Source organism: Rutidosis leptorrhynchoides, chromosome 9 (assembly GCF_046630445.1).
Source record: "Rutidosis leptorrhynchoides isolate AG116_Rl617_1_P2 chromosome 9, CSIRO_AGI_Rlap_v1, whole genome shotgun sequence".
NCBI classification, from domain to species: domain Eukaryota; kingdom Viridiplantae; phylum Streptophyta; class Magnoliopsida; order Asterales; family Asteraceae; genus Rutidosis; species Rutidosis leptorrhynchoides.
Genome location: NC_092341.1, coordinates 254,610,622 through 254,682,710, shown reverse-complemented (window position 1 = coordinate 254,682,710; position 72,089 = coordinate 254,610,622). Strand labels below are relative to the sequence as shown.

The window sequence follows — 72,089 nt, the reverse complement described above, 5'->3', positions numbered from 1 at the left end:
AAAGCACGACCTCCATTCACCCCTGGAATGACGGTGCCGTCGAAACGGTACCGCTTCTTCGGCGGGGTGGAGGGTGCCTGAATAGGTCTATCAGCAGGATCCTCATCATCGCTGGAGTCGTCTGATGATGAAGAATCGGCGGATGATGAGTCATCCGAATCGTGTGGTGGTGACACTGGTGGCTGAGCTGGTAATCCGAAGCGTCCGAAGGCGGCCAACATCTGTCTGTGTCTGCCTGGCGAAATCACGACTAAACGTCCGTCGGGAGTGCGTTGGCAAGGCGTGCGCATGTGGTTACGAAACGGCCCTTCCCCGAACTCCGCGGGGATCTCAATACCACCAATGCGGGGCTGTGACCTCGAGGGTCCGGGAGCAGACACTGGGGCAGGTGCACTAGTACCAGCTCCGGAAGTAGAAGTGCCGGGATCACTAGTGGGTGTTGGGGCCGGTGTATCGGCAGTAGCAGCAGCAGGTGTAGCAGTAGGTAGGGCGACGGGGTCTGAGTCTGTACTGCCCGAAATGCCAGCAGGTGGAACATCTGACATCTGAACAAGGAAAAATAAATTTTCCATGTCAGTATGTCATAAAGCAAGCAAATAATAGGCCAACAGTTTAAATCATGTATAACGGTAACTAGCATGGCAATAACAGTAATTCGTATGAAAGTAGCATGCAATCGAAAGCAAGTAGCATCATGCAGTAGTGAAATCATGTAATAGCATATGGCATATGGCAGTAACAGTAAGCAGCAGCATGCAGTAAGTTCAGCAGAAACACGTAAACTAGCAAGTTGTAGATTAGTCCTATTAGTGAATCCTACTCGGGTCGGTCTTAGACTCACTAATGCAACCTAATTCCCTACAACCAATGCTCTGATACCAAATGTGATGCCCCGTACAAAACCATCGTGTACGAATCATCAACAACAGGATCATTACAAGGTTAAGTACTATATGCTGTAATTAAAGAAGTTGCATTCACGATAAAAAAAAGGTGATGTCATAACCGACATCAAATGTTTTACATTTCAAAAGCATGATTCCCTAAGTAGAAGCAAATAATAAGTGTATGTGACCACAATGGTCGTTACAAGTCATAGTTCAAAAGTACGAATGTTTGAATGCAAAATAAAGTAGTTCATGCGATGACAACTCTAAGCAGCGGGTGTCTACAGTACGACTAGTACACAGCGGAAGCTAACCTCAAGCACCTGAGAAAAACATGCTTAAAAACATCAACACAAAGGTTGGTGAGCTATAGTTTAAGTATAACAGTATGTAAGGTAGGCCACAAGATTTCAGTGCTACAAAGAGCGTTTCAAAACAGTATGATAAAGTATATGTTAACCGTGGGCACTTGGTAACTAACTTAACGTTTATACCCCCTGAAAGTACACTTGGAAAGTGCGTATGTTTACGAAGTATTAAACACTCGTTAAATGCTAGTGCAACTAGCCCGAGTGGGGATGTCAAACCGTATGGATCCATATCTAAGATTCGCGTTCACTGTTCAAAAATCAATGATTAAACATTACCGAGCTAAAGGGAATGTTTATGCCGTTGTATAACCCACACATATATAAGTTTAATTACTCGTGCCTAGTATGTAAAACATAAAATCCGCATGTATTCTCAGTTCCCAAAATAAGTTAAAGTAAAAAGGGAATGCTATAACTCACAATGATATGTAGCGGTAAAGTAGTAGTCGGGAAAGGTGTGCAAGTAAATGGTCCGAGGTCCTCAACCTAAGTCAAATAGTACTAAGTCAGTAAATCGTCTTAATAGGTTTAAAAGTATGTATTTAAGGTCTTGAGGGTCATCATCATTCATCATTAAACAAAAGGCGTAAGGTAGGTTTCGTTTATGAAAGTAGTTTAAAACAAAGTCTGACTTCAGTCAGTCACCACGGCCTCTACCCTTACTGAATAAAGGTGAGACCAGTGGCCATGGCTCCGTCTATCAGTTCCTTAAGTGTGGTAAAATTTACAGAATCAAACTCATCTTGGTTTGACCGTGGCGACGGTCTAAGTGCGAGTAGGTCAGAAATTTCTACACAACGTTAAAGGACATAGTAACGATCGGAGGGCCATAAATCCTAAACCGTAACACGGATTAAGACGAGTCCTATATGAAAAGTTATCTAATCGAAAATATCTATCTAAAAATCAAGGTTATAACAGCCCAGGTCTACTGGTATGTTCCAGAAGCATCAGGTCAGAAAGTTTTGGACAGAAACAGTAAGTTTAAAAGGGTTCCGGTGGTCTTGGTGCTTGATGTTCATCATGGTTCTCATCCTTGATGCATATAGCTTCAAGTGTACAACTCATGGATGTGGTTACATCATCTTAACCAAGTCTTGACCATCATAACACTAGTGCAAGTCTTAGACATGAAGCACAACTCACTTAAGAGTTGCATGTAGTTTGATGAACCAAAGTTACATCAAAGTCTTAGATCTAACACATACATGAACTTTAAAAGAAATATTGAACTATAAACTTGAAAGTTAACTAACTAATCAAGATCTTAAGATGTAGAACATAGTTCTTAGTTAGATCTTGAAGATCCAAGACTCAAAAGTCTAGATCAAGTATAAGTATACAAAGTTATATTTAAAGAAAACTTATTTACATGTTCTTGAACTTTTAAGTTAACTTTTAGTTCCAACAGATATGAGATCAAGACTAACTTGTAGTACTTGACCATATAATCTAACTACATGAAATTAAAGTGCATAAAATGAAGAAGTAACTAAGTAAACATGTAATTTGTTCATGGTTGTTCATACTTTAAAGATTCAAACCAAGGTTTGATCTTTAGAAAGTAAACTTTAAAGTTTACTTCATGAGCTTCAAGTATGTCTTTAATCAACACAAGAGCTTTATAATCTTTGAAACATTATATGTAGAACCTAAACTAGAGAGTTTAGTTCTTGATTGTTCTTGTTAAAACAAGATAAAAGATGAATCAAACTAGAAAGTTAGATTCTTGAAACATGTAAGTAAATAACAACAATTAACAAGACAAGTAACATTAACTACAAAGAACAACAAATGATGATGATGATTTGCATGTATGTATACGGTTTTAGGGAGAAAAGAAGAAGAGAAAATGTCTTCAAGTTTACTTACAAAGAGCAAAGAAACCTTGAGAGAAAAAGAGAGAAAGATAATTGCAAGTAGAAGTGTGTTTGTGTTTGAATGAGAGAATGAATGAGAAGTAAGTAGAAGTAATAAAAAAAAATGAAATAAAACTCCCTCTACAAGGGGTGGCCGACGGTTTCATGGGTCAAGGGGGGGAGAAGAGTGTTCAATGGTCCATGCATGGTAAAGCTCATAAAAGGTGGTTATTAGAGGGGGTTTCATGGGGATAAGTTGCTAACTAGATTCCAAGGTAAATGACTAACTAGTTACACTTTGAAACTAATACTTACATGTAGTATGGGCTAACTAAGTCCACTAGTAGTGTAGGGTGGGCTTGGAAGTCCATTAACATGAGTCCATTACACTAACAAAGCCCAAGTTCAAATAAATCACAAGTTAAACCAATTAAAGCCCAAGTAACTAACTAATAGCCTTAGTTAATTAAAATGATTAATAAATTTAATCATGAATGTAAATAATATCTAAAAATATTATTCGTGAAAGTTCCGGGTGTCACAAAGACGTTTCGGGCACTTAAAAGTCAAGTACGGGCAATCATAGCAACATGTAAATGTAATAACATACATTCGTTTAATCACACGTATTAATAATAATAATTATTAATAAATAAACGTTGGAAATTCCAGGGTCGTTACACCCTTAGTGAAGGTGTTCTGCCACCTATACCGCTTAGCGAATCATCACAAGTCATGGTTCACTTTCTTCGCTCGTCAGAACTTCACCAAAACCCCCAAATCGAACGCGGGTCACTGGAAAGAAACCTTCTTTTTTATTGACCAATCTGTTGTAGGAGCCACCTTTCTGCAAACACTTGTCTGGTGCGAAAGCATGGCTAAGGATGTGAACAAAACCCCCGTCCTTGATGACGAGGAAACGAAGCTGTTAGCGTAGTGCGCTAACGCACAGCTTGTGCACCGGTCATATGGGAATGTTATGATGCGGTTGGGAAGGATATCCGCGCACTGGACATGGGAGAACATGCCTCCAGCCATAATCGCGCCGAATGGCAATGGTAGGAATAGTATAAATGCATATGAATATTTAACCACTAGCGTATACATACAAGTTTTAATATTGCACATATGCTTGCAGAGATGAAGATGAAGAAAGTGCTTACCGCAGAGGAGATTGCGGCCATCTCCTTCCACAAGCAGAATGTTAATGAGCCGCTTGAGCAGGAGAAGACTGGCAAGAACGTGCCACCTCGGATAATAAGCGCAAGGCTGCCGAAGCCACCCAAACCAAGCAGAAGAAGAAGAAGCTAACTCCTAAACAAAAGGAGGACATGCGGAATGACAACTTTGTCCCCGTCGATCCAGCATCCATAGATCTTCCTCCTCCTATCACCGGTAAGCATCTCTTTTCTTTCCTAAACACCGTACGATTAACTTCATGTGATAACAAGTTACTGATATGCAGAGCATATTGAGGAGACGCAGCAGGCGCCGCCGCAGGAAAATCCGGAACTGGAGGCTACCGCCACGTCCAGGGACAGGGCGATACACCTTGACTCTGATTCTACGCCAGTCCCACCGCCCGGTAGCTTCCGATTGGCAAACCTGGCGCAGATCACCCAGTCCTCCGCCGAAAACGCCGCAGAGCATTCTGCGTTTCTGCAACAAATCTTTCTGGCTGAGTTCCGCAATCAGCTAGCCGCACTGCCCTTTCACCAAGCGCTCAATGCCTTTGTCCAGAACGGCCTTGTGTTCTTTGGTATGTTTGCGGATCAGGCCCGCCGCTCCACCAATTTGTATCAAGTGGCCGTGCGGAAAGAAACAGAGTTGGGACTGCTGCAAGCGGGCGTTGACCAGGTCAAAAAAGGCAGGGATGTCGCGGAAGAAGCGCGCAAGGCAGTTGAGGTGACTGCGGCGGAGACAAAAGCCGCGCTAATTGTGGAAAGGAAAAAGAACCGTGAGGCTGTGGGGGCGATTGACTAGGCTAAAGGGGAGACGGAGCGCCTGTGGATGGAACTGGAAATTGTGCGCAGGGAGATGGACGATGCGGTGACTGGCCACGAGCTAGCGGAGGCAGGCTTGTCAAAGCTTCGCACCTCCCTTCCCGTCATCGCGCAGAAGGTAATGGACTCGGGGCCCGTCACCAAAAAGTTCAACGCCTACGTCGATGCGGTGAAAGAGCATGAAAATAACAAGGTCATGCTTGAGGTGATCAAAGGCTGCGACCTCACACTACCGTACCCTGAAGTTGTGCGAAAACATTTGAAAGAGGGTACAGCTGAGGCGCTCCTAGAAGCGGAGCAGGCCATCCAGTCCATCCCGATCCCCCTAATAGACGCATTCGCTGCGGATCCCAATATGCCAATTGATGGTTTTCTCAAGGAGGATTTTTAGATTTAACTTGTAATCGTCCGCGCCGTAAGTCCTATGCTTAGGCAGAGAATTTGTAAAAATAATTTTTAGGCCCTAAGTCCCGTGTCGGGCAGGCGTTTGAAACAATTGTCATATGTAATAACTTAATTCGATATATTATCGTGTTATGCATGCGTAGCGTATTAGTATGTTTATATATCGCGAATCAAAACAAAGGATGAACCGCATGCCCATGTGCATAGTTAACCAAAACTCATGCGTATGCGCAGGTACTGCGTAAAATAAACCAACAATTTAGACTCAAAAGCTACTGCGTCATCGCTTTGTCATGTACTAGAGGTGCACTTTAGCTGTATGGTAAGCAACGCAACTAAAAACAAACCAATGCTTTTATGCTTAAGAGTTCCTCAAGTAAACCAATGCGAGAGTAATTACGCACAAGCAAACCAATGCTTGTATTTTTAAGTCGACTTGGAAGCCATCTACTCTGCGTGGCACTTGGCTAGGGAAAACCAATTCCCTTCGCCTGCCGTTGATGTCTAGCCTTGTAACCAAACAGGCTTCTGCCGCAAGGGGGCTAGAGGACACCCCTTAAGTAGGCAGGAACCGCATACAAAAAAGAAAGCAATAAACAATAAAAGTATGCACGAGTAAATATTTAATTGGCATTAATCATTATTACAACCGCGACACATCCAAACGGACGAAAAATGCATAGAAAAAATAATGTGCTAAAATAAATAGGAGTGATCAGGTCCATCCAGCTACATATAACATTTTTTCAACAATGTCGCGTGCCAAGTGCGTTTCACAGGTTTTCCATCTAATGTCTCGAGATGGTATGCCCCGGTGTTGCTTGCTTTTGCTACCCTGTATGCACCTTCCCAACGGGGGCCCAATTTCCCAGTATCCTCCGCATGACTTACGTCGTTCTGACGCCAAACTAAGTCCCCGCACTTATAAGAGCGCGAACGCACACGCTGATTGTAGTACTTTGCAAATTTCTGCTTATTATTGGCTTCGTTTATCGCCGCAGAGAGTCTGCGTTTGTGATGCCCCGAACTAAGTCAACATGTACGGACAATCAACAATAGGATCATTACAAGGTCAAACACTATATGCGTTTTCAAAACAAGTTTGCATTCATGATAAAAGGTGACGTCATAACCAACGTCAAATGTTTTACAACCAAAAGTATGCTTCTATGAATAGAAGCAAAGGTAATAGTACGTGACCCTTAGGTCGTTACAAATCATTGTTCAAAAGTAATCAAGTTTGAATGCAAGATAATATGTTTCATGCGGTGACAACTCTAGTAAGCACAGCGGAAGTCTACAAGGCATGTCTAGTACAACAGCGGAAGCAAGCAACCTTAAGCACCTGAGAAAAACATGGTTTAAAACGTCAACACAAAGGTTGGTGACCTATAGTTTAAGTACAATAGTAATGTAAGATAGGCCACGAGATTTCAGTGCTTCAACAAGCGTTTAAATCAGTAATCCAAATCAGTATGATAAAGTATATGTTCAACCGTGGGCACTCGGTAACTAACTTAACGTTTAATAATATATCACCCCCTGAAAGTACACTTGGCAAGTGCGTATGTTTATGAAGTATTAAACACTCGTTAAATGCTAGCGCGACTAGCCCGAATGGGGATGTCAAACCCTGCGGATCCATATCTAAGATTCGCGTTCACCGGTTCAAAAACCGATGACTAAACGTTACCGAGCTAAAGGGAATGTTTATGCCGTTGTATAACCCACACATATATAAAGTTTAAGTACTCGTGCCTAGTATGTAAAACATAAAATTCACATGTATTCTCAGTTCCCAAAATAGTTAAAGTAAAAACGATGCTATAACTCACAGTGGGAAAGTAGTGATAAAGTTGAGTCGGAAAGTAAGCAAGTATGTAGGTCCGAAAAGTCCTCAACCTAAGTCAAATATTACTAAGTCCGTAAATCTTCCCGATAGGTTTATAAGTATGTAATTTAGGTCTTAAAGGTCATCATCATTCATCATCAAACAAAAGGTGTAAAGAAAGTTTCGTTCATGAAAGAAGTTTAAAACAAAGGCTGACTTGGATCAGTCACCATGGCCTCTATACCTACTGAAATAAGGTGAGACTAGTGGCCATGGCTCTGTATATGGGTCCTTTAGTTGTGGTAAAAATTCCAGAAGAAAACTCGTCTTCGTTTGACCGTGGCGACGGTCTAAGTGCGAGTAGGTCAGAATTTTCAGCACAATGTTAAAAGGACATAGTGACGATCGGAGGGCCATAAATCCTAAACCGTAACTCGGATTAAGACGAGTCCTAAATGAAAAGTTATATACTCGAAAAGATCTAACAGAATATCATATTTACAGTAGCCCAAGTATTACTGATCAGACCCAGAAACAGTAAAACAGTAGGTTCCGGTGGGTTCTTGGTGCTTGATGTTCATCACAGTTCTCATCCTTGATGCATTTAGCTTCAAGTGTATAACTTGTTGATAGGTTTACATCATTTTTACCAAGTTTTGACCATCATAACACAAGTGTAAGTCTAAGATATGTAGCACAACTCACTTAAGTGTTGCAAGTGTTTTGATGAACCAAAGTTACATCAAAGTCTTAGATTTAACACATACTTGAAATATAAAAGTAATATTGAACTCTAAACTTGAAAGTAACTAACTACTCAAGATCTTAAGTTGTAGAACATAGTTCTTAGTTTGATCTTGAAGATCCAAGACTCAAAAGTCTAGATCTAAAGTTATTAAGTTAAACCTTAAGTAATAACACTTGAATCTTTACTTTAATGAAACCAAAAGCTACAAAACTTAGATTTTCATCTTGTAAAGTATATGTAAGCTCATAAGCTCTTGATTATGACAAAGTTAGAAGACCATAAGCTATATAAACTTAGATCTTACATAAGTACTTGAAGTTATAACTAAAAAGTTACACTTCCATGTTCTTGAACTCTTAAAGTTAACTTTAGTTCAAGATTAATGAGATCAAAGTTAACTAGTAACACTTGACCAATAATAACCAAAATCACGAAATTAAAGTGCAAGTAAATGAAGTAATAAACTAAATAAACAAGTTAATAAGTCATGGTTGTTCATACTTTTAAAGATTCAACCAAAGCTTTGATCTTTAAAGAAGTAGACTTTAAGTTTACTTCATGAACATAAGTATGATTTTAACAACATATGAACTTACAATCTTTAAGACATTAAATGTAGAACATAAACTAGAAAGTTTAGTTCTTGTGTGTTCTTGTAAATACAAGATAAGAAGAAAAACAAACTAAAGAGTTTGATTCTTAAATACTAGTAAGTAATAACTACAATAACAAGTAAGTAAGCTACAACCAAGAACAAGTAACAAATTAACAACAAAAGAATGATGATGAGAGGTGTTCTAGGCCACGGTTTTGTTGGAAGAAAAAGAGAGAAACAAAGCCTTATTACTTACAAGTTTTTGAGAGAAGAATGAGAGAAAGTTTGAGAGAAAAAGATGTATGTGTGTGTGAAGAAATGGGAGAATGCAAGAGTAATACTAGTAATATGTAACAAAAAAAAAATATTTTGAACCCCCTTCCCCCATGCATTCAAAGTCGACGGTTTACAAAGGGAAGGGGGGAGGGAAGTGTCCAATAGATCCTTCATGTAATTAGCTTAAAAAGATGGTTATAAGAGGTGTTTTCATGGGGATAAGGTGCAAGTATCATGCAACTAGATTCCTTATGTATTAAACTAACTAGTTAATCCTTAATGTGATACTTTCATAAAAATAAATGGGCTAACTAGTCCATTAAAGAAGTAGGGTGGGCTTCTTAAGTCCATTAATACTAATAAAAGCCCAAGTTCAAGTGATTAACAATTCAATCCAACAAAGCCCAAGTAATTATCTAATAATCATAGTTAATTAAAAATGATTAATAAAAATTAATCATGAATGTAAATAATATTCAAAAATATTATTCGTGTAATGTACGTGTCACAAAGACGAATCGGGCATTCAAAGTTAATCGCGGTAACAAGTAAATGTAATAACATACATTCATTAAATCACAAGTATTAATAATAACAATTATTAATTAAGAGTTGAAATTTCCAGGGTCGTTACATTACCCACCTGTTAAAGAAAATTTCGTCCCAAAATTTTAAGGAGTGACCTATAGTGGTACCGTATTCGAATAAGAAGGAGCGTATCAAAGTTCCGTGAGTCTTGAGGGCTCAGAAGTAAGTTATTTACCCTGAAAGGTATTTCATTGTATGAAAGTAAGAATGGGTCCATGCCATTAATTAAGTCTCTTGTCCTAAGAGATCAACAAATCGATTTCGTTTCTGCTTAACATGAGTATGTCATCTGAATATATATCCACAAAAGGGAAGATGGTGTTTTTAGCCTTACAGGCATCTTCGGTAAGCTGGATGCGTGAAATGTATTATGAATGATTCTAAACTCATCTAAAACATTGAGCGCGTATGTCGCAATATAAGCTGACAAGTATACTGGAAAACATAATGATTACAACCATGTGATTTGATGTTTGAATACTGTTAGCCACGAATTTTACTAACCCCTTGATTTCGGAAGGAGGCCTAAGGCATTCAAAATGTCCCGTTCATATTGATTATAAACGTTCCATATTAATTGATTTCGTCGCGAGGTTTTGACCTCTATATGAGACGTTTTTCAAAGACTGCATTCATTTTTAAAACAACCATAACATTTATTTTATCGATAAAGGTTTAAAAGCATTACGTAGATTATCAAATAATGATAATCTAAAATATACCGTTTACACACGACCATTACATAATGGTTTACAATAAGAATATATTACATCAAAAATAAATTTCTTGAATGCAGTTTTTACATAATATCATACAAGCATGGACTCCAAATCTTGTTCTTATTTTAGTATGCCATAGCGGAAGCTCTTAATAATCACCTGAGAATAAACATGCTTAAAACGTCAACAAAAATGTTGGTGAGTTATAGGTTTAACCTATATATTATCAAATCATAATAATAGACCACAAGATTTCATATTTCAATATACATCCCATACATAGAGATAAAAATCATTCATATGGTGAACACCTGGTAACCGACATTAACAAGATGCATATATAAGAATATCCCCATCATTCAGGGACACCCTTCGGATATGATATAAATTTCGAAGTACTAAAGCATCCGGTACTTTGGATGGGGTTTGTTACGCCCAATAGATCTATCTTTAGGATTCGCGTCAATTAGGGTGTCTGTTCCCTAATTCTTAGATTACCAGACTTAATAAAAAGGGGCATATTCGATTTCGATAATTCAACCATAGAATGTAGTTTCACGTACTTGTGTCTATTTTGTAAATCATTTATAAAACCTGCATGTATTCTCATCCCAAAAATATTAGATTTTAAAAGTGGGACTATAACTCACTTTCACAGATTTCTCTACTTTTATGCCCTTTCCCTTATTATTTTCACATATAAAGTTCATCGGGGTTGGAATTAGATTTCTCTATTTTTATGCCCTTTCCCTTATTATTTTCTTTTGCCTTTTTAAATTCAGTTGGGGTAATTTCTATAACATCATCGGAATTCTCGTCGGAATCCGATTCATCGGAGAATTGGTAATCCTCCCAATATTTTGCTTCCTTGGCGGAAACACCATTGACCATAATTAACCTTGGTCGGTTGGTTGAGGATTTTCTTTTACTTAACTGTTTTATTATTTCCCCCACCGGTTCTATTACCTCCTCCGGTTCCTCCTCTTCCGGTTCTGATTCTTCTTCCAGTTCTGATTCTTCTTCCGGTTCTTCTTCGGGAACTTGTGAATCAGTCCAATATATATTCGACTCTTCGTTATTATTAGGTGAGTCAATGGGATTTGTGCTAGAGGTAGACATCTATCACACAATATCAAACATGTTAAGAGATTAATATATCACATTATATATACATGTTAATAATATATAGTTTCCAACAAAAATGTTAAGCAATCATTTTTAAAGAAAACACGGTCGAAGTCCAGACTCACTAATGCATCCTAACAAACTCGATAAGACACACTAATACAAATTTTCCGGTTCTCTAAGACCAACGCTCTGATACCAACTGAAATGTCCCGTTCTTATTGATTAAAAACGTTCCATATTAATTGATTTCGTTGCGAGATTTTGACCTCTATATGAGACGTTTTTCAAAGACTGCATTCATTTTTAAAACAAACCATAACCTTTATTTCATAAATAAAGGTTTAAAAAGCTTTACGTAGATTATCAAATAATGATAATCTAAAATATCCTGTTTTACACACGACCATTACATAATGGTTTACAATACAAATATGTTACATCGAAATTAGTTTCTTGAATGCAGTTTTTACACAATATCATACAAACATGGACTCCAAATCTTGTCCTTATTTTAGTATGCAACAGCGGAAGCTCTTAGTATTCACCTAAGAATAAACATGCTTTAAACGTCAACAAAAATGTTGGTGAGTTATAGGTTTAACCTATATATATCAAATCGTAACAATAGACCACAAGATTTCATATTTCAATACACATCCCATACATAGAGATAAAAATCATTCATATGGTGAACACCTGGTAACCGACATTAACAAGATGCATATATAAGAATATCCCCATCATTCCGGGACACCCTTAGGATATGATATAAATTTCGAATTACTAAAGCATCCGGTACTTTGGATGGGGTTTGTTAGGCCCAATAGATCTATCTTTAGAATTCGCGTCAATTAGGGTGTCTGTTCCCTAATTCTTAGATTACCAGACTTAATAAAAAGGGGCATATTCGATTTCGATAATTCAACCATAGAATGTAGTTTCACGTACTTGTGTCTATTTTGTAAATCATTTATAAAACCTGCATGTATTCTCATCCCAAAAATATTAAATTTTAAAAGTGGGACTATAACTCACTTTCACAGATTTTTACTTCGTCGGGAAGTAAGACTTGGCCACTGGTTGATTCACGAACCTATAACAATATATACATATATATCAAAGTATGTTCAAAATATATTTACAACACTTTTAATATATTTTGATGTTTTAAGTTTATTAAATCAGCTGTCCTCGTTAGTAACCTACAACTAGTTGTCAACAGTTAGATGTACAGAAATAAATCGATAAATATTATCTTGAATCAATCCACGACCCAGTGTATACGTATCTCAGTATTGATCACAACTCAAACTATATATATTTTGGAATCAACCTCAACCCTGTATAGCTAACTCCAACATTCACATATAGAGTGTCTATGGTTGTTCCGAAATATATATAGATGTGTCGACATGATAGGTCGAAACATTGTATACGTATCTATGGTATCTCAAGATTACATAATATACAATACAAGTTGATTAAGTTATGGTTGGAATAGATTTGTTACCAATTTTCACGTAGCTAAAATGAGAAAAATTATCCAATCTTATTTTACCCATAACTTCTTCATTTTAAATCCGTTTTGAGTGAATCAAATTGCTATGGTTTCATATTGAACTCTATTTTATGAATCTAAACAGAAAAAGTATAGGTTTATAGTCGGAAAAATAAGTTACAAGTCATTTTTGTAAAGGTAGTCATTTCAGTCGAAAGAACGACGTCTAGATGACCATTTTAGAAAACATACTTCCACTTTGAGTTTAACCATAATTTTTGGATATAGTTTCATGTTCATAATAAAAATCATTTTCCCAGAATAACAACTTTGAAATCAAAGTTTATCATAGTTTTTAATTAACTAACCCAAAACAGCCCGCGGTGTTACTACGACGGCGTAAATCCGGTTTTACGGTGTTTTTCGTGTTTCCAGGTTTTAAATCATTAAGTTAGCATATCATATAGATATATAACATGTGTTTAGTTGATTTTAAAAGTCAAGTTAGAAGGATTAACTTTTATTTGCGAACAAGTTTAGAATTAACTAAACTATGTTCTAGTGATTACAAGTTTAAACCTTCGAATAAGATAGCTTTATATGTATGAATCGAATGATGTTATGAACATCATTACTACCTCAAGTTCCTTGGATAAACCTACTAGAAATGAGAAAAATAGATCTAGCTTCAAAGAATCCTTGGATGGCTTGAAAGTTCTTGAAGCAGAATCATGACACGAAAACAATTTCAAGTAAGATTTCCACTCGAAATAAGATTGTTATAGTTATAGAAATTGAATTAAAGTTTGAATATGATTATTACCTTGTATTAGAAAGATAACCTACTGTAAGTAACAAAGGTTTCTTGATCTTGGATGATTACTTGGAATGGATTTAGAAAACTTGGAAGTAAACTTGCAATCTTGGAAGTATTCTTGATTTTATGAAACTAGAACTTTTGGAATTTATGAAGAACACTTAGAACTTGAAGATATAACTTGAGAGAGATCAATTATATGAAGAAAATTGAAGAATGAAAGTGTTTGTAGGTGTTTTTGGTCGTTGGTGTATGGATTAGATATAAAGGATATGTAATTTTGTTTTCATGCAAATAAGTCATGAATGATTACTCATATTTTTGTAATTTTATGAGATATTTCATGCTAGTTGCCAAATGATGGTTCCCACATGTGTTAGGTGACTCACATGGGCTGCTAAGAGCTGATAATTAGAGTGTATATACCAATAGTACATACATCTAAAAGCTGTGTATTGTACGAGTACGAATACGGGTGCATACGAGTAGAATTGTTGATGAAACTGAACGAGGATGTAATTGTAAGCATTTTTGTTAAGTAGAAGTATTTTGATAAGTGTCTTGAAGTCTTTAAAAAGTGTATGAATACATATTAAAACACTACATGTATATACATTTTAACTGAGTCGTTAAGTCATCGTTAGTCGTTACATGTAAATGTTGTTTTGAAACCTTTAGGTTAACGATCTTGTTGAATGTTGTTAACCCATTGTTTATTATAACAAATGAGATGTTAAATTGTTATATTATCATGATATTATGATATATAATATATCTTAGTATGATATATATACAGTTAAATGTCGTTACAACGATAATCGTTACATATATGTCTCGTTTCGAAATCATTAAGTTAGTAGTCTTATTTTTACATATGTATTTCTTTGTTAATACACTTAATAATATATTTACTTATCATTTAACATAATTAACCAAGTGTATCAATATCTTAATATGATTCATATGAACCTAGTAAGACGTTGTTATAACGATAATCGTTATATATATCATTTTCGAGTTTCTTAAATTAATAGTCTCATTTTTATGTATATAACTCATTGTTAAAATACCTAATGAGATACATACTTATAATGAAATCATGTTAACTATAAATATAACTATATATATGTCATCGTATAGTTTTTACAAGTTTTAACGTTCGTGAATCACCGGTCAACTTGGGTGGTCAATTGTCTATATGAAACCTATTTCAATTAATCAAGTCTTAACAAGTTTGATTGCTTAACATGTTGGAAACACTTAATCATGTAAATAACAATTTCATTTAATATATATATATAAACATGAAAAAGTTCGGGTCACTACAGTACCTACCCGTTAAATAAATTTCGTCCCGAAATTTTAAGCAGTTGGAGGTGTTGACGTATCTTCTGGAAATAAATGCGGGTATTTCTTCTTCATCTGATCTTCACGCTCCCAGGTGAACTCGGGTCCTCTACGAGCATTCCATCGAACCTTAACAATCGGTATCTTGTTTTGTTTAAGTCTCTTAACCTCACGATCCATTATTTCGACGGGTTCTTCAATGAATTGAAGTTTTTCATTGATTTGGATTTCGTCCAACGGAATAATGAGATCTTCTTTAGCAAAACATTTCTTCAAATTTGAGACGTGGAAAGTGTTATGTACAGCTGCGAGTTGTTGAGGTAGCTCCAGTTGGTAAGCTACTGGTCCGACACGATCTATAATCTTGAATGGTCCAATGTACCTTGGATTTAGTTTCCCCCGTTTACCAAATCGAACAACGCCTTTCCAAGGTGAAACCTTAAGCATGACCATTTCTCTAATTTCAAACTCTATATATTTTCTTTTACTGTCCGCGTAGCTCTTTTGTCGACTCTGGGCGGTTTTCAATCTTTGTTGAATTTGAATGATTTTCTCGGTAGTTTCTTGTATTATCTCCGGACCCGTAATCTATCTATCCCCCACTTCACTCCAACAAATCGGAGACCTGCACTTTCTACCATAAAGTGCTTTAAACGGCGCCATCTCAATGCTTGAATGGTAGCTGTTGTTGTAGGAAAATTCTGCTAACGGTAGATGTCGATCCCAACTGTTTCCGAAATCAATAACACAAGATCGTAGCATGTCTTCAAGCGTTTGTATCGTCCTTTCACTCTGCCCATCAGTTTGTGGATGATAGGCAGTACTCATGTCTAGACGAGTTCCCAATGCTTGCTGTAATGTCTGCCAGAATCTTGAAAAAAATCTGCCATCCCTATCAGAGATAATAGAGATTGGTATTCCATGTCTGGAGACGACTTCCTTCAAATACAGTCATGCTAACTTCTCCATCTTGTCATCTTCTCTTATTGGCAGGAAGTGTGCTGACTTGGTGAGACGATCAACTATTACCCAAATAGTATCATAACCACTTGCAGTCCTTGGCAATTTAGTAATGAAATCCATGGTAATGCTTTCCCATTTCCATTCCGGGATTTCAGGTTGTTGTAGTAGACCTGATGGTTTCTGATGTTCAGCTTTGACCTTAGAACACGTCAAACATTCTCCTGCATATTTAGCAATATCGGCTTTCATACCTGGCCACCAAAAATGTTTCTTAAGATCCTTGTACATATTCCCCGTTCCAGGATGTATTGAGTATCTGGTTTTATGAGCTTCTCTAAGTACCATTTCTCTCATATCTCCAAATTTTGGTACCCAAATTCTTTCAGCCCTATACCGGGTTCCGTCTTCCCGAATATTAAGATGCTTCTCTGATCCTTTGGGTATTTCATCCTTTAAATTTCCCTCTTTTAAAACTGCTTGTTGCGCCTCCTTTATTTGAGTAGTAAGGTTAGTGTGAATCATTATATTCATAGATTTTACTCGAATGGGTTCTCTGTCCTTCCTGCTCAAGGCGTCGGCTACCACATTTGCCTTCCCTGGGTGGTAACGAATCTCAAAGTCGTAATCATTCAACAATTCAATCCACCTACGCTGCCTCATATTCAGTTGTTTCTGATTAAATATGTGTTGAAGACTTTTGTGGTCGGTATATATAATACTTTTGACCCCATACAAGTAGTGCCTCCAAGTCTTTAATGCAAAAACAACCGAGCCTAATTCCAAATCATGCGTCGTATAATTTTGCTCGTGAATCTTCAATTGTCTAGAAGCATAAGCAATCACCTTCGTCCGTTGCATTAATACACAACCGAGACCTTGCTTTGATGCGTCACAATAAATCACAAAATCATCATTCCCTTCAGGCAATGACAATATAGGTGCCGTAGTTAGCTTTTTCTTCAATAATTGAAACGCCTTTTCTTGTTCATCCTTCCATTTAAATTTCTTCCCTTTATGCGTTAATGCAGTCAAGGGTTTTGCTATTTTGGAGAAATCTTGGATGAATCTTCTGTAGTAACCAGCCAATCCTAAAAATTGACGTATATGCTTCGGAGTTTTTGGGGTTTCCCACTTTTCAACGGTTTCGATCTTTGCCGGGTCCACCTGGATACCTTCTTTGTTCACTATGTGACCGAGGAATTGAACTTATTCTAACCAAAATGCACACTTTGAAAACTTAGCGTACAGTTTTTCTTTCCTCAATACTTCTAGCACTTTTCTCAAATGTTCTTCGTGCTCTTGATCATTCTTTGAGTAAATAAGTATGTCATCGATGAAAACAATGACAAACTTGTCAAGATATGGCCCACACACTCGGTTCATAAGGTCCATGAACACAGCTGGTGCGTTAGTCAATCCAAACGGCATAACCATAAACTCGTAATGACCATAACGCGTCCTAAAAGCAGTTTTTGGAATATCATCCTCCTTTACTCGCATTTGATGATATACAGAACGTAAATCGATCTTCGAATAAACCGACGAGCCTTGTAGTTGATCAAATAAGTCGTCAATTCTCGGCAGTGGATAACGGTTTTTGATGGTAAGTTTGTTCAACTCTCTGTAGTCAATACACAACCTAAATGTACCATCCTTCTTCTTGACAAACAAAACAGGAGCTCCCCATGGTGATGTGCTTGGTCGAATGAAACCACGTTCTAATAGTTCTTGCAGTTAGCTTTGCAGTTCTTTCATCTCGCTGGGTGCGAGTCTATAAGGAGCACGAGCTATTGGTGCAGCTCCTGGTACAAGATCTATTTGAAATTCAACAGATCGATGTGGAGGTAGTCCCGGTAATTCTTTCGGAAATACATCGGGAAATTCTTTTGCGACGGGAACATCATTGATGCTCTTTTCTTCAGTTTATACTTTCTCGACGTGTGCTAGAACAGCATAGCAACCTTTTCTTATTAGTTTTTGTGCCTTCAAATTACTAATAAGATGTAGCTTCATGTTGCCCTTTTCTCCGTACACCATTAAGGGTTCTCCTTCTTCTCGTACAATGCGAATTGCATTTTTATAACATACGATCTCTGCTTTCACCTTCTTCAGCCAGTCCATGCCAACTATTACATCAAAACTCCCTAACTCTACTGGTATCAAATCAATCTTAAATATTTCGCTACCCAGTTTAATTTCTCGATTCCGGCATATATTATCTGCTGAAATTAATTTACCGTTTGCTAATTCGAGTAAAAATTTACTATCCAACGGCGTCAATGGACAACTTAATTTAGCACAAAAATCTCTACTCATATAGCTTCTATCGGCACCCGAATCAAATAAAACGTAAGTAGATTTATTGTCAATAAGAAACGTACCCGTAACAAGCTCCGGGTCTTCCTGTGCCTCTGCTGCATTAATATTGAAAACTCTTCCACGGCCTAGTCCATTCGTGTTCTCCTGGTTCGGGCAATTTCTAATAATGTGGCCCGGTTTTTCACATTTATAACAAACTACATTGGCATAACTTGCTCTGACACTACTTGCTCCGCCATTACTCATTCCGACACCATTTGTTCATTTCGTTCTGTTAACCCCTGGTCCGTAGACCTCACACTTCACCGCGCTATGACCATTTCTTTTACACTTGTTGCAAAATTTGGTGCAGAACCCCGAGTGATATTTTTCACACCTTTGGCATAGCTGCTTCTGATTGTTGTTGTTGTTGTGGTTGTTATTGTTGTTGGGATGATTGTTGTAGTTGCTGTTGTTGTTGTTGTTGTTGTTGTTGTTGTTGTTGTTGTTGTTGTTGTTGTTGTTGTTGTTGTTGTTGTTGTTGTTGTTGGGCCGTTTGTTGTAGTTGCGATTGATGTTGCGATTGTTGGGATAATTGTTGCGATTATTATTGTAATTGTTGATGTTGTTGTATTGGTGATTCTTATCACCGTTTTCCTTCCACTTTCTTTTGACTTGCTTCACATTGGCCTCTTCAGCCGTCTGTTCTTTAATTCTTTCCTCAATCTGGTTCACTAGTTTGTGAGCCATTCTACATGCCTGTTGTATGGAGGCGGGCTCGTGTGAACTTATATCTTCTTGGATTCTTTCCGGTAATCCTTTCACAAACGCGTCGATCTTCTCTTCCTCATCTTCGAACGCTCCCGGACACAATAGGCACAATTCTGTGAATCGTCTTTCGTATGTGGTAATATCAAATCCTTGGGTTCGTAACCCTCTAAGTTCTGTCTTGAGCTTATTGACCTCGGTTCTGGGACGGTACTTCTCGTTCATCAAATGCTTGAATGCTGACCACGGTAGTGCGTACGCATCATCTTGTCCCACTTGCTCTAGATAGGTATTCCACCATGTTAACGCAGAACCTGTGAAGGTATGCGTAGCATACTTCACTTTGTCCTCTTCAGTACACTTACTTATGGCAAACACCGATTCGACCTTCTCGGTCCACCGTTTCAATCCGATCGGTCCTTCAGTTCCATCAAATTCCAAAGGTTTGCAGGCAGTGAATTCTTTGTAGGTGCATCCTACACGATTTCCTGTACTACTAGATCCAAGGTTATTGTTGGTATGTAGCGCAGCCTGTACTGCGGCTATGTTTGAAGCTAGAAAAGTACGGAATTCCACTTCATTCATATTCACGGTGTGTCGAGTAGTCGGTGCCATTTCCTTCAAAATAGTCAAATGGAACAAGTTAATCATACAGAATATTAAGAGTAGTTAATAGTATTTCGTAGCATAATATGAACTCATTTATAAAAGCTTTTTCTTCCTATTAGCGTTTTATAAGTTTAAATTCGGGTAGTACCTACCCGTTAAGTTCATACTTAGTAGCTAATATACAATTCAACTACTACAATTCTATATGAAAAACTGATTATAATAATATTTCGCGTTCAAACTTTTATACAATATTTTACAAACTTACAATACCGCTTATTTTACATAAAGCATGAAATATAGCACACAATAACTTTGATACAAGATGGTTGTGAAGATAATTCTAGCTAGTACACAAGTCGTTCAGCAAAGGCAATAAAGACACGTAATTCATACGTCCAGAAACAAGTCATGCATTCTGGTTTTACTAGGATTACTTCCCATCCTTGGTCTTGTGGAACATAACCGTTATGGCCGTTGATAAGACAGCGTGTTGTAACGTCGTCAAAGGGACGAGGGTTATGTAATGACCAACAGTCTCGTAATAACCTAAAAACCTCATTTCTTACCCCAATTACCGACTCCGTCACTTGTGAGAGCGTTTTGTTTAATAGTTGTAGCCCGATGTTCTTTTTCTCACTTTGGTGAGAAGCGAACATTAATAACCCGTAAGCATAGCATGCTTCTTTATGTTGCATGTTAGCCGCTTTTTATAAATCATGAAGTCCTATATTCGGATACATTGAGTCAAAATAATTTCTTTACCCGTTGCGTAAAATAGCATTTGGGTTCCCCGCAATATATGCGTCAAAGTAAACACATCGTAACTTATGGGTTTCCCAATGTGATATCCCCCATCTTTCAAACGAAAGTCTCTTATAAACCAAGACATTCTTGGAACGTTCTTCGAATGTCTTACAAACTGATTTCGCAGTAAATAGTTGTGCCAAAGAATTCTGACCGACTCTAGACAAGATTTCATCAATCATGTCTCCGGGTAGGTCTCTTAAAATATTGGGTTGTCTATCCATTTTGTGTTTTTATACTGTAAAATAGACAAGAGTTAGATTCATAAAAAAAAATACTTATTAATACAAGCAATTTTTACATATATCATAAAGCATAAGCACACTATATTACATATATTACACCACACGAATACAACTATCTTATTCCGACTCGCTCGTTTCTTCTTCTTCGGTTTTGGTTCGTTTTGCCAAGTTTCTAGGGATATATGATGTTCCCCTAATACGAGCTGTCGTTTTCCACAACGGTTTAGAAAAACCTGGTGGTTTAGAGGTTCCCGGGTCATTGTTACAACTTAAGGGCTTCGGGGGTTGACGATACATATAAAGTTCATCGGGGTTGGAATTAGATTTCTCTATTTTTATGCCCTTTCCCTTATTATTTTCTTTTGCCTTTATAAATTCAGTTGGGGTAATTTCTATAACATCATCGGAATTCTCGTCGAAATCCGATTCATCGAAGAATTGGTAATCCTCCCAATATTTTGCTTCCTTGGCGGAAACACCATTGACCATAATTAACCTTGGTCGGTTAGTTGAGGATTTTCTTTTACTTAACCATTTTATTATTTCCCCCACCGGTTCTATTTCCTCCTCCGGTTCCTCCTCTTCCGGTTCTGATTCTTCTTCCGGTTCTGATTCTTCTTCCGGTTCTTCTTCGAGAACTTGTGAATCAGTCCAATATATATTCGACTCTTCGTTATTATTAGGTGAGTCAATGGGATTTGTGCTAGAGGTAGACATCTATCACACAATATCAAACATGTTAAGAGATTAATATATCACATAATATATACATGTTAATAATATATAGTTTCCAACAAAAATGTTAAGCAATCATTTTTAAAGAAAACACGGTCGAAGTCCAGACTCACTAATGCATCCTAACAAACTCAATAAGACACACTAATGCAAATTTTCTGGTTCTCTAAGACCAACGCTCTAATACCAATTGAAATGTCCCGTTCTTATTGATTAAAAACGTTCCATATTAATTGATTTTGTTGCGAGGTTTTGACCTCTATATGAGACGTTTTTCAAAGACTGTATTCATTTTTAAAACAAACCATAACCTTTATTTCATAAATAAAGGTTTAAAAAGCTTTACGTAGATTATCAAATAATGATAATCTAAAATATCCTGTTTTACACACGACCATTACATAATGGTTTACAATACAAATATGTTACATCGAAATCAGTTTCTTGAATGCAGTTTTTACACAATATCATACAAACATGGACTCCAAATCTTGTCCTTATTTTAGTATGCAACAGCGGAAGCTCTTAGTATTCACCTGAGAATAAACATGCTTTAAACGTCAACAAAAATGTTGGTGAGTTATAGGTTTAACCTATATATATCAAATCGTAACAATAGACCACAAGATTTCATATTTCAATACACATCCCATACATAGAGATAAAAATCATTCATATGGTGAACACCTGGTAACCGACATTAACAAGATGCATATATAAGAATATCCCCATCATTCCGGGACACCCTTAGGATATGATATAAATTTCGAATTACTAAAGCATCCGGTACTTTGGATGGGGTTTGTTAGGCCCAATAGATCTATCTTTAGAATTCGCGTCAATTAGGGTGTCTGTTCCCTAATTCTTAGATTACCAGACTTAATAAAAAGGGGCATATTCGATTTCGATAATTCAACCATAGAATGTAGTTTCACGTACTTGTGTCTATTTTGTAAATCATTTATAAAACCTGCATGTATTCTCATCCCAAAAATATTAAATTTTAAAAGTGGGACTATAACTCACTTTCACAGATTTTTACTTCGTCGGGAAGTAAGACTTGGCCACTAGTTGATTGACGAACCTATAACAATATATACATATATATCAAAATATGTTCAAAATATATTTACAACACTTTTAATATATTTTGATGTTTTAAGTTTATTAAGTCAGCTGTCCTCGTTAGTAACCTACAACTAGTTGTCCACAGTTAGATGTACAGAAATAAATCGATAAATATTATCTTGAATCAATCCACGACCCAGTGTATACGTATATCAGTATTGATCACAACTCAAACTATATATATTTTGGAATCAACCTCAACCCTGTATAGCTAACTCCAACATTCACATATTGAGTGTCTATGGTTGTTCCGAAATATATATAGATGTGTCGACATGATAGGTCGAAACATTGTATCTATGGTATCTCAAGATTACATAATATACAATACAAGTTGATTAAGTTATGGTTGGAATAGATTTGTTACCAATTTTCACGTAGCTAAAATGAGAAAAATTATCCAATCTTATTTACCCATAACTTCTTCATTTTAAATCCGTTTTGAGTGAATCAAATTGCTATGGTTTCATATTGAACTCTATTTTATGAATCTAAACAGAAAAAGTATAGGATTATAGTCGGAAAAATAAGTTACAAGTCATTTTTGTAAAGGTAGTCATTTCAGTCGAAAGAACGACGTCTAGATGACCATTTTAGAAAACATACTTCCACTTTGAGTTTAACCATAATTTTTGGATATAGTTTCATGTTCATAATAAAAATCATTTTCCCAGAATAACAACTTTGAAATCAAAGTTTATCATAGTTTTTAATTAACTAACCCAAAACAGCCCGCGGTGTTACTACGACGGCGTAAATCCGGTTTTACGTTGTTTTTCGTGTTTCCAGGTTTTAAATCATTAAGTTAGCATATCATATAGATATAGAACATGTGTTTAGTTGATTTTAAAAGTCAAGTTAGAAGGATTAACTTTTATTTGCGAACAAGTTTAGAATTAACTAAACTATGTTCTAGTGATTACAAGTTTAAACCTTCGAATAAGATAGCTTTATATGTATGAATCGAATGATGTTATGAACATCATTACTACCTCAAGTTCCTTGGATAAACCTACTGGAAATGAGAAAAATAGATCTAGCTTCAAAGGATCCTTGGATGGCTTGAAAGTTCTTGAAGCAGAATCATGACACGAAAACAATTTCAAGTAAGATTTCCACTCGAAATAAGATTGTTATAGTTATAGAAATTGAATTAAAGTTTGAATATGATTATTACCTTGTATTAGAAAGATAACCTACTGTAAGTAACAAAGGTTTCTTGATCTTGGATGATTACTTGGAATGGATTTAGAAAACTTGGAAGTAAACTTGCAATCTTGGAAGTATTCTTGATTTTATGAAACTAGAACTTTTGGAATTTATGAAGAACACTTAGAACTTGAAGATAGAACTTGAGAGAGATCAATTAGATGAAGAAAATTGAAGAATGAAAGTGTTTGTAGGTGTTTTTGGTCGTTGGTGTATGGATTAGATATAAAGGATATGTAATTTTGTTTTCATGTAAATAAGTCATGAATGATTACTCATATTTTTGTAATTTTATGAGATATTTCATGCTAGTTTCCAAATGATGGTTCCCACATGTGTTAGGTGACTCACATGGGCTGCTAAGAGCTGATCATTAGAGTGTATATACCAATAGTACATACATCTAAAAGCTGTGTATTGTACGAGTACGAATACGGGTGCATACGAGTAGAATTGTTGATGAAACTGAACGAGGATGTAATTGTAAGCATTTTTGTTAAGTAGAAGTATTTTGATAAGTGTCTTGAAGTCTTTCAAAAGTGTATGAATACATATTAAAACACTACATGTATATACATTTTAACTGAGTCGTTAAGTCATCGTTAGTCGTTACATGTAAATGTTGTTTTGAAACCTTTAGGTTAACGATCTTGTTGAATGTTGTTAACCCATTGTTTATTATAACAAATGAGATGTTAAATTGTTATATTATCATGATATTATGATATATAATATATCTTAGTATGATATATATATATATACAGTTAAATGTCGTTACAACGATAATCATTACATATATGTCTCGTTTCGAAATCATTAAGTTAGTAGTCTTATTTTTACATATGTATTTCATTGTTAATACACTTAATAATATACTTAATTATCATTTAACATAATTAACCAAGTGTATCAATATCTTAATATGATTCATATGTACCTAGTAAGTCGTTGTTATAACGATAATCGTTATATATATCATTTTCGAGTTTCTTAAATTAATAGTCTCATTTTTATGTATATAACTCATTGTTAAAATACCTAATGAGATACATACTTATAATGAAATCATGTTAACTATATATATAACCATATATATGTCATCGTATAGTTTTTACCAGTTTTAACGTTCGTGAATCACCGGTCAACTTGGGTGGTCAATTGTCTATATGAAACCTATTATAATTAATCAAGTCTTAACAAGTTTGATTGCTTAACATGTTAGAAACACTTAATCATGTAAATAACAATTTCATTTAATATATATATAAACATGAAAAAGTTCGGGTCACTACAACAGGCATAAAGGACCCGATAATTAAGAACGTTTCATTTGAATAAGTGACTTGAAATTTTAGCTGAAAGTGACCAATCGGACTTGCAGGCCATAATTGTTTATAGTGTCTTCAGGACGGTCTGAATGAAAAATGAATGATATCACCCAGTTTACCATACTGCGTGTGAACTTATCCTGGGATGAAATGAAAGCACAGTTCCGTAATGTAACTTCATCCTTTCAGTTACATGTTGAAGTTAGGGTTAACGTTAACTAGAGTAACATATAGTTGCAACCAATGAAGGAAGAATTATATAGAGTATTCACATCGGTATCGTAAATGTTTTAAGCAGTCCCCTCCCAAGGGATAACAAGATTCATAGGTTCTTAAAGTTCCTTGTGTTACATTTCCGAAAGAAAATCGCACGAAAGGTGTGGTCTTTGAGCGAGAGTGAACCCTTCGAGCGGTTCGTTCTGAATTTATCCGTGTACTTAGGGGATGTGCAGATGAGAAGATACGTGAACCCTTGGTCCTAAAGAATGGTTTACTCCGAGTGAAAAGAATCTCCAAAAATGATTCTTGGGTCTCAACATACTGATTCATAGAGATGAGGTTTACGAGGGTGTTGTGATTTTCCATGAAGTATTGAGAACAGAAACCCTCCTAGTGCCTTTCCTACAATAGGGTGACCACTGAGTGTACCTCAGAAAACTGATTTATCGGCCCATGTTTTTGTCATGTCTAGCTTTAAAAGGACATTTGATGGGTGTAAAGATTTTCTAACAAATTTTATAAACTGCCATCCGAAGTGGCTCAAGAGTTTTTAACAAAGATCTTAATGGTAAGTTTCATCCTTAACGGAGGGCGAGAGAAAGTGTGATCCATACATGGTGTAATCTAATACGAAAACCTCTAATAAAATCAACCAAGGAAGTTTTGTAAAACCTTTAAACGTTTGATGTGTTAACATAAACGGAACAAAGTTCCTAGTAAATTTAGAAGTAGGTACAACGTGTACCATTTTGCACAAAACTATTTGACTTAAGTTGAATAACTCGATAAAGGAAAAAAAAAATTTATATAATTTGAAGATATAACTTAGTATGCACTAACCAAAATAAGTAAAGGTAAATTTATGGACTTAATTATATACAAACATATATGATTTTATAAATCGCATAGGTGACAGAAAATTTTATTACTTCCATTTGTCCATAAATCTCGTGAGGACCCCACGGATAATCAACGTGTAAAAATCAACGTGTAAAATTTTTGATAAACATAGCTTTTTGTATTTCAGAGGTTGCGATTTGAAAAAGGTTGAGTGGAAAATCTTTGAATCATCGGGTGACCGGTTACTAGGTAATGAAAACTAATGACATAAATGTAGTTTTGATAATTATCAGGACACAAGCCTTTGGGCCAAAATATTCACGTGCGAAGCCGTTGCTAAAAAGTGAGGTACGAAGGATAGAGCACGAGGATGAGAAGTTAATCGCTTCTTGAATTTGCAAAATGTCAAACAGGTCGTGACTAATAATGAAGTCGGAATACTGATGGTGTTAATGTCACTAAATGAGAGTTTCTTGGAATGAGTCAGGACTTATGGTTATGTAAGAAAGAGCATTGTTCCAACCGGTGTGGTGAAATAAATCCATGGGGTAACTCAATAGTTTTGAATGGTTTATGTGGATGTTCGAAGGCCTAGCATGACGTGGTAGTCGGTGCCTTTATCACATACACATGAATCTCTCGATTTCGACGGTTATAAAGACTTTTGATGACTTGGATACGAATAACACGAAAAGTTTTATATAACAAGCAACGAAAGTTTTATAGAAATTGTTTATGGTGACAATGTAAGAGAAGAAACGAAGTTCTTAGTAAATTAGGGTTATGTACAACACGTACCGTTCAAAGTATAATATTTTTTGAATGAAAGATTTGATTTGTAAAAGTGAAAGTAAAGTTTCATATGTACTTGTCAAAAATAAGTAATCATTTACTTCATTTTATATAACGGGTACGATTTCAAAATTTAGCATGAATGGCAAACAAAATAAATTTATTTTTATAAAGCTTTGAGGGGATGGCACAGTAAAATAATGTGTGTAAAGTTTTGGCAAACAAAATTTCATATTTCGGAGGTTACAAGTTGGAAAGGATTGATGAGAATCGAGTAAAAGACTTTTAAAAATTTCGAGTGATATTTGAGGTAATAAAAACCATTGAATTTATATGTGTTTGACGACTATTAGTAGGGCATAAGTCCTTTGACCAAAAATGCTTAAGTGTGAAGTTGTTGCTTATAAGTGAGATACGAATGGGAGAGTATGAGGATGAGAGTTAACCACTCATTTATTTTAGGAAAATTTCGAACTGGTATGGCTAATATCGAAGTAAGAAGCATGATGTTGTGGTTATCATCGAATAAGAAGTTCCTCGTAATAAGTTAGGATTTAGAGTTGCGTAAGAATGAGTGTCAAATGAGATTCTTGGGTAATCTTTAATATAGAATTTGAATTGCCGAAGTAACGGAATAAAATTTTCTTTAAGTATCGTTGTGCAAGTTTGTCCATTATATCGGTTTCTTTCATGACTAGAAAGTGAGCAGTTTTGGTGAGATGGTCAATAATAACCCAGATGATGTTCCAACCGCCTACTGTTTTCAGTAGCTTCGTGATGAAATCCATTGTTATTCCTTCCCACTTCCGTTGTGGGATTTAGGTTTGTTGTAGTAACCCAGATGGCTTTTGGCTTCTCTCGAGATATACGAAAAATTTCCTTACTATAAATATCCTTCACTTTCATCCTTGAAAGTTAGTTTGTTCCAACTATTTCATCAAAGCTTCCTAACTTGATGAGTATTAGGTTAATCTTAAAGTTCATCCCAACTATCGCATCCAATTTCCCACATTGATGGGTGTTAGGTTAATCTTAAGGTTCATTCTAACCAATCTTATTATACTACTGTGAAAATTTTATCAATATTCTCAAATAACATCTGCCTGTACGTAGGTAACTAATCCTTTTCATCTACTACATTTAAACTCCCAAGTTTGGTTATTATGAGGTCATCTCCAAATGACCCACCTGTTAATCTTAAAGTACTGCCTAAAATTATTCATCTATCTCTGCCAGCTTACCATTTGATGGTCCTATAGAATACTTAATTCCCTTGGTTGTTAATGGTTTATTATTCATAATGCTAAAGTTCTTAGATGTAAGGTTTCTATCATTCTAGTATTAAACAACTCCGAAACAGTAAAACGTTGTGACGAAACGTACCCTAATAAGAATCAGGATCCATGCAAGTTTCCATAACGATTACTTCACTGCGAGTAAGTTTAAAGTTTTTCCTATATGAGAACCTTTTCCTTAAATATCCAGGGTGTCGATATCTATAACAAATTTTCGGATTTTCAATTCTGCAATCAAGGCCCTTCTTGTACAGTATATAGGCTACGTGGTTATTCTTTCCCTACCTTTAACAGGCTACAATGTGTATGCTCAAGTGATTCCTGACAAAATTTTCCCTGGATCACCCCATATTCCTCATGTAGTAATATTGTACTAAATCGTGCGTTCATTCCAATACCATTCCATATGGTCAATGTAACGTGATCACTTCCAATTATACTCAATTTCATCTAACGGTGCCTTATCTATGCCATCCCAAAACAGGATCTACATAATTAATCTCACAGTTTCTCGATGAAAGCGTAGGTCATACGTCAATGTCTAAGTACAGAAGTGTTGTTAGGTCGTCGAGTAGTGGTGAAGAACGAAAGAGTTAAGTGACGGTCATGAAAGCGTACAGGGTACAAGTCAACTTTCGGAACTGAATATCCTTCTAATGTTCATACAATGTATGTGGATAATTAGAGTGAGCTCGGGGTGCGGTTATTCCGACAAGTCCTCGCATATCTCCTCCTCCGAGGATCAACATTAGTGAGCGTGTAATCCGAGGGGTACTCCTCCCTGGTTGCGTGAAGAAATGTTTCAATCTCTGGAACGGTGGAACAGTAGTAACAGGTGGATTACACTACTAGTTCTTAGGGGTTAGACGAGTGGGAAAGGAGTTCAGGAAAACATCTGAACTGGGAAGGATAAGTTCTCCAAGTCGGTACAGCGAATAATAGACATGTAGCAAACGCATAATCAGGCATAACAACTACAGCAGCCTAGATCGTTTACAGCAGCACGTAGTATGGCAATAGTAACAGTATCATACTGAAGTAACATGTTAAAAGCAGATAGTAGCATGCAGTAAGTTCATACAGCAGTAGAAGTAAGCAGTGGCATGCAGTAGTAGTAAACAGTAACATGCAGTAATACAACACAGTAGCACGCAATTGAAAGCAGTTATTATCATGCAGTAGTGTAAACAAGTAGCACTATACGATATATAGTAGTAAAAGTAAACAGCAGTATGCAGTAAGTTCCGCAGAAACAAGTAAACTAGCAAGTTGTAGATTAGTCCTATTAGCGAATCCTACTCGGGTCTGTCTTAGACTCACTAATGCAACCTAATTCCCTACAACCAATGCTCTGATACCAATTGTGATGCCCCGTACTAAGTCAACATGTACGGACAATCAACAACAGGATCATTACAAGGTCAAACACTATATGCGTTTTCAAAACAAGTTTGCATTCATGATAAAAGGTGACGTCATAACCAACATCAAATGTTTTACAACCAAAAGTATGCTTCTATGAATAGAAGCAAAGGTAATAGTACGTGACCCTTAGGTCGTTACAAATCATTGTTCAAAAGTAATCAAGTTTGAATGCAAGATAATATGTTTCATGCGGTGACAACTCTAGTAAGCACAGCGGAAGTCTACAAGGCATGTCTAGTACAACAGCGGAAGCAAGCAACCTTAAGCACCTGAGAAAAACATGCTTTAAAACGTCAACACAAAGGTTGGTGAGCTATAGTTTAAGTATAACAGTAATGTAAGATAGGCCAAGAGATTTTAGTGCTTCAACAAGCGTTTAAATCAGTAATCCAAATCAGTATGATAAAGTATATGTTCAACCGTGGGTACTCGGTAACTAACTTAACGTTTAATAATATATCACCCCCTGAAAGTACACTTGGAAAGTGCGTAAGTTTACGAAGTATTAAACACTCGTTAAATCCTAGCGCAACTAGCCCGAGTGGGGATGTCAAACCCTATGGATCCATATCTAAGATTCGTGTTCACCGGTTCAAAAACCGATGACTAAACGTTACCGAGCTAAAGGGAATGTTTATGCCGTTGTATAACCCACAAATATATAAAGTTTAAGTACTCGTGCCTAGTATGTAAAACATAAAATGCGCATGTATTCTCAGTTCCCAAAATAGTTAAAGTAAAAAGGGATGCTATAACTCACAGTGGTAAAGTAGGGGTAAAGTTGAGTCGGAAAGTAAGCAAGTATGTAGGTCCGGAAAGTCCTTGATGTTATGCGAGGTGTATATGAAATAGCTATATATTTTACTAGGAAAAACTATTAAATACGATACAATTTTACACAAAATATGACAAGTTTTAATTATTTATTTACAAATGGGATATACCTAAACCTTGCTACAACACTATAGGCAGTGTTCCTAATCGTAGAGTAGTGTAGTTTTTAGTAAGTCCGGTTCGTTCCACAGGGAGACGACTTATTTTACACTATATTTTAAACAACTATATTTGTACAAAATATATATTTTTATATATAATAATAATATAAAAGGGGGTTTACCGTTTAATGACCGGTTTGTCGATTTTATATTTTAAGCGAAGCGTAAAGTAAATGACGATATTTAACTAACAATATAAAATAAATAACAATAATTAAAATGACAATAAATAAAAGTACGAGGAAATATGAAATAAAATATATTATGCTTATTTAAACTTCCGTAATCACGATGTTTGACGTGTTGATTTTTAGTTTATTCCCATGGGTTAATTGTTCTTTGTCCTGGATTATTTAATATGCCCGTCTGGTTTTTGTCCATAACAGTCCATCAGTCATAAATATAAAGTGCGAGTGTCCTCGTCAAATTATCCTTATATCCGAAGTCAAATATTCCAACTAATTGGGGACTTAAACTGTAACAAGGTTTTAATACTTTGTTTAATAATTACACCAGGATATCGACTGCGTGTAATCCAAGGTTTAATACTTTGTTAACAATTACGCCAAGTGTCCTTGTACATAATTTCACCCCTGTTTTAATAATTCCATAGACTATTAATCCATTCCCGTGTCCGGTTAAATGAACGATTATTCGTGCATATAAATATCCCGCCCATCGTGTCCGATCGAGTGTATATGGCTATTTATAGGGACGTCCAATTATAAATCTTTATATTAAAATTAACAAACTATCATTTAGTTAAACAAATATAAAGCCCATTAATAGCCCATAGTCTAATTTCCAGAAGTGTCGTTCTTTTGTCCAAACCCCAATTATGGTACAAAGCCCAATTACCCCGTCTTTAATTTTTAGTCCAACATCATGATTACTTTGGCTCAAATAAGCATAATAATAACTTAAGTACGAGACATTAATTTAAAAAGGAGAACATAACTTACATTGAGTATTTATCGCGTAGTGTTACACGGACAGAATTTCGACTTCAAAAACCCCTAAAATAACCTTTACATAACCAGAAACTAATCTAATATAAAACTAACCTATACTATATATATATTATATATATATTATTATTACATAGGGAGTATTATTATTATTATTTTGGTGTTATTTAAACTCGGCAGAATGCATGGCCTTTTATAGGCATTTCTGATTTTTGCAGCTCCGCGAGTTGAGGCATTTTAAGCCTGCAAACTCCGCGAGTCGCGGAGTTTGAAAATCCAGCTCACACAATTTTGGAACCTTGCTTGTCGACATAATTTATATATAAATATAAAATATAAATAATTAATATAATTATTTATATATTATATTATATTCTTGTGCATAGTAGACTTGTAATTTTTGGTCCATTGCGTCGGGCGTTGATAGTTGACTCGGGTACCGGTTCCGGATTTTCGAACGCCTTTTTGTATAATTTAATATCTTGTACTTTGCGTTCCGCAACTTGTACTTTTGTCATTTTTAGACGTTTCTTATCAATAAGTTGAACCACTTGGATTGTATCTTGTACATTTGAGCTTTTTGGACGTTTTTGTCTTCAAATCGTCATTTTCGCCTTTTGTCTTCGCACTTATTTACTATAAACGATTACAACTTAAAATAGAACAATTACAACTAAATAATTTACATATTGAGAGGATATTGCTACAAAATATATGTTCATTTGGAGCACTATCAAATATCCCCACACTTGAGCGTTGCTTGTCCTCAAGCAATACATATCTTGAAATAAAATCACACTTCACTCGAATCACTTTTTTATTCTCACACTTTATACATCAGTGATTTTGATACAGTGGTATAAACAATGATAGTAACGATGTGGTTTACAATCCCACATAACTATAAAAATTTAGATCCTTTAAGGAAATTGGATCTTTATAAAAACATTTGATCTTTTGAAAATTCAATCTAGCTTTTACCCTAGATAAGTTTTTCGGAATAACCCTTCACCAGTGTTTGCAAAATATATTTGTGGATCAATATTTTGGCTAAAAACATTTAGGTTCGTGTAATCCACTGCTATCCCTGTATCGGAAAGCACACATCCAGTTTACTTGTTCCGTATATTACCTTTCGGCAAACTACCGTCCGGTTGTAAAGGAAAGCGGTGAACAAGAAACTGTTAAGGCAATGTCTAATGACATGCAGATGTTCATGGTCTAAAACGTGTCGGATGCTAGTACTATCCTTTGTAGGAGCAATAGTAAAGATCATCCTATAATTTTTCGGTCTGGCACAAGGTCCTGTCTCCGACCATGCTATGCAACCACCGTTCTTACGGTTGACACCCGATTTGGTTCAGGTGACCTAATGAATTCCAGGTGAATTCCTAGGATTTTACGTTCAATGGTAATGAACGCATTGAAAATAGGTTTTCAGAAAACAAATCGGTTTTAATTTTGATCAAAATATTTTCTCGTTCAAGCTCGAGTTTAGATATCATTGAATTCCATGAGTTTGTAATTCTCAATCTTTAAGGTCAATCTCAAGGATTGAGTAATATCAGGCTTAAAAGCTGATTTTTAATCTTTAAGGAGATTATCCTTTCTGGGGATCTGATTCATTAGTCTTATCAAGCTAATTTGCACGGTGCCCCCCCATTGTACGAGATAAATCCTTCTCATGGTTAGGATAAATCTGACCACTTGGCGACCTTGTTTGATGCTGAGGTCCGTGGATTTCCTGCTGATTTTAGTGATGACTTTTCTAGATTTTTCGTCAACCTACAGCTGGTCTGGACGACAACTTCCTGACCTAAATCAAGAAGCGCGTGTCTTTTTTGGAAGACTTTACTTCCTTTTAATGATGGAATTGATTCATCGTGTAGATCTATCTTTTCTTTTCTTTCATCGGGTAAAATAGTTAATTTAGTCCAAAACAAAAGCACCTGCAATAAACTTTACAGAAACATGTGATAGATAGTTTTTAATTGAATAACTTGGTACATTCTCCCCACACTTAGTTTCTTTCTTTGCCTTTTTATTCTCCTTTATTCCATTTTAAATGAATTTAATCGTTTTAGGGTGTTTCTCAATTTATGTACTTTCCGAGGTAACGATAATTTCGGTATTAACACCTAATTTTCATCGTTCATAAATATGTATAAACATGATTTTGAATTCATTTATTTGAAAATTTTTAAAATTTTCACAAAATTTGGCAAATAAACTAAGTGCAAACCCGAGAGAATTTATAACCCTTCCCCACACTTGAGATCATGCAATGTCCTCATTTGCATGAAATCAGACTCTAATTATAAATTCATGAGGGTGATTAGTGTAGAAAAGTGATTGAAAATACCCAGTTTGTAATTACAAAGCTCGTCGAATGATAGATGGCGCGCCTCATCGTTCATTCCTTCTTGTTTTATCACAAATGTTTTTCTTCAAAAATGGTTGCTTTTCTGAACTGTTTGTTAATATTTGAAAATGCGTCTTTTACCCTAATTTATCATGCATTTTTATTAACGAGTTATGCACTAACCCGAACCCCTAATTTAACGTTAAGTGGGGTTAGACTTCCCCACACTTAGCCGACGACATGTGAAGTCGGTAGAATAAGTTCCACGAATTAGAATAGTGAGCCAGTTATTTACATCTCGGGTGGTGTATAATATATCAATGGGTTTAAAGTTTAGACTCTCCCGATCGTCACTGCTTAATTCTTTTTTAAGTGTAGCTTTTAGTAAATGAATATGTCTCTTTTCTGGTTCTTGGTCAAATGGATCGATATACACCGACATACATATTTCTATTGGGTGGACAATTCCTAACATTTCCTTCCGTTTATTCTCGGGATCAAAGTTTTCACCTCTATTACCCAATTGGGTGAATTTCGAGGTGTCATTATCTATTACAGCTCGTAGTTCATCTTTGGTAGATGACTCGTCTATTGAGAATATTGGGTTGGAAAGTTGTGGAATAGTGAATTTCGGGATCGAAGTAGATTCTTCTTCATTAACGGTACTTATCGGTCCCACTATTTTGGTCTCGGGGGTAAAATTTTCAACGTCATCGTTTTTCCAAGAGTACCAATTTGTCACCCTTACTTCTTCTTCATTCATAGATTGGTCGATGATTTCGTCGGTAGAGGCTAATGTGTCGATATGTTGTGAAATTGGTAAAGCTGAATAAAAAGTATCATCGGGATAGTTGGTGATTTCGGAGCTCTCGAATTCATCAAAATTCGATGAAATGAGATTTTCTTGCACACGACTCCTCAGATCAACAGGTGTGTAATCTGATATAGTTTCAGCTTGCCTATTTACAAACTCTCTCATTTGTTCATTTTGAGCATCAAGTTCTTCGAGTTTGATTTTCATATTGTCTAATAAATTTTCAGACACGTAATTTTCCTCGTCTACTGGTTGTTGAGTTTGGATATATTCTTGGGAATAATCCCAATTAGAATTGTATTCCTCATAATCATTCCATTCAGGTTCCATGGGTGCGTAATTTTCCATAGGAACGTAATAATAACATTCCCATGTTGAGTGATAATCTCCACAGATTTCACAACCAGTTATTGTTTCGTCATTCGTGATCCAAGATTGACCGAACGAATTGTCATTAACATTCGGTTGAGAGTATTGATTTCGTATGTCGTAAAGAGTTTCCAAAATATCTTCGAGACTTTTCATAATGCGCTTATTACCAAATTTTAATTATCCTATTAGTTATAAATATAAAAATTATATAAGTTATCAAATTAATAGACTTTTCTGCTTTTGCCCACGTTTCGAATAGCCAATAGAAGCAGCAGGGAGCCAGAACCCTTTAAATCGGAAGCTCGCAACTCAGCCACTAACAAATCCAACTATTACTACGAAGCAGAAAATTTGGATGTCTATCAATTTAACCGGTTAAAATAATTTTTCGTTTTGAAATTTTAGAGAAGAAATAGAGAAAATTTCTAAGTCCTAAAAACTAGCGTGTCGAGAAATAAGAAAGAAAAAGAATACGCGTCGAAAAACGTCGAAAAAATAAAAATAAGAAAGAAAAACGTCGAAACTTAAAAGTCTAAAAATTAAATCTAAAAATTTACGCCTAAAGGTATTAAAGCTTAAAGGAATTCTATATCCAAAACGGCAATAACTTAAAAGGCACTAAAATCTAAAAACTGCGTCGCAAAATTCTAAAGCACCTAAATCTTAGTCTAAAGAAAAAGCACTTAAGGGATTTTACGGCAAAGCCTAAAAATCTAGAAAATAAAAATAAGCTATGGCAAAACTAAATTTAAAATTAACTACGAACGATAAAAATAAAAATATTACGATTACACTAAATAAAAGGATACAAAATATAAAAATAAAAAGTGATAAAATTACTTATTTTTATAAAAATATTATTTTTATATTTATTTTATAAAAGTATTAATTTTTATATATAATAAAACTAATTATAATTAATTAAAACTAATTAATTAAAACTAAAACTAAATAATAAATTAATTGAACTAATTTAGGGTTTTAAAAATAATAATAATTAATATAATCCGTAATTAATACGATTAGGGTTTACCAGGCGCGTCAGGGCGGCTCCGCGAGTCGGGGTTCCACGTACCATCAAATCTCCGAGAGTCGCGGAGGTTAAAAAACGTTTTTTTTTTTTTAATTTTATATTGTTTTTCTAAAATGATATATAAATATATTTATACAAAAATAAATTAAAAATATAGCGTTTCGCCGAGTCCCCGGCAGCGGCGCCAAAAATACTTGATGTTATACGAGGTGTATATGAAATAGCTATATATTTTACTAGGAAAAACTATTAAATACGATACAATTTTACACAAAATATGACAAGTTTTAATTATTTATTTACAAATGGGATATACCTAAACCTTGCTACAACACTATAGGCAGTGTACCTAATCGTAGAGTAGTGTAGTTTTTAGTAAGTTCGGTTCGATCCACAGGGAGATGACTTATTTTACACTATATTTTAAACAACTATATTTGTACAAAATATATATTTTTATATATAATAATAATATAAAAGGGGGTTTACCGTTTAATGACCAGTTTGTCGATTTTATATTTTAAGCGAAGCGTAAAGTAAATGACGATATTTAACTAACAATATAAAATAAATAACAATAATTAAAATGACAATAAATAAAAGTACGAGGAAATATGAAATAAAATATATTATGCTTATTTAAACTTCTGTAATCATGATGTTTGACGTGTTAATTTTTAGTTTATTCCCATGGGTTAATTGTTCTTTGTCCTGGATTATTTAATATGCCGGTCTGGTTTTTGTCCATAACAGTCCATCAGTCATAAATATAAAGTGCGAGTGTCCTCGTCAAATTATCCTTATATCCGAAGTCAAATATTCCAACTAATTGGGGACTTAAACTGTAACAAGGTTTTAATACTTTGTTTAATAATTACACCAGGATATCAACTGCGTGTAATCCAAGGTTTAATACTTTGTTAACAATTACGCCAAGTGTCCTTGTACATAATTTCACCCTTGTTTTAATAATTCCATAGACTATTAATCCATTCCCGTGTCCGGTTAAATGAACGATTATTCGTACATATAAATATCCCGCCCATCGTGTCCGATCGAGTGTATATGGTTATTTATAGGGACGTCCAATTGTAAATCTTTATATTAAAATTAACAAACTATCCTTTAGTTAAACAAATATAAAGCCCATTAATAGCCCATAGTCTAATTTCCAGAAGTGTCGTTCTTTTGTCCAAACCCCAATTATGGTACAAAGCCCAATTACCCCGTCTTTAATATTTAGTCCAACATCATGATTACTTTGGCTCAAATAAGCATAATAATAACTTAAGTACGAGACATTAATTTAAAAAGGAGAACATAACTTACATTGAGTATTTATCGCGTAGTGTTACACGGACAGAATTTCGACTTCAAAAACCCGTAAAATAACCTTTACATAACCCGAACTAATCTAATATAAAACTAACCTATACTATATATATATATTATATATATATATATATTATTATTACATAGGGAGTATTATTATTATTATTATTATTATTATTATGGTGTTATTTAAACTCGGCAGAATGCGTGGCCTTTTATAGGCATTTCTGATTTTTGCAGCTCCGCGAGTTGCGGCATTTTAAGCCTGCAAACTCCGCGAGTCGCGGAGTTTGAAAATCCAGCTCACACAATTTTGGAACCTTGCTTGTCGACATAATTTATATATAAATATAAAATATAAATAATTAATATAATTATTTATATATTATATTATATTCTTGTGCATAGTAGACTTGTAATTTTTGGTCCATTGCGTCGGGCGTTGATAGTTGACTCGGGTACCGGTTCCGGATTTTCGAACGCCTTTTCGTATAATTTAATATCTTGTACTTTGCGTTCCGCAACTTGTACTTTTGTCATTTTTAGACGTTTCTTATCAATAAGTTGAACCACTTGGATTGTATCTTGTACATTTGAGCTTTTTGGACGTTTTTGTCTTCAAATCGTCGTTTTCGCCTTTTGTCTTCGCACTTATTTACTATAAACGATTACAACTTAAAATAGAATAATTACAACTAAATAATTTACATATTGGGAGGATATTGCTACAAAATATATGTTCATTTGGAGCACTATCAGTCCTCAACCTAAGTCAAATATTACTAAGTCAGTAAATCGTCCCGATAGGTTTATAAGTATGTAATTTAGGTCTTAAAGGTCATCATCATTCATCATCAAACAAAAGGTGTAAAGTAAGTTTCGTTCATGAAAGAAGTTTAAAACAAAGGCTGACTTGGATCAGTCACCACGGCCTCTATACCTACTGAAATAAGGTGAGACCAGTGGCCATGGCTCCGTATATGAGTCCTTTAGTTGTGGTAAAAATTCCAGAAGCAAACTCGTCTTCGTTTGACCGTGGCGACGGTCTAAGTGCGAGTAGGTCAGAATTTTTCAGCACAACGTTAAAAGGACATAGTGACGATCGGAGGGCCATAAATCCTAAACCGTAACTCGGATTAAGACGAGTCCTAAATGAAAAGTTATCTACTCGAAAAGAGCTAACAGAATATCATATTTACAGTAGCCCAGGTCGTACTGATCAGACCCAGAAACAGTAAAACAGTAGGTTCCGGTGGGTTCTTGGTGCTTGATGTTCATCACGGTTCTCATCCTTGATGCATTTAGCTTCAAGTATACAACTCGTTGATAGGTTTACATCATTTTTACCAAGTTTTGACCATCATAACACAAGTGTAAGTCTAAGATATGTAGCACAACTCACTTAAGTGTTGCAAGTGTTTTGATGAACCAAAGTTACATCAAAGTCTTAGATTTAACACATACTTGAAATATAAAAGTAATATTGAACTCTAAACTTGAAAGTAACTAACTACTCAAGATCTTAAGTTGTAGAACATAGTTCTTAGTTTGATCTTGAAGATCGAAGACTCAAAAGTCTAGATCTAAAGTTATTAAGTTAAACCTTAAGTAATAACACTTGAATCATTACTTTAATGAAACCATAAGCTACAAAACTTAGATTTTCATCTTGTAAAGTATATGTAAGCTCATAAGCTCTTGATTATGACAAAGTTAGAAGACCATAAGCTATATAAACTTAGATCTTACATAAGTACTTGAAGTTATAACTAAAGAGTTACACTTCCATGTTCTTGAACTCTTAAAGTTAACTTTAGTTCAAGATTAATGAGATCAAAGTTAACTAGTAACACTTGACCAAAAATAACCAAAATCACGAAATTAAAGTGCAAGTAAATGAAGTAATAAACTAAATAAACAAGTTAATAAGTCATGGTTGTTCATACTTTTAAAGATTCAACCAAAGCTTTGATCTTTAAGGAAGTAGACTTTAAGTTTACTTCATGAACATAAGTATGATTTTAACAACACATGAACTTACAATCTTTAAGACATTAAATGTAGAACATAAACTAGAAAGTTTAGTTCTTGTGTGTTCTTGTAAATACAAGATAAAAAGAAAAACAAACTAAAGAGTTTGATTCTTAAATACTAGTAAGTAATAACTACAATAACAAGTAAGCTAGCTACAACCAAGAACAAGTAACAAATTAACAACAAAAGAATGATGATGAGAGGTGTTCTAGGCCACGGTTTTGTTGGAAGAAAAAGAGAGAAACAAAGCCTTATTACTTACAAGTTTTTGAGAGAAGAATGAGAGAAAGTTTGAGAGAGAAAGGTGTATGTGTGTGTGAAGAAATGGGAGAATGCAAGAATAATACTAGTAATATGTAAAAAAAAATAATTTATTTTGAACCCCCCCCATGCATTCAAAGTCGACTGTTTACAAAGGGAAAGGGGGGAGGGAAGTGTCCAATAGATCCTTCATGTAATTAGCTTAAAAAGATGGTTATAAGAGGTGTTTTCATGGGGATAAGGTGCAAGTATCATGCAACTAGATTCCTTATGTATTAAACTAACTAATTAATCCTTAATGTGATACTTTCATAAAAATAAATGGGCTAACTAGTCCATTAAAGAAGTAGGGTGGGCTTCTTAAGTCCATTAATACTAATAAAAGCCCAAGTTCAAGTGATTAACAATTCAATCCAACAAAGCCCAAGTAATTAACTAATAATCATAGTTAATTAAAAATGATTAATAAAAATTAATCATGAATGTAAATAATATTCAAAAATATTATTCGTGTAATGTACGTGTCACAAAGACGAATCGGGCATTCAAAGTTAATCGCGCGGTAACAAGTAAATGTAATAACATACATTCATTAAATCACAAGTATTAATAATAACAATTATTAATTAAGAGTTGAAATTTCCAGGGTCGTTACAGCGTTCTTCCAGCAAGTTAAGATTTTTCCGCAAAGCTTCTGAGTTATTTTGCTCGTCAAAATTCTGTATGCGGAACGTTGGTACCCCAATTTCTGCGGGCACAACAGCTTCTGACCCGTAGACCAAACTGAACGGAGTCTCACCAGTGCTTGCTTTTGGTGTTGTTCTATGCGCCCATAAAACCTTTGGCAATTCGTCTACCCAACCAACTCTACCATGGCCCAATCTAGCTTTGATTCCAGCCACTATGTCCCGGTTGGTGACTTCACACTGGCCATTCGCCTGTGGATGCGCGACGGATGTAAAAGTTTGCTTAATATTAAGCTCCGCGCACCAACTACGAAAAGGATCCCCCGCAAACTGCATACCGTTATCACTAACGATTTCATTTGGTATGCCGAATCGACAGACAATGTCTTCCCATACAAAATTTCGCACCCTTTTTCCTGAAATTGTTGCCAGCGGTCTTGCTTCAACCCACTTCGTGAAATAGTCGATTGCAACAATTAAGAATTTGATATTTCCTGCGTGCGCAGAGTATGCGTAAGATACTGATGTAAATAGCATATGGTATAAAATAAATGATAATATTACCACGGCCTTTTGGAAATGCTCCGACTATGTCAATTGCCCATTTGCAGAATGACCATGGTGAGGAGACTGGTATCATTGGATGCGCAGGTGCCCTGCTGATAGGTGCATGTATTTGGCAAGATTCGCATTGCTTAACTATTCGCGCGGTATCTGCGTACATAGTGGGCCAATAATAGCCTAGCCGCATAAATAGACCTGTGCCCCGAATGAAGAGCGCATGCACCTTCATGCACCTCGCGTATAACCTCCTCTGCCTCTTTCGGACCAATACACCTTAGGTGCGGCCCTAAATAATTTTTTCGATATAGGACGTCACCCTCAAGGGCGTACAGTGGTGCCTTAGTGCGGACTTTCTTTGCATCAACGGAATCAGCAGGTGAGGTGCCGTCCCGCAGGAAAGCAATAATAGGTGTCATCCATGTTTAGCTGGATTCCTCAACAGGTGCGACTAAAGGCATCATAACAATGGATTTCGCATGCAGTTCTTCTATAAGAACTTTCTTCCCCAGATGATCAAAGGCCAAAGCAGCCAATTTGCTAAGCGCATCCGCCTTCTTATTTTGCCCCCGCATGACGTGGGAGATTTGAAAAGCCTCAAACTGGTCAGCGAGGTTATGAACAAGCGATAAATACTGCTGCATGGCTATGTCATGCGCTTCGAAGTCTCCGCTGACTTGACTGCATACCAGCTTTGAATCCACGTAAGCGTGCAGAATTTGAACATTTAATTTATGCGCAATACGCATACCTGCTAACAAAGCCTCATATTCTGCTTCGTTGTTCGTAACAGCAAAATTAAACCGCAACGCATATGTATGCTCTTCGCCATCTGGGCCAGTTAAAATTAAACCTGCACCCGCGCCGGCTGCACTGCAGGCACCATCGGTGTATAACTCCCATGGTGACAAAGGTGGCACAGGCGTATCCTGATGTTCTGCAGATGCTTCAACATCCGCAGGTAACTCTGCAAGGTAATCCGCAAGTATTTGACCCTTAACCGCGCTTCGCGAGGAAAAATTTATTTCATGTTCTAACTCAACTGCCCATTTAGCCATTCGGCCAGAAATCTCAGGCTTGTATAACACCTAAAAGAAAAATGATTGCGTTAGTCAATGTGGTAACCCCGGACATTGCCGCAAATTAGGCATGTACCAACCTGTTTGATCGGTTGATCAGTTAGAACCACAATTGGATGTGCTTGAAAGTATCGGCGCAAACGCCGCGCCGTGTGGACTAGCGCATATACTAGCTTTTCTATTGGTGAATAGTTTACTTCGCTTGATGTCAGCGTCTTGCTTACGAAGTAGACCGGCATTTGCGTCTGAGAAAACCTCAGCGTTAAATTTTTGCGAAATAAATAATGTATGTAAATAAAAGTAGATTACCTTTCCGCGATCTGCGATAAGAACTGAGCTGATAGCCTCTTTCGATGCCGCAAGGTACATCGTAAGCGTTTCTCCTGATACTGGCGCGGTGAGTGTTGGTAATTCAGCGAGCACCTTCTTCATCTCCTGAAAGTCTGATTCTGCTTCCTGAGTCCATACGAAGTCTTTTTTCTTTAAACAATTCTTCAAAGTATTGAAGAATGGCAATTGTCGCTCTGCGGCCTTCGACAAAAACCGCGTGATCGCCGCAAGCTTCCCGGTTAGACTCTGCGCGTCTTCCTTTGTCTTCGGAGATGGCAAACTATCAATGGCTTCAATCTTTTTGGGATTTGCCTTGATTCCCCGCGCTGTCACCACATGACCTAGAAACTTGCCTTCCTCTTCCCCAAAACCACATTTGAGCGGGTTAAGCTTCATGTTGATCATGCGTAGAGACGCAAACGTTTCTAGGATGTCTGCGAGCATTTCTTCTTCGGTGTTACTTTTAATCACCAAGTCATCGACATATGCTTCGAGATTTCTGCCAATTTGGTGCTTGAAGGCTGCGTCAATTACGCGCTGATAGGTTGCGCCTGCGTTCTTTAATCCGAAGGGCATCTTCGTATAACAATAGATACCCTGCGGCGTATGAAAAGCAGTTTTGTCTTCATCTTCCGCAGCCATTAAGATTTGGTGTTAACCCTTGTATGCATTAGAAAACACTTGTACCGAAAACCTGATAATGATTCCACCTTCCAGTCTATCTCTGGGAGAGGGTAGTTGTCCTTAGGACACGCTTTATTAATGTCTTTAAAATCAACGCACATCCGCCAATTACCGTCAGCCTTTTTGACTAACACAGGATTAGCAACCCATGTCTGATACCGCAATTCCCGCAGAATGTTTGCTTTGACAAGGTTATCTACTTCTGCGCACAACCAATCACTGCTCTCAAGAGCCATATGCCGCTTCTTTTGTCTAACGGGCGTGAGTGATGGATTAACATTCAATTTATGTTCAGCAATATCTCGCGGAACCCCAGTCATGTCTGATTCACGCCACGCGAAAACATCTGCGTTAGCGGATAATATTCCATGCAATTTGGCCTTTGTTTCGGCTGACAAGCTTGCGCCGATTTTAATTCGCTTATCCGGGTGTAAACGGTTTGCTATGACCGTATTGCTTGAGAGTTGTTCTCCCATGCTGGGAATGTTTACAGGCACAACTGAACCACACAACTCGGTTGTTTGATGTGGCGCAATTGTGGCAACCCCTCCCTTCGTAGAAAACTTAATCAAACCATGCACCACCGATGGTATAATGTTAAAACGCCGTATGAAATTTCTCCCAAGCAGCGCGTTGTACCGCGAAGTTGAACGAACCATATAAAAGTCAACTAACTCATGTCTGACCAACTGCGGATTCTTATCATCTGCGAGCTCTATTATTAGCTCTATCCGGCCTAGCGGCCATGAGCTTTCTCCGGAGAACCCAGATAACGTAATATCAGACTGGCGTAGCTGCGTTTTAACTTCTGCAGGGAGGAAACGATAGCAATGCTCGTACATAATGTCGACGTCACTCCCGGTGTCAACATGCATGCGTTTAATTTGTACCCCGCAAGTAGGGATGCGACACTTGATGATAATGGGCTCGTTAACTGTGTCGATTGACATTACAGGAGGAAATGTGATTGGGAGAAGTTTCCAGTCATGGTGATCATTGTACTTTCTCCGCTGGCTAACTTTCTCTGCGTCGACCATATTAATGGTTAAGTCGGCGTTTTTTGTTTTATCAACTTTTTGCCATGCGAAAGTTTTAGCCTTCGACCCTTCCTCTGCGGATTTTCCCTTGTCCTTCTTAGGTGGTTTTAGGTGATCCAATTTACCTGCGCGCAGTGCTTCAAGTACTCGTTCCATCAAGTTTTTGCATCCATTAGTGTCATGACCGTAATCGTCATGGAATTCGCAATACTTTGTTTTATCCCGCTTACCAAATTCTGTAAGCGGAGTTGGAACCGCAAAGGTCGCGCATACTGGTTCGGTTGCCAAAATTTCTTTTGACGTTTTAGACAAACTTTTCAGCAGCGCATAGTTCTGATTATTGATGCCGCGCTGGTTATTGTTTCGATAATTGCCACTTGATTTCCCTTTATCATTTCTGATAGGACCACCGCTAGGATACCTTCCGCGAGAGTTGTTACCACGATTTTGATCGCGCGAACGATCATCATCGTCTTTCCTCTCGTTGCGTGAGCTAGCTGTTGGAATATCATTATCTTCGCCACTCCGCATATAGTCATGGCATTCATTAAGCGCTTCAGCATAAGTTGTTGGGACTGTATGGCGCAGACGCCTTACCAGTGTTATATGACGCTCTGTGCTTATACCATGTATCAGCCCAGAAATTTGTTGCTATGGCTTAAGATCTGGTATCCGCAGACACTCATTAGTATATCTTGTGAGAAATTCACCCAAAGATTCCTTGGATTTCTGCATAATATCATGACATTCGATATGAGTGTGTTTGCGTGGCCTCTGATTCTGATATTGCAGCAAGAACTTCGTCTGCAGATCCATGAATCCGGATATGCTACCTGATGGGAGTTTATTAAACCATTCGCGAGCAATGCCCTGCAGCGTCATGGGAAATATCTGACATGCAACCGGATCCACCCAGCCTTGGGTGCGCATTGCGCCTTCGAAACGCTGCAGGAAGTCATCTGGATCAGTTAAACCATTATAAGTACCCAACGTGTGAGGTATCTTTGGCGCTGATGGAAATGGATATGCAGTTATATGCGGAGGAAACTTATCAAAAGTGGTTGGTAGCTCAAAGGGTGGTTTAACAGGGTCCCCTTTCAATCCCGCAAAGAAACGCTTCACCATGTCCTGAACAAAGTCAGGCTGTGAAAATAAGTGAACCATATCAGGAGGTGCGGCCTGCATAAATTGAGCTGCAAGATTTGTCTGCCCCTGAATATTTTGCGAAGGTTGAACCTGCATCTGCGGATATAACCAAGGCTGCTGCGTTGGAAAAGAAGGAAGACTTGAAGGTGCAGAGTATACAGGTGGTTGCAAAGGGACTGAAACCTGTGGCGCAGATATCTGCGAAACTTGAGGATACGCTGTTAAGAGCCCAACCGTATGCGCAGTACTTTGCTGTTGCGCAGTTATCGGCGTCCAATGACAGTTTGCGTCTGGAATGACACCAAACCCCCAACTATTAAGTAATGTCTGCGCATCCACAGGAGTCAGAAATTGCGAAACTGGACGCGGTGGTTGCCAAGGTTGTAATGGCGTAAACGACGAATTCTGCCGAACACTTTGCAGAGGGATTGAAACCGTGGTACTATAAATAGGTACCTGACCGCAGCATACCACATGCGGGCCTACTGTTTCGCCGCCAATGCCTACCAAGATGACCCTTGGATCCACCGAGGAAAAATCCAACCGCGTGGTTGTGACTGGCGAGTTTGCCCTTGGCGGTGTAATCCCATCTGGATATATCGGCTTATACCTCTGAAAAGGCTCACCGGATACAGGCGGAGGATATGGCGCGTATCCCGCCCCCGTAGCCATAGCTTGCGACTGCTGATTACCAGACGGCGTGTTTTGATTATCTGTTTGAGTACGTTCCGATGAGTCCCCGGAAGCCATGATATTGTTAAAGAAAAAATTCAAAAAATCTTGTGAATAATAAGCCTTATAATTCAAAACTTTAAAAGAAAAAACAATTAAACACGTCTTGAACTAGTTCGACTCTCAATGAAAGCACCACTTGATCATGCATATTTTTACCATAGGGTTAATATGCATGTTCAATACGCAAAGGGGGGTTTAAGGATCTTAGAACAAGGCTCTCCGGTCCGGCTACCGTGAATAACCCTGGCCGACATGATGATGTCGGCGGGGTGGCCAAGTGATTAAGTCCACCTTCGATAACGTTCGTTGATCAGAAGGCCCCATATAAAGGCTGTAGGTGCTAGTCAACAAAGAACTAACCTGTTAACCTTGAGAAGACGAGAGATGATGCCGGTTACGTAAGATGTGTGATTGATGATTGTTACGTAACGTTGTTGTGTTGTTAGAATGATAATAAGGGTTTGTATATATAGGCAAACCCTAATTCTAGAACCCGCGAGATAATGGTAATCTCTTCCATAACCAACTCCCCTGAATCACGGATATAATTATGGAAAAGATACTTACTTGGGGACCAAGTAACCGCCGTACCAGGAACATAGGCATTCGATACGAATCCGCATGCCGCATACCGCATACAAAGTACACGCATACGCATGCCAGCGAGTGCCCGCATACGTATGTATTGCGCATGCGGGTTGCGGTATCATTATCTATTACTATTAACTAATGAGTCCTTAGCTATCATGTTTGACACATTAGCATTTTTCTCTTAGCTTCCACACAGACCATGTTGGAACTAACCAGTGGCGGAGCTAGGATTATTTTCACCAGGGCAAAAAAAAAAAAAAAAAAACCGTAGCAATTTTTGGGCAAAATATGGAGGTTTTAGGGGGGAAAAATTGAGGTTTTTAGACAAATTATGGAGGTTTTTGAGCAAAATTTAAAGATTTTTGGACAAAATTTGAAGGTTTTGGGGCAAAAGTTGGAGAATTTTGGGCAAAGTTTGAAAGTTTTGGGACAAAATATGTAGGTTTTGGGGCAAAAAAGTCCACCGAGGGCAAAGTCGAAAAACCCAAAAATTTTACACTGAATATTGCAAATCCACTGGAGGCGGGCGCCCACCCTGCCCCCAAATAGTTTCGTCCCTGGAACTAACACTAGTAGGATACCGAGGATCACACCATAACTGCAATCGGTTATGAGTTAATTCTCAGAGGTCAGTTCCCCTCGATTCCAGTCTTGGGATCGAGTTGCATCTGGTTTGTTCTTCAATGTTTCTACATCGGGTATAGTACATTTTCTATTGTAGTTAGCCAAAAAAGAAACGCAAACATTTGTCTTTGCTTTTTTGTTATATGACATCAAGTAGAGAGGATTTTTCGTGTGTAAAATGTTAAAAATTTGAGAAAAACAAGAAACCGGGAGCAAAATGTCGGGCTTTAACATATAAACACACTAAACGTCAACATACGAAATTTTTTTGGGTCGTCCGGGGCGGCAACCCCGATTGACTCCGCCCCTAATGCCAACCCTTATGTTATCCTTCCTAAAGTACAGATAACATCTACACGACAACAACAATATAGGAAACTTTTTAATTTGAAATTTAAAATACACATGAAAAAAAATCACCAGTTCACTACAAGCAACTTTAACAAGCTATTTTTGTAGCAAATTTATTACATTGAGGTTGACTATCATTTAATTACAAATTGCTGAATTTCTAACAATTCCAAGAGTATAAAGATCAACAACCCATTTGACAAATAAGATTTATTTAACCTTACAAAAGAATTCTGAAAAGGAGGCACATGTACACAACTCTACCGATCAAAGCTGTATAAATATCTAAACTGAAACATAATACAAAGATTTATGTGCTGGCTTTGTTGTATCAGGTTAACTATATGGAGGTAAGGATGTTTTTATTTTATTTTATTTTAGCAATTTCGACTAGTAGCTTATGTAGAGCCTGAGGCTTGGAGAAAAAAGGGGAGTGATCAGAACCTTTAAGACGAAAAACTTTTTCAGGTGGGCTTTCGTTTAACATGCTCTCTTGTAAAGTTATGGGAATTGCATTGTCGTCTAAGGTTTCGATGTAGAATCGTCTGACTGACCCATAGTTTGATTCTGAAAGAGACAGCTTCTCCAAAACAGGTGGAAATGGAATTGGCCTCATTGATACAGAAGCCAATGCTATATCCTGATGACATGTGTCAAAACAGAGTAAGTTATAAGAAAAATGTATATGGTACAAGATATATATAGATATACAACAGGCAATATGCATATGAAGTCTCAAATCACAAGTGATGTTGTTGTACCTTTGCAGGACTGTGATTGAATAGAAGGTCCTTGAGGAGCATTTTGTCAAGATCAATGGCAGTTGGAGGCATATTATTCCCATTTGTATATATGAATTTTTGAGCTTGCCGCATGAGATCATTTGTATTCTCCTGAAATATAATTTATATATATTGTCATCACTCATCAAGATCAATGACTGTGATTGTTGTACCTTTGTAGTTTTTTTTTCCAGGTAAACTACCCCTAAAAATATCGTTCAAATATAATTACTACTGGAAAAAATTTCGGGACCCCATTGAGTTCTAATCCTAAATACGCCACTGCTCATCAATATATATAACCACAACAAAAAAGTTACATTTTTTGACACTTTAAAATAAGAACAATTTGACATGTTTTGACACTTAAAAGCGTCTTACATGTCACATTTTTTAGCATCAAAAGCTCATTTAAAAAGTGTCACAAACTACGAAATTCATTGTAGTGTACTGAAGTAAAATAAATTGAGCGCAACACAAGTTGGTTGTTATTTGTTAATTTATTATAACCAGTAAGTTTATAACTTTATAAATTGCATAACAATTCAGAGTATTTTGATATTTTTACTAAAGAACAACTAAGACATGAACATAATTTAAGTGGACTTTGGCCCAATAAAGTTGGTGGAACCTTGCAACTATTAGGTGGTGGGTTCAGGTCTTTTAAAAAAATGTTAGTGCATCACTTTTCAACTATTTAAAGAACTCAAAAATATATATGTAGTCCCCATTCTATGTCTAAAGTCCTTGTATCAATTTCTTTCATTATTGCCAAAAGAATTTAGAAAGAGTTCATTGCCCCGGTCCCAATTTTGAGAACTTCTACAATACATTATAATTTGTTTTTTTTTTTGTTTTTTTTTTTTTTTTGGAAAACTGAGTTTGGAATCAATGACGGAGATCGAAAACTACCCACCCGAATACATTATAATTTGTTGGAGGATGTTAAACGTAGACATAAGGGCTACATTTAAGCATTTATTGCAAAGTGTTAGTTTTCCATTTTATAATGTATTTTCCATACATAAATTCAGGGGTCAATTTATTCATGGAAATATGTAGTTTAATTTTGAAAATAATAACTTTGCAATTAACGCTCAACCATAGCCCTTCGGGCTATGGTTATCAACCATCAAGATTCATCGTATTGTAGGTGCACTATTAAACAACCACCCACATTATGTATTTGGTATAACTTATAACCTTCCATATTAAATTACCAATGCTACTAAACTAATTGATTGATATTTAATTAAATTCTGCATCTACAAAGCTTAAACTTGTATTTTAGTTTATGGCTTTATGGACCATATTGGCATATTCAGTTTCTAACAGAATATGCCAATTTTACATTGTTCAACTCGTCTTAAAACTCTAAGGGTAGTAAGATTATGGATGGAGGGCCAAACCTTTTGGGAGAACATATCGAGAGTACTTTGTCCACTTTTCAACATAGAAGCCGCAATAAAGATAGCTTTTGCAATTTTCTTTGGATATAACTCCATTTCGTATGATACACATGCACCACCAAAGTCATGACCTACCAAAATTACCTGCATTGAATAAGTCCATATTAAGAAATATAATTAAAACTGTGACTTTCACTCGCTAACAAAAAATCCATTCTGTATCTACATATATAGCTTATAAAATTAATGGCTTTGACAACAATACTAAAACCGGAATAATCAAATTCAACGAAAGCAGCATCATTAACCAACAGATATTAATTGGTCATGCATTAGGCACCTTGTAATAAATCTACATTCAGCTAATTTTTAGTTGTGCTATTAAGTCGAAATTAAAGTTAAAGCATACTTCACTTTTTGATCTTCTAATAAAAAAACTCTGAAAAAAATATTAAGCCGAAAGCTAAGACAGGATGGCAATTGTAAAAAAGATACAATATAAATAGATAAACAAATAATGAAAATAAAAGTCCAATGCAGAAGAAATCAACCTTTTCTCCATCTGCAAGCTTTTCGAGAAAATCTGTAAGTGGCGTCACGTACTGTGAAAGATTTTTAATGCTATTGGCGTCAAATAAATCGATTCCGGAACCGGTTAAATCAATTGCAGTAACTCGAAATTTACATTCTTCTAAAAGTGCAATTGTTTTGTACCAACACCAGGCTCCAAACCCTCCTCCATGAACAAGAACAATATGACTAGTCTCCAACTCATCAATATTAACATCCTGTTAGACCATAATAAACCAAGTTTAATATCAAATATCAAATAAAGCTTAAAATAAAATCCAAACGGAGTATTCGATGCTGACAAGTTGCCTTTCAAAAAAAATAATAATAAAAAAAATAAAAATAAAAATAAACAATTTGATCAGGACAAAACAGAGCATCCTACAGAGTAAAAATCACTAAACAATCACACATAAATTACTACACTTAATAAGCTTAAGTGAATTTCATATGATCAAAATAAACATGAACTGCATATAATCATCCTCAGATCGTAGTATTCGATCGGACAACAAGAGGTTGATTATTTTAAAATTAGAATTTTCTCTATAACCCTAGTAATTATACCGTAAAAAATAATAATTTCAATTAATTATTTTACAATTATTAATTTGTAATGATGATAATCAAATACTAATATGATTAAGACAAAAATGAACCATAATTTTTGTATAGATAAACCTGATTAAGGAGCTGTTGAGGAGGAAGCAGGGGATCAGTAACCGATCTGGCTCTGGTACTTGAACTCCGAGTAAAAGGCTGATGACGTTTTGAGTTGGGAACATGACGTAAGGAAGTTGACCGGTCAAATGGTAATACACCGCCATTTTGCTGTTGAAAAAGAAGAGCAGCAGCGATTGCATGTTCATGAACAACAGCATCAACATCATCGAAGTTATGTTTTTTACCTGAAAAAGATCGAATGCGAGACCATCGACTGGCGTTGATTGTTGATTGATGATTTGTTAGGCGTTTAGGGGTATTCTTCTTTGGCGTTGATTCCGTTGATAAACATATCCCCATTGTTTAGTTTGCTTATTCAATGTAAATGTAAATGCAAATTTGAAACAGAGTAAAAGTTAGGTTTATAAATAGATAGAAAAAAGCGGTTGTGTGTTGTGACAATGATGGAAGTTTTTGTGGGAAAGAGCATAGTAGGCTTTTTAGTTGCAACTGTTTTACACCTTTGTTGCTTGCTTGATTTGTTTTCTCCTCATCTATTACATCCTAATAAAATGCCACATACATATATCACTTTTTAATATTAACCTTACCTTAAAAAATTAAGAGGGACACATGTCACTTTTCTAAACCCCTTGCTTACATCATCCATATTAATAAATTTTTTAAATTAATAATATAAAAAAAAAAAAAAGAAAGGTAAAAAATAGGCGGAGTACTTATCATACGGAGTATGCACGCTTCATTATTTTCAGAGAAAAAAAAAATCCTGACATCATTTAAACCTTAAATCTCTTTTTTGCTCTGTATCTCGCTCCTCTCTCAATTACCAAAAACCCTAGAAAATTGAATAATCTCTGAATCCTCTTTCAATTCCTTAATCGCCTCATCAATCGATCCTATATATCTAAACCCTAGAAAAACACGCTACAAATTTCTGAATCACCTCAATAACCTGACTATTTCCCAATTCGAAAAAACCCCTAGATAATCGAATCGGAGCTGTTGATCTAAGCGTACCAACAACCGGCGATTGGTGTGATGCCCCGTACAAACCATCGTGTACGAATCATCAACAACAGGATCATTACAAGGTTAAGTACTATATGCTGTAATTAAAGAAGTTGCATTCACGATAAAAAGGTGATGTCATAACCGACATCAAATGTTTTACATTTCAAAAGCATGCTTCACTAAGTAGAAGCAAATAAATAAGTGTACGTGACCCCAAAGGTCGTTACATAACATAGTTTCAAAAGTAAATAAGTTTGAATGCAAGATAAGTAGTCATGCGATAACAACTCTAAGCAGCGGGTTCTACAGCACGACTAGTACACAGCAGAAGCAACCTCAAGCACCTGAGAAATACATGCTTAAAAACGTCAACACAAAGGTTGGTGAGCTATAGTTTAAGTATAACAGTATGTAAGGTAGGCCACGAGATTTCAGTGCTACAAAGAGCGTTTCAAAACAGTATGATAAAGTATATGTTAACCGTGGGCACTTGGTAACTAACTTAACGTTTAAAATACCCCCTGAAAGTACACTTGGCGAGTGCGTATGTTTACGAAGTATTAAACACTCGTTGACTGCTAGCGCGACTAGCCCGAGTGGGGATGTCAAACCCTATGGATCCATATCTAAGATTCGCGTTCACCGGTTCAAAAACCAATGATTAAACGTTACCGAGCTAAAGGAAATGTTTATGCCGCTGTATAACCCACACATATATAAGTTTAAGTACTCGTGCCTAGTATGTAAAACATAAAATCCGCATGTATTCTCAGTTCCCAAAATAAGTTAAAGTAAAAAGGGAATGCTATAACTCACAATGATATGTAGCGGTAAAGTAGTAGTCGGGAAAGGTGTGCAAGTAAATGGTCCGAAGTCCTCAACCTAAGTCAAATAGTACTAAGTCAGTAAATCGTCTTAATAGGTTTAAAAGTATGTAATTAAGGTCTTAAGGGTCATCATCAATCATCATTAAACAAAAGGCGTAAGGTAGGTTTCGTTTATGAAAGTAGTTTAAAACAAAGTCTGACTTCAGTCAGTCACCACGGCCTCTACCCTTACTGAATTAAGGTGAGACCAGTGGCCATGGCTCCGTCTATGAGTCCCTTAAGTGTGGTAAAATTTACAGAAGCAAACTCGTCTTGGTTTGACCGTGGCGACGGTCTAAGTGCGAGTAGGTCAGAAATTTCTGCACAACGTTAAAGGACATAGTAACGATCGGAAGGCCATAAATCCTAAACCGTAACTCGGATTAAGACGAGTCCTATATGAAAAGTTATCTACTCGAAAATTTCTATCTAAAAATCATGGTTAGAACAGCCCAGGTCTACTGGTCTGTTCCAGAAGCATCAGGTCAGTAGGTTTTGGACAGAACAGTGAGTTTAAAAAGGGTTCCGGTGGTCTTGGTGCTTGATGTTCATCATGGTTCTCATCCTTGATGCATATAAGTTCAAGTGTACAACTCATTGATGTATCTACATCATCTTAACCAAGTCTTGACCATCATAACCCATGTGCAAGTCTAAGACATGAAGCACAACTCACTTAAGAGTTGTATGAAGTTTGATGAACCAAAGTTGCATCAAGGTCTTAGATCTAACACATACATGAACTTTAAAAGAAATATTGAACTATAAACTTCAAAGTTAACTAACTAATCAAGATCATAAGTAGTAGAACATAGTTCTTAGTTTGATCTTGAAGATCCAAGACTCAAAAGTCTAGATCCAAAGTTATATTTAAAGAAAACTTATTTGTGTGTTCTTGAACTTCCAAGGTTAACTTAATTTGTTCAAGAGATATGAGATCAAGACTAACTTGTAGTACTTGACCATATAAACTAACTACATGAAATTAAAGTGCATAAATTGAAGAAGTAAGCTTAAATAAACAAGAAAAGGTTCATGGTTGTTCATACTTTAAAGATTCAAACCAAGGTTTGATCTTTAGAAAGTAAACTTTAAAGTTTACTTCATGAACTTCAAGTATGTCTTTCAACCATAAACTTTATAAACTTTGAACAAGTATTTAGTGGAGATCATAAACTAGAGAGTTTATGTCTTGTATGTTCTTGAAGATTCAAGATAAAAGAAGAATTAAACTAAGAAGTTTGATTCTTGAAAACATGCAAGTAAATAAAGATAATAACAACTAGTAATCAACACAAGTAACAAAAGATTATAACAATCAAAGAATGATGATGATTTAAGGGTGCTAGAAATCGGTTTTGTTTGAAGAAAAGAAGAGAAGTTTAAAGCTTGCTACTTACAACTTGAGAGAGAAATGAGAGAAGGAGTTTGAGAGCAAATGAATGTGTGTGAAAATGAGAGGATTTGTGAGTGAAGTAGTAAACAAGAAAATGAAACAAAACACTCCTAAAGGGAGCTTAGGGGCTGCAGTTTTTCAGCAGAAAATGGGGGGAAGGGAGAAGTTTTGTGGTCACTAGAATGTAAAGCTTCATAAAGGTGGTTAATGAATGGTCATGCATGGGGATAACAAGCTAACTAGATTCTTTCAAGTATTAAACTAAGTAGTCTCCATCTAATTGATACTTACAAGTAGTGTTGGGCTAATTAAGTCCACTAATAATGTAGGGTGGGCTTGGAAGTCCAATAACATGAGTCCATTACACTAACAAAGCCCAAGTTCAAATAAATCACAAGTTAAACCAATTAAAGCCCAAGTAACTAACTAATAGCCTTAGTTAATTAAAATGATTAATAAATTTAATCATGAATGTAAATAATATCTAAAAATATTATTCGTGAAAGTTCCGGGTGTCACAAAGACGTTTCGGGCCCTTAAAAGTCAAGTACGGGCAATCATGGCAACATGTAAATGTAATAACGTACATTCGTTTAAACACGCGTATTAATAATAGTAATTATTAATAAATAAATGTTGGAAATTCCAGGGTCGTTACATTACCCACCTGTTAAAGAAAATTTCGTCCCGAAATTTAAGCTGAGGTAGATGGAGGAGTTGGGAAAAGGTGAGGATACTTTCGCATCATTTGATCCTCTCGTTCCCAAGTAAACTCAGGTCCTCGTTTGGCATTCCATCGTACCCGTACAATCGGAATCTTGTTGCGTTTCAAAGTTTTGATCTCACGATCCATAATCTCAACTGATTCTTCCACAAAGTGGAGTTTGTCGTCAATAGTAAGTTCTTCCAATGGTATGATAAGTTCAGGTGCAGCAAGACACTTCTTCAAGTTCGATACATGGAAGGTAGGATGAACTGAGCTCAATTGTGCTGGTAGATCTAATCGGTAAGCAACGGGTCTAACACGTTCCAAGATCTCAAAAGGACCAATGTATCGTGGGTTTAACTTTCCACGTTTTCCAAAGCGAATCACACCCTTCCAAGGTGCAACCTTCAACATTACACGGTCACCGACGTTGAATTCAAAGTCCTTACGTTTAAGATCGGCATAACTCTTTTGGCGATCACGGGCAGTCTTAAGTCTAGCTTGAATCTGAGCAATCTTCTCCGTCGTTTCGTGGACTACCTCGGGTCCGGTGATTTGCTTTTCGCCTACTTCGGCCCAACAAATAGGAGATCGGCACTTACGGCCATACAATGCTTCAAAAGGTGCAGCATTAATGCTTGAGTGATAACTGTTGTTGTACGAGAATTCGGCGAGTGGCAAATGTCTTTCCCAGGCCTTTCCAAAATCAATGACACATGCACGCAGCATGTCCTCCAAGGTCTGAATCGTTCGTTCGCTTTGCCCGTCAGTCTGAGGATGATAAGCAGTGCTCATGTCAAGACGAGTTCAAATGGCTTCTTGCAAAGAACGCCAAAATCTAGAAGCAAAACGGGGATCGCGATCGGAGATGATCGATAAAGGTACACCATGACGAGATACAACCTCTTTGATGTATAACTGAGCAAGTCTTTCCATTGTATCAGTTTCCTTCATCGCTAGGAAGTGTGCAGATTTGGTAAGGCGGTCAACAATAACCCAAATGGTATCGTATCCGCCCACCGTCTTCGGCAGCTTAGTAATGAAATCCATTGTGATCCTTTCCCACTTCCATTGTGGGATTTCCGATTGCTAAAGTAAACCAGAAGGTCTCTGATGCTCGGCTTTAACCTTCGAGCAAGTCAAACACTTACCAACATAAGTTGCAACGTCCTTCTTAAGATTCGGCCACCAATACTGTTCTTTAAGGTCGTGGTACATCTTGCCCGCACCAGGGTGAATTGAATATCTCGATTTGTGTGCTTCATCAAGTATCAGGTTTCGTAGATCTCCATAATAAGGTACCCAAATTCTTCCGGCATAACATCGGAGTCCAGACTCCCTAACCTCGAATCGAGAGACAAGTATGTTCAAATGTTCGTGAGATATATTCTCCTCCTTGAGAGCCTCAACTTGGGCTACTCTGATCTGGCTGTTGAGGTTCGAATGGATGGTGATGTTCAGAGCCCTAACACGGAGAGGTGCCATCCTCTCCTTTCGGCTTAAAGCGTCAGCTACAACATTGGCCTTGCCAGGGTGATAACGGAGTTCACAATCATAGTCGTTGAGCGTCTCGATCCATCGATGCTGTCTCATATTCAGTTGCTTCTGATCAAAGATGTGCTGGAGACTCTTGTGGTCGGTGAAGATGGTGCTCTTAGTTCCATACAAATAATGTCTCCACAATTTGAGTGCAAAGACAACGGCTCCAAGTTCAAGATCATGTGTAGTGTAGTTCCGCTCGTGAATCTTCAATTGGCGGGAGGCATAGGCAATAACCTTTGATCGTTGCATCAGTACACAACCAAAACCACTCTTCGATGCATCACAATAAACAACAAAGTCGTCACTGCCTTCAGGAAGTGATAGGATAGGTGCGGTGGTTAACTTCTTTTTCAAAGTTTGGAATGCTGATTCGTGTGCGGGTTCCCAAATGAACTTCTTGCCCTTGTGAGTCAGCGCGGTCAAAGGACGCGCAATCAGAGAAAATCCTTCGATGAATCTTCTATAGTAACCGGCGAGACCTAGGAATTGGTGAATATACGTCGGAGTAGTGGGGGTCTCCCACTTGCTGATGGCTTCAATCTTGGCGGGATCAACTTTGATACCCTGGTCGCTTACAACATGACCCAAAAATTGTACTTCCTTCAACCAAAATTCACACTTGGAGAATTTGGCGTAAAGTTGCTCTTGTCTTAAGAGTTCAAGCACTAATCGAAGGTGTTGCTCATGTTCTTCTTCGCTCTTAGAGTAGATGAGGATATCATCTATGAAGACGATAACAAACTTGTCCAAGTAAGGCTTGCAGACACGATTCATGAGGTCCATGAACACGGCAGGTGCATTTGTCAAACCGAATGGCATCACGAGGAACTCATAATGACCATAACGGGTTCTGAATGCAGTCTTCATCACGTCACTTTCCTTCACCCTCAACTGGTGATAGCCGGATCGCAACTCGATCTTTGAATAAACGCTCGATCCTTGTAGTTGATCAAAAAGATCATCAATTCGCGGAAGAGGATACCGATTCTTGATTGTCAATTTGTTGAGCTCACGGTAGTCGATACACATACGAAAGGATCCATCCTTCTTCTTCACAAACAGAACAGGTGCGCCCCAAGGCGAGAAACTTGGTTGGATAAACCCTCGATCTAACAGCTCTTGTAGTTGACTCTGTAATTCTTGCATCTCGGAAGGTGCGAGTCTATAAGGTGCGCGAGCTACAGGTGCTGCTCCTGGCACTAAATCAATCTAAAACTCTACGGCTCTCTGCGGCGGCAATCCAGGCAATTCCTCTGGGAAGACATCGGAAAATTCGTTCACAATTCGAACATCATTCACGCTCTTCACCTCAGTTTCTACTGCTTTCACATGTGCTAGGACAGCAAAACGTCCCTTCTTCATAATCTTTTGCGCTTTTACGCAACTAATGAGGTTCAACTTCGAGGTACATCTCTCTCCATAGATAACCAGTGGTTCGCCATCTCCTTGTGGTATGCGAAGTGCTTTATCTCCACAGATAATATCGGCCTTTATCTTGCTCAACCAATCCATACCAACGATCACGTCAAAGCTTCCCAGTTTGATAGGTATCAAATCAATTTCAAAATCTGCACCAGCTATGTTGATAATAGCTCCACGACTAATATGGTCAACCTTTTCAAGTTTTCCATTGGCGATCTCGACAAGCATACTTTCTTTTAACGGGACTAATGACCAATTAATCTTATCGCAAAAATGTCTACATACATAACTTCTATCCACACCAGTATCAAACAAGACAGAAGCTAAAAGATTGTTGATTGTGAATATACCTGTCACCAAGTCGGGGTTATCGCGTGCATCCCTTGCATTAACATTGAAGGCTCTACCTCGGGGTGGCCCGCCATCTTTTCGCTTGTTGGGGCATGCGTTTCTGAAATGGCCCGTCTGTCCACATTCGTAGCACTTCTTAGGTCCATTGGTGTTCGGCTTCCCATTCAGAGTAGTGACCTTGCAGTCCTTCCCGATGTGCCCAGCCCGTTGGCACTTCTCACAAACAACATTGCAATACCCAGTGTGGTGCTTGTAACATCGCTTGCATTGAGGTAAGGTTCCTTTGTAGTTCGGGTTGGTGTTGGTGTTGTTGTTGGGATTAGGGTTTCCACCATTGTTGTGCCTCTTGGCGGGGGTCTGATCGTAGTTTCTCCCCCTGTTATTGTTGTTGTTGTTGTTGTTGTTGTTGTGGTTGTTGTCCCATTTCCTCTTTTCACTACTACCGGCTTCAAACTTAGCCTTCTCTGGCTCATCAATAAGAATCTGATTCATGAGAGTATGCGCCATGCGCATTGCTTCGGGAACATTCGGTGGTTTGGATGAGGTGACATTTCCTTTGATGGACTTAGGGAGTCTCGAGAAGTATTTCTCCATGCGCTTGAATTCGGGGGTGACCATGGTCGGACACATCAGTGCTAACTCCAAAAACCTACGATTGTAACTGTTAAGGTCGTTCCCTACGGCCTTCAACTGCATGAATTCAATTTCCATCTTCTGAATTTCGGTTCTTGGACAATACTCATCAATCATAGCACACTTAAACTCTTCCCAAGGCGTAGCATACGCCTCATCAATCCCTTTTGCTTGAGCTAACGTGTTCCACCACGTTAGCGCGCCGTCAGATAGCGTGCAAGATCCAAACTTGGTCTTATTATCCTCCGAACAGTTGCTAACTCGGAATACTGATTCAAGTTTCTCGAACCATCTGGTGAGACCAACTGGTCCCTCGGTGCCGCTGAAGTTATGCGGTTTGCAGCTCTGGAATTCCTTGTATGTACACCCATTTCGAACGGGTGGGATAACTGGTGGTGGTGGCGGTGGAGCTTGGAGATTTCTTTCTGCTAGGGCTGCAGCGACCCGTTCGCTGATCATGTCCTCAATCTGGGCGGCGGTAGGTGTGGTTCTTCCATTAGCCATGGTATTCTAAACAAAAATTTTGACCCAAGTTAAAATCCAGCATGCAAGTAGTAGTAATACAGTATATAGTGACCAACATGGAATCAAAACATCACATGTTATTAAATAATGCATCTAGGTACAAATACCACAGAATCATCGTACAGCAATGTAAATAGAATATCGTGCAAGAATTAAATAATGCAAAGTTCCATTCATTAATAATAATAAGTTTCATACATCTGAATAAGTTTGTACAATACATATGAAATACATGAAACTATGTCTAGATTACATCATGAAATCTAAATACAAGGTCCTACGGTGAAGGCGGGTGAACTGCTCCTCGAGCCAACTGCTCCTCGAGCTCAGTGACTCGAGCTCAGAGAGTCTCAGTCTCCCTCATCAGTTCCTCGTTAGAGGGAGCTGGTGGGGCAGGCGGTGCAGGTGGGGCGGGTGGTGCGGGTGGTGCTGATGTAGATGGTCCGGCTCCGGATGTAGACGGTACGTCCCTAGATGTAAGCGGTACGTATCTAAATCTAGGTGGTACGGTTCCAGGAATAGTCAATACGTAACGGGGAACCTTACGTATCTATGGGTCGGCAGGGTATGGCACAACTCGTTTACGAGCAGTAACCCTACGACGATGGCCAAAAGCGTCAGTAAAAGCACGACCTCTATTCACCCCTGGAATGACGGTGCCGTCGAAACGGTACCGCTTCTTCGGCGGGGTGGAGGGTGCCTGAATAGGTTTATCAGCAGGATCCTCATCATCGCTGGAGTCGTCTGATGATGAAGAATCGGCGGATGATGAGTCATCCGAATCGTGTGGTGGTGACACTGGTGGCTGAGCTGGTAATCCAAAGCGTCCGAAGGCGGCCAACATCTGTCGGTGTCTGCCTGGCGGAATCACGACTAAACGTCCGTCAGGAGTGCGTCGACAAGGTGTGCGCATGTGGTTACGAAACGGCCCTTCCCCGAACTCCGCGGGGATCTCAATACCACCAATGCGGGGCTGTGACCTCGAGGGTCTGGGAGCAGACACTGGGGAAGGTGCACTAGTACCAGCTCCGGAAGTAGAAACGCCGGGATCACTAGTAGGTGTCGGGGCCGGTGTATCGGCAGTAGCAGCAGCAGGTGTAGCAGTAGGTAGGGCGACGGGGTCTGAGTCTGTACTGCCCGAAATGCCAGCAGGTGGAACATCCGACATCTGAACAAGGAAAAATAAATTTTCCATGTCAGTATGTCATAAAGTAAGCAAATAATAGGCCAACAGTTTAAATCATGTATAACAGTAACTAGCATGGCAATAACAGTAATTCGTATGAAAGTAGCATGCAATCGAAAGCAAGTAGCATCATGCAGTAGTGAAATCATGTAATAGCATATGGCATATAGCAGTAACAGTAAGCAGCAGCATGCAGCAAGTTCAGCAGAAACACGTAAACTAGCAAGTTGTAGATTAGTCCTATTAGTGAATCCTACTCGGGTCGGTCTTAGACTCACTAATACAACCTAATTCCCTACAACCAATGCTCTGATACCAAATGTGATGCCCCGTACAAACCATCGTGTACGAATCATCAACAACAGGATCATTACAAGGTTAAGTACTATATGCTGTAATTAAAGAAGTTGCATTCACGATAAAAAGGTGATGTCATAACCGACATCAAATGTTTTACATTTCAAAAGCATGCTTCACTAAGTAGAAGCAAATAAATAAGTGTACGTGACCCCAAAGGTCGTTACATAACATAGTTTCAAAAGTAAATAAGTTTGAATGCAAGATAAGTAGTCATGCGATAACAACTCTAAGCAGCGGGTTCTACAGCACGACTAGTACACAGCAGAAGCAACCTCAAGCACCTGAGAAATACATACTTAAAAACGTCAACACAAAGGTTGGTGAGCTATAGTTTAAGTATAACAGTATGTAAGGTAGGCCACGAGATTTCAGTGCTACAAAGAGCGTTTCAAAACAGTATGATAAAGTATATGTTAACCGTGGGCACTTGGTAACTAACTTAACGTTTAAAATACCCCCTGAAAGTACACTTGGCGAGTGCGTATGTTTACGAAGTATTAAACACTCGTTGACTGCTAGCGCGACTAGCCCGAGTGGGGATGTCAAACCCTATGGATCCATGTCTAAGATTCGCGTTCACCGGTTCAAAAACCAATGATTAAACGTTACCGAGCTAAAGGGAATGTTTATGCCGTTGTATAACCCACACATATATAAGTTTAAGTACTCGTTCCTAGTATGTAAAACATAAAATCCGCATGTATTCTCAGTTCCCAAAATAAGTTAAAGTAAAAAGGGAATGCTATAACTCACAATGATATGTAGCGGTAAAGTAGTAGTCGGGAAAGGTGTGCAAGTAAATGGTCCGAAGTCCTCAACCTAAGTCAAATAGTACTAAGTCAGTAAATCGTCTTAATAGGTTTAAAAGTATGTAATTAAGGTCTTAAGGGTCATCATCAATCATCATTAAACAAAAGGCGTAAGGTAGGTTTCGTTTATGAAAGTAGTTTAAAACAAAGTCTGACTTCAGTCAGTCACCACGGCCTCTACGCTTACTGAATTAAGGTGAGACCAGTGGCCATGGCTCCGTCTATGAGTCCCTTAAGTGTGGTAAAATTTACAGAAGCAAACTCGTCTTGGTTTGACCGTGGCGACGGTCTAAGTGCGAGTAGGTCAGAAATTTCTGCACAACGTTAAAGGACATAGTAACGATCGGAAGGCCATAAATCCTAAACCGTAACTCGGATTAAGATGAGTCCTATATGAAAAGTTATCTACTCGAAAAGTTCTATCTAAAAATCTAGGTTAAAACAGCCCAGGTCTACTGGTATGTTCCAGAAGCATCAGGTCAGTAGGTTTTGGACAGAACAGTGAGTTTAAAAAGGGTTCCGGTGGTCTTGGTGCTTGATGTTCATCATGGTTCTCATCCTTGATGCATATAAGTTCAAGTGTACAACTCATTGATGTATCTACATCATCTTAACCAAGTCTTGACCATCATAACCCATGTGCAAGTCTAAGACATGAAGCACAACTCACTTAAGAGTTGTATGAAGTTTGATGAACCAAAGTTGCATCAAGGTCTTAGATCTAACACATACATGAACTTTAAAAGAAATATTGAACTATAAACTTGAAAGTTAACTAACTAATCAAGATCATAAGTAGTAGAACATAGTTCTTAGTTTGATCTTGAAGATCCAAGACTCAAAAGTCTAGATCCAAAGTTATATTTAAAGAAAACTTAAGGTTAACTTAATTTGTTCAAGAGATATGAGATCAAGACTAACTTGTAGTACTTGACCATATAAACTAACTACATGAAATTAAAGTGCATAAATTGAAGAAGTAAACTTAAATAAACAAGAAAAGGTTCATGGTTGTTCATACTTTAAAGATTCAAACCAAGGTTTGATCTTTAGAAAGTAAACTTTAAAGTTTACTTCATGAAATTCAAGTATGTCTTTCAACCATGAACTTTATAAACTTTGAACAAGTATTTAGTGGAGATCATAAACTAGAGAGTTTATGTCTTGTATGTTCTTGAAGATTCAAGATAAAAGAAGAATTAAACTAAGAAGTTTGATTCTTGAAAACATGCAATTAAATAAAGATAATAACAACTAGTAATCAACACAAGTAACAAAAGATTATAACAATCAAAGAATGATGATGATTTAAGGGTGCTAGAAATTGGTTTTGTTTGAAGAAAAGAAGAGAAGTTTAAAGCTTGCTACTTACAACTTGAGAGAGAAATGAGAGGAGTTTGAGAGCAAATGAATGTGTGTGAAAATGAGAGGATTTGTGAGTGAAGTAGTAAACAAGAAAATGAAACAAAACACTCCTAAAGGGAGCTTAGGGGCTGCAATTTTTCAGCAGAAAATGGGGGGAAGGGAGAAGTTTTGTGGTCACTAGAATGTAAAGCTTCATAAAGGTGGTTAATGAATGGTCATGCATGGGGATAACAAGCTAACTAGATTCTTTCAAGTATTAAACTAAGTAGTCTCCATCTAATTGATACTTACAAGTAGTGTTGGGCTAATTAAGTCCACTAATAATGTAGGGTGGGCTTGGAAGTCCAATAACATGAGTCCATTACACTAACAAAGCCCAAGTTCAAATAAATCACAAGTTAAACCAATTAAAGCCCAAGTAACTAACTAATAGCCTTAGTTAATTAAAATGATTAATAAATTTAATCATGAATGTAAATAATATCTAAAAATATTATTCGTGAAAGTTCCGGGTGTCACAAAGACGTTTCGGGCCCTTAAAAGTCAAGTACGGGCAATCATGGCAACATGTAAATGTAATAACGTACATTCGTTTAAACACGCATATTAATAATAGTAATTATTAATAAATAAATGTTGGAAATTCCAGGGTCGTTACAATTGGTGTTAGATCGCAGAAAGAGACATTCGGCAACTGGATCTAAAAAACAACCTGAGGTACGACGGATCTTAAAAAGCGGCCTCCGGTGACCTTGAAGTCTGGTTGCCTGCAACAATAGCGGTTGACGGTATGTATTTTAGTTGTGGTGATTTCTTTGAAAAATAATTTTAAATACAATTACAGTAATATGCTAAATAAGAACTCGGTATAACAAATATAGATAGATATTAGTCATAAAAAGTTTGTGTTAAAGACTTTTTTTAATGTCAAGAAATCATACTCTGTATTCTTTCAAATATGACTAAAACATAAATTTTGTTTTATTTAAAAGTTGTGAGTAGAGTAGCACTACAATATGTAGGTGGGTGTGATTGTAGGAGCATAGAATGAAAATATTGTTAGAATTAAAGCTTTTGATGATATTTATTTCGTGATGGACTGAAGGTAACAGAAAATAAGAATAATCTGCTTATAAAGTGTATAATGTTGTTTCGTTTATATTTGTAATTGTGAGTTTGTTAATGTTCAGATTGATGTTAGGTTTTTGATTTAAATAAGTTTGACGATGAAGAACTTTAAGTTTTTTGAATTCTGGAAATTAAAGGAAGATGGGGATTTAGTTGATATTAAGCTACAACAGCCTTTTCTGCTTGATACTATGAGGAGTTGGTGGCAGTTAATGTACAACGACCTGATTATCATGTTTGATTTAGTTATGTCTTCGGTTTTGAATTTTATACATGAGTTTTAGTTTGAAATTTGTATGTTGTGTGTACTATTTTATCCAAATTTGTATTTGTTTATCATAATTTGTTATGTATATTTGGTGGTACTAAGTAAGTTATATGTGTATGCTAACTGTTTGATGAAATGCCTGAGTGAGATCCTGAAAAGCTTCATATTCTTTTATATACTTACATATATTAGTGATTATTAATGGCTTTTTGAAATTAGCTCATTCGAATATATGTTAATATTGTGTTAATCTGATATAAAAAAAAATTAGATGCAAGTATCATTGTTGTTAGTATTATGTACATACGAAATATGAAATTAGATGCAGGTACTTATACTTTACTTCAGCACTCTGGACAAATCTTATACTCTTTTATCTGAGAATATGGTTGTACGCCTTTCTTTCAGGTAAGTCAATTTTTATGCATAGGGTTTTTATTAGCAGTGTTGGATTACTAATTAATTGATGAATAGAAAGAAAAGATATATAATTTGATTATTATAGGTTTAGAATATGTATTTTGTAATCATACAGTACTTTTACATTGCAATCTTTACCATGCTTTATTGGACAAAAATTAATTGATAAACGGGTTGACATTGCATTTTCTGATAGAGTTATATGCTACAGTGAGATTGAGATTTTAAAGTGCTAATGAGTCGATAGCAGATGCCGATTTTATGAATTGTGTGGAATTTCAACTGTAGGTGTGCAACATTGCAATATGATACATTTCAAAAGATAAATTTAGCTACTCTTTTACTATTGATGCTCGATCTTTTGTTCAAAGTCTACTTATTTGATTATTTGATGTATGTTTTTTCAGCTTAAATGGTTGAAACTACAAAAAACAGTTGGGGCTAAGATACCTGTGAACAATGGCGGAGCCAATAGGGGTGCTTTGGGGTGCTGAGCATCCCCTATTGAGCCCATATACTTCTAGTCCATTACCATATCTCTAATGCTATTTGTTTTGAGCATCCCATATTGAAAATGGCCATCCTGGATTTCTGAGTTAGTAATGTAATTTTTATGGGCAAATATGATATTTTGGATATATAAACCAAGTTATATCGCTAATTTCAGTTTAACGAAGTTACTTGGATAGTTTAAGAATTAAGGTTTATGTTTGAGGAAGAGATTTCAATCGAGAGTATGGTTCCTGGAAGAAGAAAAGATGTTTCAAAATGTTTCATTAATTACCCCTGGTTATTATAGTTTAGTTAAGTTAAAATCCTCAAGTTTGTTACTTTAGCACATTAGTCCCTAGTCCCTATATCTGTGATCCTATAAGGCTGTAAGTTATGGATGAGATGGTTTTAGTTGTTTTAAAATAGTTAGGCAGGAGAATTGTTTTGAGGTGAGTTCTAATTAATCAATATTTGCCTTTTCAATTATGATATACTTTTTATTTATTTAATGTTGTTCGATATAATATTTATATTTATATTTAAAAGTAAATGAAGTCTCCATAGTCTTGTGTTGTAGCTCATGTAATAGTGGTCTGCCTCTTTTAATGAGAGGTTAGGAGTTCAACTCCCGTGGGGTTCAGCATTGCACCCAAGAGTGCCTTTCGCACATTGCTTTGCGGGGGCAGTGGGGTTATACTGCTCATGCCCTCGGATTGGACCGTAACAGTTGGGGGCGGGTTATGCAGATGAACACATTGGTGGTTTAGTCCCATGGGTAATCCCGAACTGGTGTGAAAAGAAAAATTGAAGCATCCCCCAATGAAAATTCCTGGCTCCGCCTCTGCCTATGAATTTGATGAGGTGCTCACTGGGTCTGCAATGTTGAAAGAAATAGTACCAAAAGATTCTGGATATTAAATCTATTTTTTTGCAGACCTAACCCCGGCGCAAAACATTTATCGATCGAATTTGAAAAGGTCTGCTACTTTACTTGCTCATGTTGCTTCTGTTATGTACATAAAATAGTGTTTAAGCATTTATATTTTAAGGCCATAAGTTATCCTAAGATGATACCAATTGTTCATACTTATGAGCTTATAATTTTATATGTATCTTGAAGAGTGACCACTTTAGTTCACATGAGTTTTTATTATTGTGAATATGCTCTATCGATATGCTTAGACCCATTATGGTTCCTTTTTCTGATAATAATTTAGGAGCTGATTTGCTTTGTCGTGTTACTAAACAACAAATACAGCCGTTTTCACGTTTTGACCATTTACCTAACTATTCTATCGTGAGTGTTTGCTCACTTTGAATATACATTCTCGAATTTATGCTCTATCATTATTGTGTACTGAATTGAATGATATGCAACAGACAACAACGATTAAAATGAAGACTACAAGGATTAAGATGTTGTATCGATTATGAAATTTAGCTTACTTTGACTTGCAGATACGAAGATCAGATGATAACCATGGGTGTTTTCACATAAAGATTAGAAAAGGGTTACTGAAAACTAATTTAAGAAGATGTTGGCTGCTGTTAAGATCGGAAAATATTAATTTTGGAAAATGAAAAATCAAATTTTGAGACATGCTACATTTTAGTGTTTTTAACAAGATAACGTTGAAAATTTATTTGTTGAAGAAAGGAGTAGTATTTCTTAAGAACAATATTTATTCATATATCTTTAAGGATGAATATGATATGTGACTTTCTTTGATAATGCTTCAACCCATTCATATGCCCGAGGACTATTTTTAGACATCAACCCATTAATATTTCTTTATCATTGTTGTTTTCTAATTTTTGTCGAACTTGATGAATTATGCTATTTTATCTACATTTTGATTATATAACATCCATATTATGGTTAAATAATATTTTTCAAATATAACATATCATTCGATAATTTTCCCTTTAAAATCCCGTGAATCCACGGGTCCTTGCACTAATTATTACATTATTTTGTATTACATAGTCTTAAATCTATTGTGCTATTTTGACTTAGATAATTTATTTTTTTCAACTTCAACTTTAAATATTTTTATTTATATTATATATTTTACGAAAAAATTTATATCAATAAATTAGTGTTTAAATATATTTTTAACGGTATAACATTCATAAAATGTTATGTTACATAAAATATAATTTAAATCCAAAGTTGAAAGAAAAGACTTCTAAAGTCAAAATAGGATAATAGATTTGAAACGGATGAAATAGTAGATAATAGATGGATGATAGTTAACATCCGAATGATCTGTTTAAAACGGATATAGATGATCGATATGAATAAATATTAGATACATGAATGTTTATTAGGTCTATATGGATAACAGTTTTTAATTTATGAATTAACCCGATTTTACTCGAAATGTTTAAATACATAAAATATAAATATATCATTATAATTACTAATCCGTATAAGTTATATACATTATTTCATTAACGTGCATTCTCGAGTTTTTTTTTTTTATAACAGAAAGAAAAGGAAACCGACAGATTAAAAAATAACAGTGATTCTCGAGTTTTTATTTTAAGTGGAAAGGAAAAGAGAGTAGAGGATTAGAAAGGATAGTACAGTTATATTTTATTAACAACACTCTCCGCCCATATTTGGACGGATTAGGGAGGATAGTAAAACACTCTCATCCCCTTTCTTTTCCACTCTTTTCCGCTGAAAAATAAACTCGAGAATACAGCGTAAGAAATTGGCGCCCTAGTGCGTTAGATTGATTATTTGTTATATTGTTTTTGATTCGCGTCATAGGTTTTGTTTAGTTGTCAGGTTGTTTGTTATGCGATTTCATTCTTGTTCTTTCTTTAGTCTGGGCTTGGTGATGATAGTTTAGTTTTGTGTTTCATATTTTCTAGGTTCGAGCTTCTGTGCTTACGTTTTGTATCTTTTGGTTGAGAACGTTTTGGAAACCGTTATTGTTTCCATTCGAGTTGAGTTATTTTTGTCATAGATATGATCAACGCACCCCTAGAGATGATTATATTCTAATATGTATGGTGTATTTGTTATCATCAGATATCTTTTTTTAGATTAGCGAGGAAACCCCTTATGAACAAGCACATTGGCTCCCCCATAGAGTATAACTCTAGGGTAATCAAGCCCCCCGAGCGCGAGGCCTGGTACCGAGTGAAATGCGCATTACACACAACCTCTCGTCACACTCCCTTTATAAGTGATTTGGTATAGCCGGGAGTCGAACCCCGGTGAATATGCTTCATTAAAAAACTCGATGACCACTCAGGCAAATCTGCATGGTTTTGTCATCGGATATATATATATATATATATATATATATATATATATATATATATATATATATATATATATATATATATATATATATATATATATATATATATATATGCACAAAAGTTACGAAAAAGTCATTTAGGTGATTTAGAGCATTAAGTAATATACGTTACAACTAAATTTCATAAGAACTTATAACTTTTGATAGTATTAAATTGTTAAATATCTAACAATGAATTGTTCAATGGGTATCCATTACTAGAATAATACATCGAATATTGATATGGATAGATAATTTAGAAAAATAAATGGAAATCGATATTAATATCGATGAAACTTTGATTAATGGATATGGATATGACATAATCTGATCCATTACCTTTCCTAAGAGTAATACATATTATTTATTATTTACGATTATTATATACAAAGTGTGTGTGTGTGTGTGTGTGTATGTGTGTGTGTATATATATATATATATATATATATATATATATATATATATATATATATATATATATATATATATATATATATATATATATATATATAGTGTTTTAATCAAGAGTAAAGCAATTTTTTGGGGAGAAATAATTCTTTTCATTTTTTTGGAAAAAAAATTTCAGACATTAAGATCACATGAAAATATGAATATTTAAAAAAGACACTTTGTGATGAATGTAATTATTTTGGTGGAAAAACGCTCGACGAAATAAGTGATAACATTCATTGCAATGAATGTTTTGCTTCTGAGTTTCTTTTTTAGGGTTTAAAAATTAGGATTTAGAAATTAGATTCAAGAATAACATTACACATGATGCATGTTAGCTGTTTTTTCTTTGAGGGTTTCCGCCAAAATAATAATATTCATCACAAGGTGTCTTTTTTAAATGTTCATATTTTCGTGTGCTCTTAATGTTGAAAAAAATAAATTTCGAAAAAAAATATAAAAAATAAATTATACTTCCCCTACCCCAAAAAATGTTTTGCTCTTGATTATGACCATATATATATATATATATATATATATATATATATATATATATATATATATATATATATATATATATATATATATATATATATCATACACGTATTTAGGAAGAGGATCCACGGAGAACTCATGATATGAGAGAACCCATAGAACGCAAGTGAATCTATCTGCAAAGTTTCAGATACTAACTCTTCGATTTTTGAGTCAAAGATAACAGTTTCTTCATAATTCAAATGCGAAATATATATGATGTTTTAGGTTATAATGACGATTGATGAGAATTAGGAATAATATTAATTTAAAGAATTTTCAAGAAGAATTCGATCACTGAAACGTTCTAAATTTTTAGATTCCGAGTTCATATAAAAAATATTTGGTGTGTTCATCATCAAATCTGTTAAATTGGTAGTGTTTTTTATTTGAATCCTTCACAAGAATGCTTAATCGCTACATATGGAGTATATAGCAATCAATATCAAGGTTTAATTCAATCAATTTGAATTTTTGGCAAAATCTTACAAGTACGTCACAGTACGTACGTCGTCGTTTTCCTTTGGGTCTATCAGTTCTCTCATATCAAAAGTTCTTACTGGATCGTTTCACTACATAATACACACACACACACACACACACACACACACACACACATAAGGTCATAATCAAGATGGAAGCACTTTTTTGGGGGAAGTAAAATTTATTTTTTTATTTTTTAATTTTTTTCGATTTTTTTCCAACATTAAGAGTACAGAAAATATGAAGATTAAAAAAGACACTTTGTGATGAATGTTATTATTCTGGCGAGAAAATGCTCGAAGAAAAAACTGATAACATGCATCATGCGTAATGTTATTCATGAATGTTATTCTTCGAGCGTTTTTATCCATCATATGTGTATTTTTTTTCTTCTTCAAGATTTAGCCCGATTTAGAGTTTAGAGTTTAGTGTTTAGGGCTTAGGGTTTTGGGTTTAGGGTTTAGTCCCTAAACTCAAAACCCTAAGCCCTAAATCCTAAACTCTAAACCGTTCGTGTTAAAAATTCAATCTAAACCCTAAACCCTAATGTCCAAACCCAAAACTCTAATTTCTAAACCCTAATAGCTAAACCGTAATTTCTAAACCCTAATTTCTAAACCCTAATTTTTAAACCATTAAAAAAACTCAGAAACAAAACATTCATTGCAATGAATGTTATCATTTATTTTATGAACGTTTTTCCAATAAAATAATAACATTCATCACGAAGTGTCTTTTTTAAATCTTCATATTTTCATGTGATGTTAATGCGTGAAATTTAAAAAAACGGAAAAAAATTACCTCCCCCCAAAAAAGTGTTTCCCTCTTGATTATATATATATATATATATATATATATATATATATATATATATATATATATATATATATATATATATATATATATATATATATATATATATATATATTGAAGATGCCCAGAGAACTCCTGACAGGAGAGAACCTAGGGAAAGAAAAAAGTGCGGGCAGTTCGGTCAATCTGTGATCTCTGTAAGTAGACAGACTGAACTTAGTCCGCGCAAACTGATCTCAGTCTGTAGACACACTAAACTCAGTTTGTACACAGACTGATATTTTAGATGCATATGGTAGCTTCATTTAAAATTATCAGTCTATATAAGGAAACATATGCATATGGTATATGCATCTCTCCAAATCAAGCTTGAAACATGTTAAATCAGATTGGATTTACAAGAACATTTTCAATAACATCACAAGAACCTTCGAAAACAATCAGACCGGATTCATATTCAACAATTTGAACTTAATTTGAGATTAGTTATGTTCAATTAATCTATCTAACCCTAAAAAATTAAATAAATAAATAAAAAATGAATTTGAGGTGAATCGCGAACATCAAATTTGATATCGATTGGTCGGAAACTATAGCGAACATCAAATTGGATATTAATTGTTCAAAAACATTCGCGTTGTTTTAGACTGAGATCGTACCTAAATACCTGATCGTGAATTGGAAGTTGAGATTGAGAATTACAGTGAATTGTAAATCGAATTGGATTCAATCGTGATTGTATTAGACTGGGCAGACCTAATACCTGACCGCGTCTAACATACCTTGCAGCAAATTTGGTCGCGCTCTTGTCTTTTCTTTGGTTCTCTGGGTTCTCTCTT

The 72,089-nt window shown here is 36.3% G+C and overlaps 1 protein-coding gene across 1 annotated transcript; it reads right to left on the bottom strand.

Annotated features, from left to right (window-relative positions):
- Positions 1-47,829: 47,829 nt before the first annotated feature.
- Positions 47,830-51,648, bottom strand: LOC139866588 (putative methylesterase 11, chloroplastic). Its single transcript, XM_071854867.1, has 5 exons — positions 51,171-51,648; positions 50,471-50,707; positions 49,920-50,063; positions 48,490-48,621; positions 47,830-48,368 (listed from the first exon to the last, which is right to left on the bottom strand). The coding sequence occupies exons 1-5, from the start codon at positions 51,510-51,512 to the stop codon at positions 48,096-48,098; spliced, it is 1,128 nt and encodes a 375-aa protein (XP_071710968.1). The 5' UTR covers positions 51,513-51,648; the 3' UTR covers positions 47,830-48,095.
- Positions 51,649-72,089: the final 20,441 nt, after the last annotated feature.

What these genes read in the sequence shown, in the direction of transcription:
- LOC139866588 (XM_071854867.1), bottom strand. Translation starts at nt 51,512, where the DNA reads ATGGGGATATGTTTATCAACGGAATCAACGCCAAAGAAGAATACCCCT. An exon ending in CTCAACAGCTCCTTAATCAG is followed by an intron (nt 50,708 to 51,170) that starts GTTTATCTATAC and finishes ATGGTCTAACAG; the next exon opens with GATGTTAATATTGATGAGTT. An exon ending in AGCTTGCAGATGGAGAAAAG is followed by an intron (nt 50,064 to 50,470) that starts GTTGATTTCTTC and finishes TATTCAATGCAG; the next exon opens with GTAATTTTGGTAGGTCATGA.